General features: G+C 44.4%; 5 protein-coding genes across 6 annotated transcripts in view; 1 reads left to right on the top strand and 4 right to left on the bottom strand.

The window, feature by feature from the left end:
• Positions 1-436: 436 nt before the first annotated feature.
• Positions 437-37,856, bottom strand: pbx4 (pre-B-cell leukemia transcription factor 4). Of its 2 annotated transcripts, XM_083649827.1 has the most exons (9): positions 37,202-37,856; positions 32,402-32,475; positions 10,069-10,313; positions 8,879-9,069; positions 8,592-8,727; positions 7,187-7,343; positions 4,944-5,047; positions 4,153-4,239; positions 437-3,633 (listed from the first exon to the last, which is right to left on the bottom strand). In XM_083649827.1, exons 1-9 carry the CDS (start codon positions 37,384-37,386, stop codon positions 3,541-3,543), a joined length of 1,272 nt encoding a protein of 423 aa, XP_083505953.1. In that variant the 5' UTR covers positions 37,387-37,856; the 3' UTR covers positions 437-3,540. The 2 variants fall into 2 exon arrangements, with proteins under 2 accessions (XP_083505953.1, XP_083505952.1); XM_083649826.1 differs by lacking the exon at positions 4,944-5,047 and having other exon boundaries at positions 3,546-3,633.
• Positions 37,857-41,587: 3,731 nt separating this feature from the next.
• On the bottom strand, positions 41,588-46,493 carry dsn1 (DSN1 component of MIS12 kinetochore complex). Its single transcript, XM_083649829.1, has 11 exons — positions 46,477-46,493; positions 46,130-46,166; positions 45,751-46,030; positions 45,583-45,656; positions 44,896-44,923; positions 44,678-44,759; positions 44,513-44,563; positions 44,264-44,335; positions 44,025-44,175; positions 43,692-43,779; positions 41,588-42,247 (listed from the first exon to the last, which is right to left on the bottom strand). Exons 3-11 carry the CDS (start codon positions 45,923-45,925, stop codon positions 42,132-42,134), a joined length of 837 nt encoding a protein of 278 aa, XP_083505955.1. The 5' UTR covers positions 45,926-46,030; positions 46,130-46,166; positions 46,477-46,493; the 3' UTR covers positions 41,588-42,131.
• Positions 46,494-47,621: 1,128 nt separating this feature from the next.
• On the bottom strand, positions 47,622-60,670 carry atp13a1 (ATPase 13A1). Its single transcript, XM_083649812.1, has 25 exons — positions 60,191-60,670; positions 59,542-59,631; positions 58,177-58,440; positions 57,315-57,470; positions 57,038-57,107; positions 56,759-56,865; positions 56,103-56,232; positions 55,915-55,970; positions 55,665-55,791; positions 55,422-55,559; positions 55,174-55,294; positions 54,924-55,081; positions 53,833-54,008; positions 52,905-53,015; positions 52,655-52,780; positions 52,449-52,557; positions 51,396-51,589; positions 50,453-50,549; positions 50,151-50,338; positions 49,616-49,730; positions 49,302-49,498; positions 48,738-48,880; positions 48,518-48,629; positions 48,279-48,422; positions 47,622-48,134 (listed from the first exon to the last, which is right to left on the bottom strand). Exons 1-25 carry the CDS (start codon positions 60,563-60,565, stop codon positions 48,024-48,026), a joined length of 3,615 nt encoding a protein of 1,204 aa, XP_083505938.1. The 5' UTR covers positions 60,566-60,670; the 3' UTR covers positions 47,622-48,023.
• Positions 60,671-61,086: 416 nt separating this feature from the next.
• Positions 61,087-65,223, top strand: chchd5 (coiled-coil-helix-coiled-coil-helix domain containing 5). The gene is made up of 4 exons (XM_083649830.1): positions 61,087-61,175; positions 62,146-62,286; positions 62,398-62,549; positions 64,902-65,223. Coding segments are annotated over exons 1-4 (324 nt in total). The 5' UTR covers positions 61,087-61,173; the 3' UTR covers positions 64,931-65,223.
• A 2,244-nt stretch (positions 65,224-67,467) lies between these two features.
• lmx1al (LIM homeobox transcription factor 1, alpha-like) overlaps positions 67,468-70,760 on the bottom strand; it is a gene marked incomplete at both ends in the record, with an annotated part of 22,000 nt that continues 18,707 nt past the window's right edge. Inside the window, 6 exons of the mRNA XM_083649825.1 lie at positions 67,468-67,625; positions 68,184-68,339; positions 68,467-68,587; positions 68,708-68,785; positions 69,461-69,624; positions 70,409-70,641. Coding sequence (XP_083505951.1) covers positions 67,468-67,625; positions 68,184-68,339; positions 68,467-68,587; positions 68,708-68,785; positions 69,461-69,624; positions 70,409-70,641 — 910 coding nt within the window. The remainder of the gene's footprint in view (positions 67,626-68,183; positions 68,340-68,466; positions 68,588-68,707; positions 68,786-69,460; positions 69,625-70,408; positions 70,642-70,760) is intronic.

The raw sequence follows: 70,760 nt of genomic DNA on the forward strand, positions 1-70,760 counted from the left end.
TTAATTTGTGGCCAAAACTCTTAAAAAAAAACTGACCTCCCACGCTTATATGCAAATATACAGATTGCATTTCAGGGGGTTTCTCCAGGCAAATTTCCCCACAGGAAACCATAGCAAAGATGACTAGGATTAACCTTGCAGAGAACAAGCTCCATCTACATCTTTACACCTAGTTGTGGTAGGTGATTTATTTGAAGATTTTAAATAGTCGCGACTATTTACATCAGATTTTTTTTTTTTTTTTTTTACAGTTTCTCCTCAATAAACTGAATCTCAAATTTCCTTTGTGTTCCATGGGATACTTTTGAGTAGTAATAAAAATAGAGTCCGCACACTGGCAGCTGCTCCCAAATATTTATTTGACCACAAAAAAGTGACGTTTCGGGCAAAGCCCTTCCTCAGACAAGGACTTTGCCCGAAACGTCACTTTTTTTGTGGTCAAATAAATATTTGGGAGCAGCTGCCAGTGTGCGGACTTTATTTTTATTACTTATTTGCACTTCGGTCCTGCACCTGGTTTTAACCCCTCACTGGATGTGCGTGCCTTTTTTGTACTTTTTATACTTTTGAGTAGGTCTCACTCGAAACCTATGAATACTGTAGATCAGGGGTTTCCATAGTTTTTCATCTTGGGATCCAAAAGATACATTTTGTGTCTCCCTGGGACCCAAACTCACAAAAAAACATATGGAATGAGTTGCCATGACGACCAGTTGGCGACCCACCCCCCACGGGTCCGCGACCCAAATTGGGCCCCGGCCCATAGTTTGGGAAACACTGCTGTAGAGGCATTTTGAAGCACAACAAATTGGTGAAAATGGAGGATGAAAATTTAAGGGAGTGACTGCAAAACTGAGGAGTGTGGGAAAGGTGTGGGGGGGATCTGAGATATGACTCAGGTCGCGGATCAATGTAGCCAAATACAAATTCATTTGAAAGCCTCAACTGATAAAATAGTATTTCCACAGCACCAAATGAATTTATACCAGTAAACCCTACATTGCCACCCAGTTATGTAACAAAAGACCCAAATAATATTGAAAATTGATAGAAACAGAGTCATCGTGAACCCTGCGACACAATAAAGGCCAAATGAACCTGGCATCTAAAAAAACAAAAAACATAAAAGTTTATAAAAGAAAAGAAAATACTGAAACATTCCACAAACTGTACAGTGACATCCATTACAACTGGTAGAAAAAGGGGGCACGGTAATTTGGTGTGGTGGTAACATTATTTGTAAGATATAGCCATATGAAATGTGATGAGTAACAGTAAAACAAGTACTTAAATCTGGGATATTACACATGACGGGCTTAACAAGCTCAAGTATTGTTCTGTAACATATGGTTAGACAAAGTCTTGATTTACATTTAAATCTTCATAAGGCTTTATCTCACTATCAAAATGCTTTGTTATTCACATACTAGTTGATGTATAAAATAGTTCCAAAGGATGGAAGTCCCCAAAAACATCGTATGTGTGTCTTATACAAGTGTTTTACTACGCCCAGTGCTGCCTTTTTTGGTAACAGAGGAGAGCGAGAAGCCCTTGCCAATCGGCTAAATCAAAGAACTGAAAAACGAAATGGTTGTGGTTTACCAGAAGATAGAATTTCAGGGAGAGAGCATGCCTCCTCATGGAATGGGTGCTCAACTGCACACAATCAAATCAGCTGTGATGTCATGTGACGGTCCTCGCACCGCCCACCTTCCCGCGACGCCCCACAACGAAAGCCCCCGAAATAAAATCAAAGTTGAGGCATGACGACACCACACATAGAAAGACACGGTTACAAATAGAATTCCCTCCTCTCCTCAAACTGAAAAGGTGGCTGTGCACCAACTTTAGAGACACATAAAGAGTAGCATTATTACATTGTTGATGGTGGTATTTTTGGTTTTGGTACAATAGAAGGTTGTAGTGTGTTGCCTTGGGCCCGTGAGCTTACATGTTTCAAGTTAGGGAGGAGGTCTCAGCTGAAGTACCCAGCCTCCAGGATGCTTACAAATGTATGAGGGGGCACCGGCCAGTTTGACTGAGACACCCAAAAGAACACTGTACACGCGCCCACGCAGACACACACACACGTTATTCCTTTTTGGTCTGTCTGAAATCATTATACCCTTTCTTTTTTTGTTAATAAAAGTGAAGCTAAAAACTCGGAAGGTTAAATGAAAACAATATCACACCTACATCCTACATGCATGGAAGACTGTCACGTTTCTAAACTCATGTCACATTTGTCCCGATAACACATCACTGCCCCCAGAATCTCTCCACCCCGTTCTCCTAACTTCATTTAGACGCTTTATTGAGCTACTTTTTGGTGGCTGGTGCATTCTTGGTGAAACAGCATTAGAAAATAGGCTACAATCAAACAAACTAGTTGACAGAAAGCAAGAAAAAATAAAGTCTACAAGCCATCTACGACACCCTCTATTGGTTAGCAACAAAAAGGGCTGTTAATTACATCCACTCAACCAAACATATTTTTCTGTCTACCCTTTCCTCACATCAGCCCTATAGTGTCCCGTCCTACCTGGTCCAGAGTTAGCGTTAGCATTTAGCACTGGCTGAAACAGTGATCCCCACAGAGGCACCCCGGAAAAAAGGATGCCAAAGTTTGTGCTTGACACGTCTCATATGTCTGCTCACTATGAAAAGGACTGAAAAGCGGAGAGGTGTGTGTTTGGGGAGGGGTGCATGCACATCATGTGCATTTCTGAACTATTCACTTAGTATTCACTTTGAAATCTCCACCAACAAAACGAAACATCAAGCTACAAAGGATGGGACGATACGACGAGTGTCTTTGTGTTGAGTTGCCAGAGGGCGTTCATGGAGGAACAGGATGTGTTGGGCAGCACTTTGGTACAAGCAAGGTGAGCAGAGCTCCCTAGTGATCCGTATCCACACAGAGTTTGGCGACAGCCCGGTGACTGCTGTCAGATGCCGGCGCCAACGCTTGGTGAGATGCAGGCGATCACACACAGTTTTCCAGAGCAAAGGGTCGAGTGCAGAGGTCATTAGCACATGGACAGGCTGTATGGAGTTAAGACGTGCATATACACAGAGAATGTACAGACATCATGATCACCTACACAGCTGGGTGAGTGGTTTTTCAAAAGGTCCGTAGTAGTGACGATGTTTTTTCCGATCTGTCTCGACATCAGTCGGCTCCGGCCCTCTTCCGTTCCGAGTTATGGAGCTTCCAGCATTTAAACAGAGTTGTGGGGTGGAGGGTAAAATCCTCCTAGCTACTGTTCAGCTGTCCTTGTCCTGTGGTCCAGCACGGTGAGGGTTTGTGTCCTGTGGTCCGGCACGGTGAGGGTTTGTGTCCTGTGGTCCGGCACGGTGAGGGTTTGTGTCCTGTGGTCCGGCGCGGTGAGGGTTTGTGAAAAGTGTGTGCGGCCTCTCGCGGCCGTCTGGTCGAGGGACAGTGATAGATGGGGAGTGGAGGGGTGGTGGTCGGCGCCGACCGCAGCAGGAATGGAAGTGATGGGGGGGAGAAGGTGAGGCTGCGGGAGAGACGTTGTCTCAGTTGGATGTGTCAGAGTGGACGCTGCCAGGAGGACCAGGAGGAGAGGTGACCGAGGGGGGGTTGGGGGTGTCCTGCCAGCTGTTGTTAGCCTACAGACAGGGGAGAGAATATTCTATTAAAAGGGTATTCAAGTTGTATCATGACTTTAAGCACCGAGTAGTCTCTCAAGGCAGTCTATCTCTTACACAATCTCCGAATGTCTGTCTGTACTTAAAATTTGTCCGGAGGAAGTTGTCATCTTCCAAAGAAAAGGAAAAAAACGCTTCAGACCAGAGGAAGTTTGATGGTATTCAACCAATCAGGAGACATCATGTAAACAAAACCGAGGCAGGTGATTTGAGAAATTAGCGAATGTCCCGCCTTGTGATGATGCCCCGCCTTATATCCGTTTGGACCAAAGTACGGACGGGTAGGTGGGAGCATTTGCAAAGCACTGAGTATTCTGTGCTTACTGGCCAATTTTCCAGGGAGTTTCAGTTTTACTGAAGCGTTACTGAATGGCAAATGTGTATAGACGACATCATCATACATCACTACATACATCACTACATCATCATACATCATATCAATCAACTCCTCCTGAAGAGGAGCTTAGAAATGGTACTCACATCCAGGCGGTGAGGGGTGTAGAGGCCACTGCCCGACAGCTCCTCATAGCCGCCCATCAGGTGTGTAGCACGGTGCAGGGTATGAACCTGTCAGAGACAAAAAAGACCCACAAATGTCAGCACTAAATCAAAAACTAAACAAATACCACATAATAATACTACCACATATCTTCTATCAAACTACACACACAGGCTGAACAGAAGAGTGATGGCTTCCACAAACCTCTGCTGTATGCCTCAATGCCAACTGGGGTTTGAAGCCAAAAGGCCACGCTATTCAAAATAAGTTTTTCTTTATGTCTTCTTGCCATCAAGTCTCATTTTGTTTTGTTTGTTGTAAATTGCAAAGCCATATTAAAGCACTCAACAGCAGAAATCCGTGGATCCTTCCAGAACAATGGAACGGTGCACTTCCACAGGGCAAACAACAAGCACAAGGGCAACTGAGTTTGAGGAAACTTCTACCTGGTCAGGGCAGGTGAAGGGGTGGAAAATGCGGAACATGGGATGGAGAGATGTTGGAAGGGCATGAAAAACCAAGGAGTAAAAAGCACAGGAGGTAGTGAGCAAGGGTTGGAGTGAAGCCTTTAGGCTCGGCGAGACACACCGTACTGGGCAGACAAGGGTCAGGAACGGCAGGGTATCTGTGTGTGTGTGTTGGGGGAGGGAGGTGCGATCAAAGGTAATGCCAGGGTGAGGTTAAGGCCAGAAGGAGCTAGGCTAGGGGTGGGTGCCCAGGAATGCTGGGTGGACGGCATTGAGGTCAACTTGTCAATGTCCTCAGTGCCTACCTGCGGCTGTAGAGAGGGGGCGATGCTGAGACCCTCCCCGTTGAGCGAACGCAGGCCAAGGAAGGTGTCGCCTGTGTGAGACAAGCTGTATGACCCCGATGACCCTGCGGGCAATACACGCAGCCAATCAGCCACGCCAGGGTGCCCCGGGGGACAGAGGTCACCGTCGGATCATGGGCATTGATTAGCAAAAAGTACAGTCCCACCTGATGACCCGAGTCACTGCTGCAGTCTCAGCCAGCAGGGTCTGAGCGGGTGAGCCCAGAGCGAACCCGCTTTACAACAGCGTGTTAATGCACTGTAACATCACAGTAGTCCGCTGCCAAACTGACCACACTAATTTTAAAAAATGAATAAAAAAAATCTGACAACCCTGAACTGGTACTGCCAAAAGATGTCCCCATCACAAAAACTTGGCGAAGGTAGTAGCTCATTTTCCAAGCTGGGATTCTCTCATTTCAGCATACTGACATGTGCACATCAGTTCAGATTGTTGAAATGTATCCCAGATAGAAGATACCACCATTACCCAAGCTTCAAAATACATTCAATGCTCATTTAAGTGTCATTACCGTAGTTAATTTGTGTGGCAGGGCTTCCCCTCTGTTATAACTTGGATTATGGATTTGGCTTTTGAGAAAGATTAGGACTGAATATAAAAGGCAAATGTCAGTTGGCAGTGTTCCTCTGTCATCATGGGCTACAATCTTGCTTGGGGCTGATGGGTAAGGCGGGTGGCTGGCTGGTGGGGTTGACAGCAGTGGAGGACATGAGGAGTTTCAGCTTGTGGAAGCATTAGCAGAGGACTGACTGAATCAAAACAACTTAATGATCACCTACCTGCTCCTGTCTGCTTCCTCAGCAAATTGAGGTTACTATATAATTATTGTGGTGTCTGCGTGTGTTGAGCGAGAGATTGTGTAAAATTTAGACAATGTGCTACATACATACAGTTAACAGGGTGGCTCACGCGATAGCAAAACAAAACACAGAAAAAACAATGGGGATGATTGGAGAATGAAATCAAGCAAGAGATGTACAGAAAAGAGCTTCAGACCAAACACATCAGGCTAATCCTTTCAGCTGATATCCAAGAATATCAGAACAACTCAAGTGACATTTAAGTGTTTTGAAAATATGTTTGAAAAGAACCTGACAGACAAAACACACAAAAGACAGCACAAGTTGATTCTTGTAAAGCTTGGCTGACAGACAAGCAGACGTAGGATGCCCACAAGGCACAATATTCAGTCATCTTTGAGCCACAGCGGTAGTCTGGTCTTAACCAAACCATTTAGCACAACCCAAAACCTAGTAATGAACATGTTGAGCTTGTTCTGATTTAGGCAACTTTAGGCTGAACCCCTGTTTTCAATTCATCCAATCCAGTCAATGTTCATGGATCTTATGTGGACCGGGCAACATAGGCAACTGTTTAACATTCAAATGATCTAGGAACTATTTACTCATAAGCCCGAGGTTTTGGGAGAATATAATTGGGCAACATCATAATAATCCTGTCTTGTTAGTGTAAGGAGATCTAGCTAGGCTACTCCAATGGCAAGCAGGACAAAAATTTGTTTCATGTTTTTCTGAAGTCACATGTTTGATAACTTGTTAAATGTGGCACGTTGTGGTTGGAAATGTTGAGTAGCAGAACTACAGTGTGGAGGAACTACAGTGTGGAGGAACTGAGAGCTGTGCAGCCAGAAACCAAGGAAATGGATCAACAAAGTGCTGCCAGGAAGGGGGGGCGGTACTTATGGAATTAAGAAATCAGCACATCATTGCATTTTGTACTGCAAAAGTGAGAGCAAGGAAAGAAACAAATATTCTTAGAGGTGAACTGAAGTTAAGACAACACTGGATCTAGCTTACTACAGTAGCAGATGATCTTAAACTACAGCAATAAACAAAGGATTAGCTGGTACTTTCAGTTTCAGTTTATATACTGAATTGTTACTATAGCCTACTCTGTTTCATATGTCAGCCAATGCAATTCCTTTGCCAATCATTGAATGCAACATAAAACAGGATAATTTCACATGGCTTTGAACACAAAGTGTGCCAGCTGGCTGTGAGACTGCATTTCTTGTGCAGTGCGGGGTTGCCTTGGGACATCCCCCACCCCCCGTCATAAGTGTGTGTTTCAGTGTTTTGAACTAAAGTGTGTGTAGGAACTGAAGCCTGGTGATGGAAGGGGGTGGGGTGTCTAGATGAGAGACTGATGGAACATGTGGTACCTGAGTTGGGTGTCGCTGGAGAGTTAGCCTGGCTAGCCTGCGCAGACACATTGGCAGCATCCACCGCTGTTTTAACTGCGTAGAGGTTCGCTTCCTCCTGGAACTTACCAATGTTCTTCTTGTAGCGTATTCTCTTGTTGCCGAACCAATTAGAGACCTGAGGAGCAGATGGATGTTAGATATTCTAACGCAGTGTTGCTCTTAAATACATTTAGCTGCGCTAGCTCCTCACAGCTGGAAAATTGCCCCCACAGCTAGAAAATAAATCAATATAGGAGGAAATTTCATCATCCGTCCTTATTGCTCCGCTTACCCCACCAAATAAATAAATAAATAAACAGCACAAATGTCCACATATAATGATATAAATATCCAAATAATCAATGCCATTTTTAACTGGCATGGGCTCAGGAGGGATCCTGGGTCTCACATAAAAAATAAAATAAAATAAAAAAATCTACAGGAAATACTGTTATTCTAGCAGAGAACAATTTCACATGTGCTTCAATCACACAGTCAGCAAGATTGTGTGCTGTTATTCAGCTTTTGCGTAGCAGAGTATCTATGGGGAAACAGGGTAGTAGCAGCAGAGTATCTATGGGGAAACAGGGTAGTAGCAGCAGAGTATCTAGGGGGAAACAGCAGTAGAGTATCTAGGGGGAAACAAGGTAGTAGCAGCACAGTATCTATGGGGAAACAGGGTAGTAGCAACAGAGTATCTATGGGGAAACAGGGTAGTAGCAGCAGAGTATCTATGGGGAAACAGGGTAGTAGCAGCAGAGTATCTAGGGGGAAACAGCAGTAGAGTATCTAGGGGGAAACAGGATAGTAGCAGCACAGTATCTATGGGGAAACAGGGTAGTAGCAACAGAGTATCTATGGGGAAACAGGGTAGTAGCAGCAGAGTATCTATGGGGAAACAGGGTAGTAGCAGCAGAGTATCTAGGGGGAAACAGGGTAGTACCAGCAGAGTATCTATGGGGAAACAGGGTAGTAGCACCAGAGTATCTAGGGGGAAACAGGGTAGTAGCAGCAGAGTATCTATGGGGAAACTGGGTAGTAGCACCAGAGTATCTAGGGGGAAACAGGGTAGTAGCAGCAGAGTATCTAGGGGGAAACAGCAGTAGAGTATCTAGGGGGAAACAGGGTAGTAGCAGCAGAGTATCTAGGGGGAAACAGCAGTAGAGTATCTAGGGGGAAACAGGGTAGTAGCAGCAGAGTATCTAGGGGGAAACAGGGTAGTAGCAGCAGAGTATCTAGGGGGAAACAGCAGTAGAGTATCTAGGGGGAAACAGGGTAGTAGCAGCAGAGTATCTAGAGGGAAACAGCAGTAGAGTATCTAGGGGGAAACAGCAGTAGAGTATCTAGGGGGAAACTGGGTAGTAGCACTGGCAGCATAATTCACCTGAGACACGGTGATCGCACATTTTTTGGCCAGCTCCTCCTTGGCCTCCTCACTCGGGTAAGGATTAGACAGGTGGGAGTAGAAATACTCGTTCAGCACCTCCGTCGCTTGCTTGTTGAAATTACGCCTCTTGCGTCTGACACAGAGAGATAAGGGACAATGACCAACATGCTTGGCATTCTCGTGTTAAACAGGCATCTAACACACACAAACAGGCAGCCACACACACACAAACACACACACACACACACACACACAAACACAAACACACAAACACACAAACAGACCTGGCGTCAAGGAAGCGAGAGCGCAGGATCATGACAGCCTCACAGGTGCTCTGCTTGAGCTGCATCTGGATGGAGCTGAACTTGCGGTGGATGATGGCCACCATGCGCTCGATCTCCTTGGGAGAGATGGGCCGCGTGCGCGACTGCTCTCTCAGCAGGTTCATTACATGGTTGGTGAACTCGCTGCAGGCCTGGAGCGAGGAGAGATCAAGAGTTTGACTCCACTGGGGAAAGAATAAATAAGTACACATTCTTGTCCGCTCCCATGGCGCATCTAAGCCGATGACACGTGGGCCTAATTAACGATCAGCTCCTTTGATTGTGATTTCAGCTCCCCTGATGATCAGCTGCCTCTCCTCCACGGAGAATATAGTCATCTTAGGCTTTGTGGTTTGATTAGTGAACGTTGGCAACTGAAGCATAAAACAAAGCTGATAGTGGTTCTAAACCCTGTACCAACAAGTATCAAGAGCAGCGACAGGCAATCATGTCCCAGGGAGGGCCGAGAGTCTGCACAGCAGGCTGTCATTCCAGCCATAGCTGGTTTCACTGTTCAGTTCTTCCTCTCTGGTTAAAGATGTGCAAATGGGGTGAAATGAGTCGGTGTAGTGTTTAGTTCTCATGACAACCTGTAGACTCTCAGTTCTTCATGGCACATCTCTCCCTGATCCAAAATGTGCAGATGTTCATTGAAAACACTACGGCAGCTTATTTCACTAAGCGCCTCCAAGCAGAGAGGAGGAACTCATCAGTGCTGTGGTTGAATTCAAAAACCTAAATACGCTACCGTTGGGTTTAAATTTCACAATATACACATTTTCACTTCCTTTTAATATTGCTCAGGTCTAAAAAAAATAAACAAAAACAGATGGACGGACAGACGCACGCTTCTCCATAAACTAGGCCCCATAACCCCCATAAGAACACTTTTAGCTTGTTGAAGCAACAGATGTCCGTCCACCAATGATAGGGAGGGACAAATCAGTAGTAACGTACGTTTAATTTTTCATTAAGAAAAAGCACTGCTGGTTTTGATACTGTTGCAAATGAGTATTGTATCAATTTGAAAAAATTATCGATACTTTTGACAACCTTAGTACAGCAGAATAGAGTGACTAACCCTGACTGAACGGAATTTATCTTATTATATCACTTATATATATGTGTAGATGTCATTATTCAGCCCCCACCTGTTCGTATTTCTCCAGCTCAGAGTGGTATATCTGGCGGATCTGGGCGAGCTTGGCTCTGTAGTCTGAGTGTTCGATGCTGCCGTCATTGGGTGAGCCCCCTGCAGCTGCTGCAGCTGCGGCCGCTGCAGCTGATCCCCCGCCCTTCTCTGGTCCCGACACGCCCTCGGCTAGCAGCATGTTGTCCAATCGCATGATCTGGGGGTCTGGGGGGTCCTCCTCCTGCACACCTCGGATACTCAGCACTGGGGAGGAGAAGAGGGAAAGCAATGAAGTCAAGCAGGAAAGATCTCATGTTGGTGTGTACTAGACAAAGCTCTATTCCATGTTTAAACAAATATTATTTTTTATTATTATTATTATTATTATTATTATTATTAATATTATTAATATTTTTAGTTGTTGTTTTTGGCCAGAAAACGTATCTAGATCTAAGTTGAAAACTTGTTGGTTACAAAGTTGAAAGACCCCGAGCCTAGGTAGACCTTGAAAAATGACAGAGCACACATTAGCCCTCAGTCAAAGAGAAGGCTAATACTGTGGGTTCTAGCAGTATATGGGAGGACACTTTATCAATGCTAAAATTCAAAGAGAAGTGCAGCGCTGTCAAAACCCAGTCAAGATTCTCCCCTGAGTCATTGCTCCGAGAGCCTGGCTGAATTCTCAATGAGCCTGCGTCCCCTCCAGGCCGCCAGCAGAGGGCAGTGTGGCCCCTCGGTGGCAGGCTGCCAGAGAGTAGGGAGTAGGGGGCATGAGGCATGGGAGCAGTAATGGGAGTGCATGTGCTGTCACTATGAGCCCCACTGGCCATAAGTATAGCTATCAGTCGCTGCTCTCCACCACTGTATTAAACCAGGACCTCTGTCAGCCGCAAGCCATGCTCTCATCTCTCTCTCTTTCTCTCACATACACACACACTCACTCCCTTGCAAAGAAACCACTCACTGAAAAGTTTCAAGTGCACAAAACTGTCTTGTCTGCAGACCTGTAAGTGTTTAAACCCTCTTTGGCTTAATCTACCCTCTCCCCTTTTCCCCAACTTCAGAAGGTAAGAGAAGTAACTTGGCATCATAGGTCAGTGGGATGGGTGCATTCTTTTTACGCTTCATTTGTGCTACAAACATGTTATTACTGAGATGTATAAAAACCTGAGACAATATAGTTAACAGTTCCAACGCCATTACATCAACATTCAAGGTAAGAGTAGAGGGGGGAAATCGACCTCCAGTATTCGCTGGCCTGGGAATGGGCTTTTATACACCAAGCTTTATTGTTACTGATAAGTGGAAAGAGGCACTAAAACACATGAAGAAAAACAATATTATGAGGGTTCCATCTGCAGCCTTAAATAGCTAAATGAGCACATGGAGAGAATTTGCAATATAAAAGTGGGGGGAGTTGGTCGTAGGACTGTTTGTAAACTCATTTGGAAGTACATGCGCTAACAAAGTGAAAATGTTATTGATGTAAATTTAGTTTGAGATGATTTAACACAAACTGTGTTTTGGTCTGTATTCAAGTTCAAGTACAATGGACTAAAACGACAAAGCAGTGAAGTCAGAGAGGATTTTGAAGGAGACAGATGTTGACAATATGGAAGATTAATCCCAATGGAAAATGGGTGGCACTCACTCAAGTGCTTTGTCCTCTAAGGATTATGCTAGTTAGTAAAAGCTCGTCATCAAATGGGAAGAGGGTGCACTTAAATTGCTCATTGAAGAGCTTCTGGTTAGCACAGTCTCTTACGCTGGTCACACAGAGCGTCACCATAGAGAACAAGATCATCATTCATGTTGAAAACAAGTTGGCAGCCGCGGCGACGACAGAATTCAGGAAGGTGTTTGCTGTACTGTAAAGCTTACAGATGCTGACGAAATGAGAGCAAAAACAATGTGGCGTCAAGTTTACAACCGTGGACGAGTTTTCTTCCTTTTCCAAGACTTCGTCACCATTTCATAAGACGGCTCTGTTCCACCATTTAAGGCCTCGCTCATAACAATGCCTCCAACTTTCCCTCTTTTTCCAGCGAGTTCCCTATCCAATTCCACGTTTTTCTTTCCTCCCCTCGCCGTAGGTTTTTTTTCTCTTCTTGTTCCTTCTTGCCTGGTTCTTTCCTCTACTTAGGTCTTCTCTTTTTCCAGGGCACATTCCTCTTCTGCTGCTCCCCCATCTCAGGGCTCAGGAATGCAGCAGACCCAGCCGATTGAACTAATGACCTCGATTGGCCCATCCCTCTCTCCCTACTCTCCCTTCAGTCACTCACAAAACACCTCTTTACTACTTAGGTAGATAACCTATAGCTTATTGGCCCATCGAGTATCAGAAGAACATATTTGCTTTGTACCTGTTGAATGTGCCTGGTTAGCTGTGTGATTTCCCTGTGCTCTGCTGTTAGGGGGTTAGGGGGTAGGGGCCGTCCTGAGGCAGCAGAGCAGCTAGAGTACAGTAGTAGTTCACCACACGTTAATGCCTCGTTTATACGAGAGAGAACGGTCTCTGCATAAAACGCCAAACTTGTGTTGTCTTTTGGTCTTTCAATCTGCGTTCATACGACAATGTTGTGATAATGATGATCCTTGTTCAGACGGACCCGCAAAAACGATTGAAAACGCTGGCAGCTCCCATAGTCAACTGTGCTGTATGTAATGGGCTGAAGAGGAGCATTTTATTTGTTAAAAACATCTTCATTCCTCACATCCTGTTTTGGTGACTGGTGAAACTGTGTCGACCAACTTTTGGGGATTTTTGTATGATTGCAATCGTCAGCAGTTTGGACTGGAATACATAGCCATTGTGACATCAGTGGGACAAAAGTTGAAACAGACAAAGCCCACTTGCTCCCTTTTATATATTATTATTATTGTGATGAAGATGATCGATATCAGATTTTTTTTGGCTCCCTAATATCGGTATCGGCCCCAAAAATCCAGTATCATTCGGGCTCTACTTGACAGTATGACAAAATACTGAAAAATATTTTATTATTCAAGAACATATCATGTATTATGTCAGCACAGCATAAACGTAACAGTTTGCCTTCAAATGTACCTTCAAATATGACTGTGGTTTGTTGTACATGCTCTTTTGTAAGCAAACCACTTGCACACTACAGAAGTCACTCCCCTTTTTGGAACTCCTCCACCATGGAGCCGCTTTCAGCCATGCTTGCTACGTCACACCGTTAAGCCTTTGGCATAGTCTTCCTGCCCAGCCAAGCTCATAGGGCGCGCGGCCATTTTGACGTCATCGCACGGGGCGTGTCGGGGGGGCGAGGCCTGAGCGCGGCGCGGCGCGTCCATGGAGATTTTTCTATCAGCGCGTCGGGTTTTGGCACATTGTCAACATGGACGCTTTTGAGGGAAGACTGTCAGAGCAAGTCCGCCTCTACCCGCATCTCTATGACGACACAACACGGAGAGACCACAAGGACCAGCAGAAGTCCACCAATTCCTGGCGAGAAATCTACCGTACTTGGAAAATCTAGTAAGCTAAGCTACTATAGCTACTACATAGCTTCACTACACTGAAGCTATCGCGAGAGAAATGTAGCAACGAGCAACATGGGAAAAGTAGCTTGCTACACGCACTGACTATGTTCTGTTTTGGCCCGCGCAGAGTGCGCGCGCCCTCCGTGGAGCCCCGCCTCCAGCGCGCGCGCGAAGAGTATGCCAGACACTTTACACAGCGCATCTGGTCTGAACCAAGGAGACTCTAGACTATCAAGTCTGAAAACGACCTAAGAAGAATGGGATTCACCCCTAGTCTCTCCCACAGCAAAAAAAGATTAAACTCCGGAACAACACACAACAGTTTTCAAAAGTTTGCATTTTCAGGCCCCCAAAACGCCACTGTCAGGCCAAAACACAACAAAAGTTTGCCATTTTATCCAGAAATCATTATCATGTAAAGAGGAGCTAAGAGAGGAAAGGACCATCTTCAGTGTTTAATCCACAGAGGTGTACAGCTGAGCTACAGTGAAGAGGCCAACTGACCTGCAGTGAAGAGGGCAACTGACCTGCAGTGAAGAGGGCAACTGACCTGCAGTGAAGAGGGCAACTGTGGCTCTTCAGGCTTCTCACCTCTCCCCCCTCTGTTTTGGACCGACTCCTCATTATGGCCCCCAGCTGTAGCCTAACGCCCCTACATTCCCCTAATTACTCCAATTAAGCTGTGATTACCCACAATTGCACTCAGGCACAGTCTATTGGCCTAGTGGGGGCTATGGTGGCTGTTAAGATGAGTTAAGATGCTGCACAGAGAAGGGAACGTATGGCATGGGAAAGGGTAAAGGGAGTCTGAATTCTTCCACTCACAGAGAAACCACAAGCCACACAAAATAATGAACCTACAGGTCTGAGCGCTGGATGGATGGCTGGCTGGCTGGCTGGCTGGCTGTTTCGCTCCAAAATCTAACCAGTGTTTTCCTTTTGATCAACTGGTTCTTGACAACGCCGCTGGGCTGCTTCAATTACTGAAGGACTAAAAAACTTGGAATGCTCCGAATAATGATTTGGAAATGTTCCTTTTTTGCCAGTACTGAGAGACAGTTTAAAAAGGCCCTCTCGCAAACTGCATCCACAGAAACCACACCATTATGCACACGCTAGCAGCCTAGCCGGGGCTGTGTGGCATTGAGAGACGGCGCGAGCTAACCCATACTATGAAATATTCAGGGTATCCAGCTGGGCTTCCACTGCATACATAATCACTCTCATTTGTGCACAGCCGGGATGGAGACGCTGTGCTGTGCAAGACACAATACACAATATATGAAGTGTTGCAGGTAAGGGGTGAACAACCTAACCAACAGTGTAGCGCTGTACATTAACTGTAATGTCTTCCACACATAGGGAGAGATAAGACTTAAACGCAGTCAGTATATCATCGCTCAGCTCACGGCACATGCTTTATCCTTGTCTGTCTTTTCCCTCGCTAGCATCCCCTTTTTCACTCTGCCACCCCCCCCCCCCCCTCCCCCCCGCACACACACACCCACCCTCCAATCCCCTCCCCCTTCTCCCTTTCGGCGCACCCCCACCCACCTCCCCCCAGTGCCCCCCCTCTCCCTCTGTTCTCCATTTCAGTCGAGTTCTCCATGTGAGCCGCAATCCCTCATGCTGTCAGCCCCCCCCTCTCCCTCTCTCTGTAGACAGACAGGATTAGCATTTTAATTGCATCAGCTCCCTTGGGTATTCTCAGCCTTTCACTGGGAGAGAGAGCAAGCGAGCAAGAGAGAGAGAGAGAGAGAGGGGGATATAGAAGGAAAAAAGAAAAAAGGTAAGGAGAGAGAGGGTAGAAGGAGAACCAAGGAGAATTGAAAAAAAGGAGTCACAGGAGAAGATATGTATGTGCGAGAGAGAGAGAGAAAGAGAGAGAGAGAGGCTACAGAAATATACAGAATTCAGAGTACAGACGTGCCAGAGAGCGAACGAGCGAGAGAGAGAGAGAGAGAAAAAAGATAGGACTGCGAAAACATCAGTTTTTCCTTTCATTACAGGCAGAGAATTCAGATAAAAAGAATGGGTCAGAGAGTGATGGTTTTCACAATGAAAATATGCTATGTAAAAAATATGCAAATTTAGCTCACAAAAACTCTGCAAAAACAAATCTCAACTGCAGCACTTATTATGAAAGGTAAACCTGTTACCTGTGTATATGCTGGGCTTAAATTCATAGTTGGATATAAACTAGAACAGTGGTTCTCAAACTTTTTCACATCAAGGACCCCCTAAACTGACACAAATTAAGACCATGGACTCCCATTTGACATGATTTTGTCCCAGGGGCCCCCATCTGATAAGATTTGTGCTTTTAGACGTTTTATTACAGAAAGTGTATGAAACCCATGACCAAAATTGTCATACATTCTGTCATTGTGTTACTTATGGATGGATTTATAGTGAAAATGAATTATTCCCCTTTTTGCTGGGGGACCCCCTGGAACCCCGTCAGGGGGGTCCCCGGACGCAACTTTGAGAACCACAGAACTAGGGTCTGGGCAATGCAACTGCAGCTAGTGAGAACGAGAACTAGGAACAATCTACCTACATGAAATGACAGCTGCACTTTTTTAACATGGTGATTTTCACTCTAAACACGATGGGATTTCAAGCAAGACGGCCCAACTCCAACTCAGTTCCTGTCATTTTGGCACACACGCGTTTTGCTCATGCTTTTCCACATGCTTTTCCACAGACACACCCACTTAGGAGGTTTTTGGCAGGTCTGAGTCTATTGGAGTCAATGGGAAACGTCAACGTGATCTCAGATTATGACAGATTCTTTCGCCCCCTATTCATTAAAGTAAATATTCTGCCCATTCGCCAAAGACACATATCTTCAGAATATTCTGACACTAAAATGGCATTTTTCAGACAGACAGATCAGGAGAAAATTAAACTTGTTCAAGACCTGTCTCTATTTCAGCAACACACTCTCGCGAGAGTTGGCAACAGGAACTCATGTTAGCAGGGAGCGATTAGCTAAAGCTAAAGCTGAAGTTCGTTGATGTAGTAGCTAAATCTGTGGCTAGATTTTTTTTTTAATGGAATATCTTAGTTTCAACTGTATTGAGCTAACAAGGGGCAGCTTTGTGTTTATATGTGTGGTTTGTGTGGAGTTTGGGAACTCACGATCTCTATTTCGAGTTAGCTTGCTAGGTCAGCACTAACCCTGCGTCACCAGGCACAGTCCTCTCACAACAATTCAGGAGGGGAGAGGTGAGCACGTGACCATTTGGGAGACTTGCTGCTACAATTTGTTAGAATTGGCGGAGCCTGCGGTGAATCATCTATAGTAATAGAACATCTATGGATGTATGGAAGAGAATAGACTTGTTCCTGAACTGTGGTGGACTGAGGCTATTGAACCCACTGGTTGAATTTAGATTGCAGGCTCCAAGCAATACGGTTGTAGACTATGAAACCTTTTTTTTTTTACACACTGACAGACAAAGATGGCAGTTGAGTGGAAGTTTGACTTATACAGTATGTCCAAACCTGATTGGGCCTGGTCCAATCTTTCATAATTCCCCTGAGCTTTGGGCAGTCTGGCTTCCAAATGTGCAGGTAAACAGTGGTGAGTGGTGTTAAAGAAGAGGCAGCAGCTTGGTCAGTCAGAGTCCTCTTGACCTTTAAAAGCCATGCAGTGAAATACAAATTTCACCTTCATTACATCCAGTCGGTGCAAGTGCATAATCACATCTGCTCCGCCTCCTACTACGAGTAGTGGACTACAACCACGAATAGGAGACTAACGCTAAAAGCAGTCTCACAACAATATGATGTGTTAACGGTTAACAAATATGGTCAAAGTTGCTGCATGCCTGTTAAAAGTGTTTTTATTTACCATGCCATCTCTGGAGAATGTGTTAGTGGTGAAAGAAAAAGAAAAAGAAATTAAAAGGGGGGGGAAAGGGCTTGGGTGCAAGAAAGGTGGCCTTGGGCTAGTTTCCAGCTTGACCCATTAACGCTCAAGAACCAGCATAAAGAAATGAAACATGGTCCTGACGGGCTACTTGCCAAATGGACATTATGTGAGATGTTTATGTACTGCAAATTCAGCATAAGAATTGTGTGCATTCTACTAGCAGCCAGGGTGTTTTATTGTAGAGTACAGTCAACTTCATTAGCCCAATCCATATGCCAATTGCTGCTGCTTTTCTTTCTTCTGCCAATTGCTTGCAATTGTGTCTAAAATGAAGAGCCTGGTCTTCTACCTGCTCTAAGTAAAGCACATTGAGATAACGCTTGTTATGATTTTGCACTATATATAAAATTGATTGATTGATTGATGCTGGTTCTAACATCAGAGTTTGGTGAAACAATGTAAACAATGGTCCTGGTAGTTAAACGTTAGCTATTTTCATTGCATTGATGGTGAACCTTGAGCTACCAAGACTGAAATGGAGAAGTTATATCTTCGCCCCTTCGGAGGGTCGGGTTGCCAGATAGAGTGATTGTTTTCAGTCTAAAGACGGCTCAAAAATTGCCAAAATGCACACAAAACCGCCCAGCAAATGCAACAATCTGGCAACACAGAGTCTGAGGCACATGTGCTACCTAAAAGCCCAACGCAAGCACATGGTTTTGTTTACAATCATCATCTAAATATTGAGGTAGTAAAAAAAGAAAAGAAAATGTGGATACTTGATGAAATGGATGTAAAATGGAAACTGTTAGATCTATTAGTATCACTATAAAAGCTGATATAAGTGGGGGGACGCCATATAATACTGCTAGCCTAGCCTACCAGCTGCTAACAACAATGACAACAACAATAACAACAACAACAACAATAAAAACACGGGCAGATATGGCTCATTGGCTCATAGACGATCCAGGCACACAAAAAAGTGGTCAGCGCATCCCTAGTCTCTTCACTAGACTACAGACGGGGGGACGGGGGAATTGGGAAGGAACATGAATATCTGGACGTAACCCATTGGTTTTTGGACTCGTGGTGACCTGTCAATCACACCCCAAAACATAGTCTTTTTTATCATCTATTTGACTCAAAATGGGATCAAAATTGACAAAATAAACGTCATGCTGTATTGAAGAAGCCGCTCTACCAGGTGAGTCACAGGGATGGCCTCATAAAGTCATTTAGGTCAGTGTTTACTGGAGCCATAAATCAAGTGAGAAGTAGTGCCATTTTCACATTCACTTCCATGCAACTACATTATTTTTGCAGCCAGTGTTACTTCTGCATTGGCCTCACTAATGCTCCCAGGTTGCCCACTGGGAATAGCGTGATCCCCCTCGTTGCCAGGTGAAAAGAAGAGGCTGGTGCGACTGCACATGTATAGGAGGAAGCATGTGCTAGTCTACGGCGCTCCCCAGATTGGCAGAGTGGGTGGAGCAATGCCCGGTACAGGGAATTGGCAAAGTACAATTGGGGGGAGAAAAAAATTCCCCCCACCCCCCAAAAAAAACCTTGACACACACACACACACACACACACACACACACACACACACACACACACACACACACACACACACACACACACACACACACACACACACACACACACACACACACACACACACACACACACACGCACGCACGAGTGGTAAGCATTCAGAGTAAACAGTGTGTTGTGATTAAGGTGTGAATTGGAGAACTCACACCTTGGGCAAACACAACACTTCAGCCCAACACTTCATTAATCAGCCCCCTAATTAACTAAAGAGAGAGGGCCTGGGACACCAGAGCGATGACTATGGTGTCCCCCTTCCTGAATGATCACACCCTCACACACTCTCTCACTCTCTCTCTCACACACACACACACACACACACACACACACTACAGTACACTTCTGTTGTCAGTTGTTCTAGAGCCGTTTTCCCACATGCGCTTTTTACCGCTAAATGACCGGAACGTGGTCTAATGCCTTCATGTGTGAAAGTTGTTTCCGGTATAAGCGTGACCCCGTCATCGCGGACATTTCACCAGTTTCGAGCCAGTCAGAAGAGCGGTATGCGCGATCAGGGACACAAGTGTGAAACGTGCAAGTCAAGGTGTACACACGTTGCTTAATGTTCCAGCAGGCATAATCTAATCATTCGCGCACATTAAAGCAATGGTGAAATGATCTTGTGATAATAAGAGCGGTATGTCAGCTTCATGTGTGGGCGTGCTGATTTCCCCCTCTCCCCTCTCTGCTGCCTGCTCGCTCTCTGGCCAGTCCTTCAGTCCTGCTCCTTCAGTCAGCAGCCCGACAGGGACACAGACAGCTCTGAGTCTTGCAAGCCGCCCAACGCTTGTAGAGAAAGCAAATGCACGAAGCGAAATGTGGAAGTATTTTGCTTACGTTGCCGACAGCGAAGGCAAGCCCGGACACATCAAACGAAGCCAGTCTGTAAAAAGTGCTTCAACGCGACGCAGGTGAACGGATAAACATCGAACCAGCCAGGCTATTTCTCTCAGACAGGGATCCCAACTTCTTCAAATATTTCAGTTCAAAGACTGGTTAGCGAATGTGAATGATACAACATACATGCCCTCTTAAGTCAAACGAGTGTGATTTATTGTGTGACAAGCAAACTTATTTCACCATCGGAGTTTTGCCGACACGCCACCCGCTCTGCAGTGCCGCCTCGCCCCCCAACATACAGTTAATTTCGCTGCTATATTATTCCCACATGCGAGGGCCCAGGTGTGAAGGGAAATTCCGGGAAATGTCCGATATTGACTTACAGGTAATTTTCCGGTACTCATGTGGGAAAACGGCTTAGGAGTATCCTGTTAAAACATATATACGGTATATATATATATATATATGATATATATATTAAATATATGATATTTTTTATTAATGTGCATAGTTTCTGCCAGTTATCAGATATATTCTCCGTAACAGCTTTCCTAATAGTTACAAATATGATTTAAAAATAAAAGTCTGAAGTAAGAAAGTATGCAAATACAACTGCACTAAACTGAAACTATACTACTCCCAATTAAATTATCAAATCAAATTATTAAAGATGTGTTGGGATATGCCGCAGCGTGGAGCTCCGAGCTATTGAGCATCTTGCCAGTCCCCATCCCCAAAGCCCCATATCAGATATTAGATCTAAACCCCATCTGATGCGTCTGCCAAGTTTTTTGAGTTTTCAAGTATCCTATAGCACCTCAAAAACAGCTTCCTGTTTCATGGTGAATAATGTGTCACCATGCAACAGCGTTTGATGAAAACTCAGCAGCTTCATTATTGAGCACCATCAAGGTCTTAAGTCTTTAAACAATCTAACCAATGCAGGTTACCTAGGCGACCAGCAACAGCCTAAGAACGCCTACGAAAGAGCACAACAGCCAATGACACAGCGCACTCGCGGAGTGATCAGCAAATCACTGTATGCTTGTAGCCTACGCAGAGAGCAAGTGTAGATAGGAAGAAAGTCTATCAAGCTTGACCCAGCACTCCACATGTATTTTTTTGCATGTTTATGTGCGCAGATATTAACATTTCTAGTGAGCTGAAAATCGCTTGTGGCTCCTTTGATTTCAGAGCGGTTTGATGCCCAGGTCATACATACATACATAGTACATACATACATACATACATAGTACATACAAACCCTGTTCTAGACGGTATCGGCAGACATGGCTTATAGACGACCGGGATCCGCGACCGTTGGCAAAAAGCATGATCGGGGCATCCCTACTTTTCTTTTGAAACAACTGATAGAGTAAGGTGCGACACACGGCCAAGGCAGAAGGGAGAGAGGAAGAAGAGAGGAAGGAGAGAGAGGAAGAAGAGAGGAAGGAGAGAGAGGAAGGTAGATAGATATTAGATAACCAGCTAATGTTAAGTTAGATAGATTTTACATTCACAATGTATTCTCTTATTGATGCTCTCAGCCAGGCTGCAAACCTTGCCAGTTGCCACTGAGGCTAATGTAGTGGGACAAAGAGGCATTATAGCGTTTGACTTCAAAGCTGTCCGTATCAAACCAACATGCCAACTATTTAAATACCCATGTCATTGCCCCAGCCCCCAGCCGAGACTATTGCTAAAGTATGGATGAGATTGACTAACATTAGTTGACAGATTTGATTGGAAAATATGTCCTCTGATGACGTCATTTAGGTGCGCATATTTGTCCGTCTAGCTGTCACTTAGAGCCAGTTTGCCTGGGTGAATGAAGAATAGTTATGTAGGCGGGTGAAAAAGTTTTGAGCTGTCATGATTGGCTAACCATGCTAGAGGGCTGGGTGTGACGTCATGTTCCCCTAGATCTAAGGAGGAAGTGAACGGATGTTAAAGGCAGAGAAATGTTTTGGAGGACTCACATGCTTGATGGAGTAGCTGTGAGGAGCGCACGTGGAATGTTGCCTTGTGTGGTGGCCAGACTTAATTCTTTTGCCCTTTGATGGATCTATGACTGGAACTCTGCAGCAACATCATTGACTTGTTTACCTGAGATACAGACTTTTAGGGGGAACTTCCCCGGGCCTTGCGAGGTGACCCTCTTTCATGTAGAGGCAACCGTGCCATGCAATCTCAGCACGAGCTGTCGGCCGCCCGGGCAGCAGAGCACCGCAGAGGACGGCGCAGAGAGACAGCAAATAAGCCCAGAGGAACAGTGTGCGCCGCCGAAGCAGACTACCATAGTGATGCTCAAATCCAGAGTGTAGTGGCCCAGATCTCGTGTGAGGCAGGTACGCTGCATCACAGTGGACCAAGCTCTCGCGAGATCGTGCAATGCCTAGGCAATCCCAAATCTGCTTGGTCAGAAATTTTTAAACTTAAATGTATGTTTTTTTTATGCTGCCCTCTTAGCCTCTTTTTTTTTTTACTTTGTTTAATAACAACAACAACAACAACAACAACAACAACAACAACAACAACAATAAATAAAATATACATTTTTCATATTCTTTTCATTTTTATATTAGATTTTATATTCAAATATATATTTGAATACAGAATACTCTTTAATGCGTGCAGGTTGGCAAGGCTGCATTACTTTTATAGCAAGCAGCACATCATGTTATAGAAAAGAAAATCTGTTGCAATTCTCCGACCGCCGGCGTTCCACGCGCGCATGACCCAGGTACAATGAACCCCCCCCCCCCCCCCCCCCGCTAATTTTTTTTTAGAGGAAACACTGTTGTAAATATGTAAATATGTTCTCAAGTTTATTTTGTGTAGTCAAGTGTCACTTTATTTCATATCTTTTAATTAGCTGTTCACTCTGACTGCAGGCGTAATACATGGCCCCACCACCAGGCAGGTACAACAAAACGTTTGCCCCCCTGCTGGAAAACAAATCCTAGAGGAAGCACTGGAGCCCCTGTGGTTGAATTGATTTAAGACAATATCCCAACGTTCAGCAGCACAGTATTAGACACAATGTTCAGCAGCACAGTATTAGACACAATGTTCAGCAGCACAGTATTAGACACAATGTTCAGCAGCACAGTATTAGCCACAGAGCAAGATGGAGGCATGGAGGAAGGAAGCATGAAATGTCACAGGAGGAAGAGGAGGATGACGAAGAGGACCCAAGCAGGAGGCTTGTTATAGCACCACTAGAATCTTCCCCCAGTCAACTCTCATCAGGCCAGCTGCCTCCTGTGCTCATTAGCACCGACTCTTAAGGAGCTCCTAAAGACTTTGTGAAAAATGAACGCTCATTTGAGAGGTCGTTAATTTGCACTGTTATGCAAATTAGATGGCAATTAAGCGATAGATCAGAAGAGCAGTGCCCATTTATAACAAGTGAACAAGCATTATGACACAGTCAGATGGTGCCAGAGAGAGCTGAGGCTACATGGTTGGTCCGCACAAGTCCAATGTTCCAACTAAGTAAGGAATAAAAAAAAAACACTCTGTGCCTATGCAATGTGGCAAGTGAGGATAAGATTCTGCCAGCGGAAGTGTGGGACAGCATCCTTAATTGGCTTAGCTAACTCATACTGTACATAGCAGAGCCCATGTAAAACAGACACCATGACAGCAAAGTGTTTGTTGTATGTGTGTTCACACCTCTGCGTGAGGCAGACAACTTATTCTAGATTAGCATATGGCCCTAACACATCAATCCAAGTGTCATCCATCTACACTCCCTCCCTGACAAAGAGCTCCAGGATGTTAGAAGGAGAGTGGGGTCCCCAGCATCCGCAATAACCCAAAACATACTCCTAATCCTGGGATGGCTGGTGTATGCCCCCCCCCCACTCCCCACCCGCCCTGATGTCTCCATCTCTCCCCTGCATTTATGACATGGTGTGAAATATACAAACATACTGTGTGGGACTGCGATGTGCACTACTACAGAGGGGTGGAAGGCTCCCATCAATTGTAATTAATCCTTAATTAGTCAGGATTAGGAGCCGTGCTCCGACACTCTCCCACCCCACCACCACCACCACCAAACCAATGCAATCCAGCTGAGGCCACATTTACATATCTTTAATTAAAGAGAGGTGTGGTTTCCTTTAAAAGCAAGCCTCGACGCAGTGTGAGAGGCAGAGCCATGCTGAGAGAGAGGGAGGGCAGCCCAGATGAAGAGGTAGGACTGGGCACTGCCTGGACACCCACAGGCTGATCCTGGACCAGTGCTGATACCTCACTCAAGTGTGTCCTGATTACTTGTTCTTGCTTATAAATCCCAAGAACATGTGTGTGTATCTGGTGCAAGCCACAAGATCACAATCACACACACACACAGTGCCGTCGCCAACTATTAAAAAACACCAATATCCAGCCACAGTGTTCTCTCTCTCAAGTATTGACAGATCACGACCCAATCACAGCGCTTGGTGAATCACGGCCATCATACTGCAGGGCTGTTGAGATGAGCAATTCCACAGAGCTTTTCCAATCCTAAAAGCCACTCCAGAGACCCGCTTCCCTCTTCAATATATACAGAGGCCCAATCCCTGCAGGAATACTACCACATGGGGAAATCAGTGGGCCCACACACCATTAGGCCTGGGCTGAGGGGCTGAGGGGCTGGGGTGGTGTTTGAAGGCTTGCGTTGGGGGGTGGGGTGGGGTGGGGGGTGGTGTCTGTCAGGGCCAGGGGTCTGTGTGATATTAGCCGTCTGCCAATCTGGCTTGGGGAATGGACACCCAGTAATTACTGCTGCTCTTACTGCCTCATCAATCTCCCTCTATCACTCAGTGCACCCCACCACACACACACACATGCACGCACGCACACATGCATGCACACGCGCACACGCGCGCGCACACACACACACACACACACACACACACACACACACACACACACACACACACACACACACACACACACTATCTTTTTCATTCTCTTCTGTAAAGAGCAGGGGAGAAAAACCGATTGAGTGGCAGGACACCATAAACCACAAGAGATTCCTGCAAAAGCAATGAGATAATCCAGCTCCACTGCATACAGAGTGAGTGTGAATATGAAAGGGAGTCGAAAGAACTTTAATGATATGAAGCTTTGGGGGTGTGACTGGATCGTGGTGGACGGCTGACTATCGTTTTAGACCGTACTGGTCGTTATATGACCTAACCCGAAGCTACCAGACCTGTGTCTTCAATCTGTCCGATTGCCACAAATGGTAATCAAACTATTTTTTAAATATTTTCTGAAACTTCTTACTGCTCTCTTGGGTTAAAAGGCACTGCAGGCACCCTAGTAAAAAATATAATAAAAGACTTAGGTATCCAACAACTCGTAACATTTTATGGCGGCGTTCTAAATTAAGCTCTTTGAAAACGAATAATAATTAAAGTGCTTTAATGAGCCTTGTGATTCACTGGACTTCAGGTGCTGTACTCTATCACAGTCAGGAGCCAGGAAAACATCCTAAGTCATTAATGTGAGGACTGGCTCTCAACGTTTGAGCTTTATCAATTAAGTAAGCTCCATCAAGGGCTCACCTGGTGGAACGCTTTGTCCTTCACGCAGCTGACCCGGGTTCCAATCCGACCGGCGGTCGTTTGCTGCATGTCTTCCCTCTCTCTCCCTCCCTGCTTTCCTGTCGCTGTCTAGCACATACTATCCTTCCTATTAAATAAAGGCAAAATGGCAAAAAAAAAAAAAAAAAAAAAAGTAAGCTCCATCAAGTGTTTTCTTTTTCTTTGCTGTTCTCTGAAATGACGGGTTTAAAAATGCAAATGAGATTTCACAAGGGACTTGACAAGTTACAGGTTTCTGCTAACTTTGAATAAACAAATGACAGCTGTGTGTTACTCCCGCCAGTGTTTTTACAGCTACAACAATGCTGTAATTCAATTAACATCTAATTGGGGCCCATTTGGTTGCTGGATTGTAATTAGGACTACACTGTTAACGGATTAAAGGGGAATAGCATGATGTTATTGCTCTGTCCTAGGACCCTATATAACAGATTGTTTATGGACAGCAGTGAACAACACAAGAAAGCAGCGTCACCCCAGCTCCCTATTCTGTGATGTCACTGATACGCAGCCCCGTACAGAGGCATCTGGAAAGAATGGAAATGCAGATAAGGGAAGGTAATTGGCCCCTTTTGCACCAGTGCTAACAAAAGTACAGTGTCAAGTGCTTTATTGCTTTGATAACAACGGCAGTAAAACACCATGATTGTATTTTAAGAAAATAAGTACACAAATGTTCAGTAAAAATCTTGATAAATAGTTCAATAATAATAGTAATTCTAATGCTTCTGCCAAACAAAATAGTTAGCACTTGAACACTAAACAATGTTAGGGTTCAGCATGTTTCTCCATTTGCCCAGTTGAGCCAGTACATCAGTGAAAATATAGTAGGAGAAATTAGAATACTGGTCTGCAGATAAAAATTAAAATACACACATATTTCATAATAATTAATTCCTATATGATGTATGATATTCACTAATGATTGAAAAAGAAATTGCAAATATGCAAATATCTGTGAATGAATTAGAAATTCATGAATTGTAAAAGTGAATTGTTTAAACTGTATTAGCAAACACTACATCAGGAAGTAAGCTAGGGGCAAATGTAGAATGTTTACTGTATGTTGTCAAGTTAAAACCGGGGTCTGATGAGGCGTTGTCAGCTAGCTGCTTTGCCAACATACCAGCCAAGTGCTGCCGGCTCTTATTGTGGACATCAGCTGTGTGTTTTTGCAGCAATTGTTGGTGCCTTGAAAAATCAGCCGGTTTGACCCACTTTACTCAGACAGGGTATACTGTATGCAGGAATCCTGAAGTTAAATCCAATACCTTTTAAGACCTTTTTCAAGAGTATTTCAAGCCCTCAACACCACGATAGAGGTGTAAATCACAAATTTCATCACAATACAATATTATATAGGTTTTTTTGACAACGAGACGATATTTGCTGATATCACAAAGTCTGCCACGATACGATATTGAATCAATTCAGAGGTCTGAGATCTATATGGGACAATATCTATGCTCATTTAACACCATCAGCACAAAAGCTACAAAATGTAATACCTCTCAAATGGCAATTAAGACTTCGTAATACTTTTTAAGAGCCTTAATTTTCCCGAAATTGATTGATCAATTTTTAATACTTTTCAAGACCCCTGTCAGATAGACGACAAGTGGTGCAAACACCACCGGAGTCGGGACTCATTCACAATTTTAAACCAAAGGAAACGATCGCCTCTACAATGAGTGTGTTTACATGCACACTGCACAGTAATAAACCGTTTATTATCAGATCTCTAGAGTCACCTCATTATCAAGTGGTGATGTAAACGGCATCCTTTGCCGGATAAAGGCCGTTATCGGTTTATGAGAAAACCGATAAACACACCTAGGTTTCTGCTGAATCCCTATGCATTGCAGTCAATGCCACACACTTTGAGGTGAGTTCCCAACTACCCACTATTTACTAAGTGCATAAATGTGGAAATCAGATTATTGCCAGTTAGCTGTTTATTCTCACTTATCTGTTTATTGTGTACATGTAAACGCACTCATTGACAGAAACACTTTTTTCTTTTTGCATTGTAATTTGGAGTTCCCAGCACTGTGTCTGCTCCACAAAAAACTCTGAGTAAAAAACCCCACTAAACTGAGTAAAACCCCACTAATATGCGCGAAACCCAGCTTTTTCTTCAGTCTAAAAGTTACGAGGGGCAATTCACTAACGGGGCAAATGACTCTGCAGTAGGCATGGGTTTTTACCGGCTCCGCTCCGATCGGGAGGCGATATAAATATCGCACCCATTTTTCGCCCCTTTTTCCGGCACGTTGCTATGATGACGCACATTGAAGTTACCGGACGTTGGCGCATAAATAGCCCATTTTGTTTTTGGACCATGCAAGATGCAACACTGGCAAGACAGCGAGGTAAGAGAGCTTCCCCTAATTTGAGGGGAAGAGGAAATAAAAATACAGGATACTGGCACAGTGAGGAACACTGTGACATACAACATATCGAAAATGCAGAGTGAAAGAGGCATTGCTCGCACCCCACGGCAAGTTTTTATTTATATTTATCCTTTATTTATCCTGGAAGCTCCCATTGAGATACAAGATCTCTTCTTCCCAGGGAGTCCTGGTCAAGTAATCTCCCACTTTCCACTGTGTTTATAACCCTGTTTTCTGGCGCTTTTGACATCAAACGTGCCTCATGTGAAAACACATTCGACATCACGTAGAGAGAGAGAGACAGAAAGGTACTTGCACTGTGAAAGTGTCAATGGCCTTTTTTTAGCGTTTAACACAGGTCTTGCCTGCGTTTCAAACCATGCCTATTAAGCAGGCTTTTGATCTGGATGCAGTATATTATTATATTATTATAATGCTGAGGCGGCGTCCCAAATGAGTGGTCAGAAGAAGCAGGACAGAGAGGAGCGGGTGCCAGTGACAGAGCACAGACCAGACACATTTCTGGGCACCTAATGGCTCGTACACACTACCAGATTGCACTACTTGCAATATTGTATATATCTCCTTATCCCTCCTCCTCTGCACCTCCCATATTTCCTCCTCAGCTCCTTGAAGACACATCTCGCACCGCGGGCCACACACACGAGTCAGAGAATAGGGGTCGAGTTCAGCCCCAACAACACAAACTGTTTATTGAAACGGTTGTGCATTGAATCATGCGAGGAGACATGACGTTCAACCTGGAAACCATATCAAAACGGTGTACACCGTTATCATATTGAACACACCCCAGCTGATCCCTGCACGTTAGTAAACAGTGGAGCTGCTTGCAACAATAAAAGTACTCCGATTGCGAGAAAAACAACAACAAACGTGCAAAGCCACATATAGTTATAAGCCAAATAACATAGCTTACTACTTTGATTACCAAATAAATCAAGAGGAAGTAAACAGAAATGAGTGAAAAAGACAAGCTGAGAAGAGCAGCTCTGGCAGGGCAGTGCTTTGAGCGCCAGTCTCAACCCACGTGACAACTAGTCGCCGTCTCCTGGTAGGTGTCAACCTGTGCTAGTTAGGTTGACGCGTCAGACTGTCTGTGACCTTGTGTGTTACATGCCTAACCCCCCCCCCCCTTCTGCTGGCATTTGAGTGATAGCTGGGATGTTTTGGGAAATTGGGATGAATACAATTTGCTGTGGGCGTGTCATATGAGCACAGCCTATGGTGAGCATGGTTGTAGCCATCAAGGTGAGGCCAGAACACAGAACGTCAACAATGGCAACACAGCAGTAAGAGAAGAAAGTAAGGCGAAGCTAAACGGCAGACGGGCAGACAGGAGGTTCTAAAAACATGGGTCAACACGAGCATTGCTTTTCCACACTGGCGCCATCCGAAGGAGATGAAAGGGATGAGAAACAGCACACAGCTGGCTTGTATACTGCTAGACGTGTAGGATGCTAGCCAATTTGTTCCAGTTTCTACACAGCCCACAGAGTTCATCAGACGACAGCTTATCAACGTGAGCGAAACGTTTCGGGGCGTGGACTTGGAGCAGGACTTGCGATACATTTTCCTGCCTCAAAGCAAAAAAGTTGCATATTTATTGTAGCTATAATTTTCATCCTGAAAACGGTCCAAAAATAAACAACTGAGCATGTTCAGGCTTCAAAAAGAAGGACTTGAGCTGGGTGACAGAAAAGAGTGAGTGACACTTTCAGCATCGTCATTTGTCAAAGCACAGGATATGCATGAAAGTAAGGGAGGAATGCCTCAAACAAAACTAAAGTAAATGAAAAACTTCTGAGAGGAACTGCAGTGGCCTGTGAGAGAGATTTTGGCATAAGCTGTCCCATTGCAGCAAGAGCTATTTTTACAGCAAATACCCATGAGAGAGAGAGAGAGAGAGAGAGAGATAGAGAGAGAGAGAGAGAGAGAGAGAGAGAGAGAGAGAGAGAGAGAGAGAGAGAGAGAGGGGGAACAGAACTGAGTTGGAGCAAAGCCACTGTCTCTTCAACTTTCATCATTTCACATCTTTCTCCAACTGCTGTAATTTCTTTCTCCGGAGTGAATCGTTAACAAAGTATTAACGGGGGGGGGGGTCAAATTTCTCACAGATGAAGGTTATGTTTAATGTGAGAGCTCAGGACAACAGAGGCACTGTACTGTGTGTGTGTGTGTGTGTGTGGGGGGGGGGGGGGGCACTGGCATTTGCGCAGAACATTTCCTTTACAATGAAAACAATCTAACCAACTGCAGCACTCAGAGGAATTCACCTCCCCTCCCCCACTCCCCACCTCCCCTCCCCCTCCTCCTCCAGCACCATTACATTACCATATCAAAGCCGCGAGTTCAGAGCAAGTCTTCTCTTTCAAGAATGGGAGCGAAGCAAAGGGAGGGAGGGGGAGAGGACAAGACCCAAGCAGCAGGAGTAGACCCAAGACCGACTTTGCTTTTATCCCTGTGCACTGCGCGTGTGTGTGTGTGTGTGTGTGTGTGTGTGTGTGCGTGCGTGCGTGCGTGCGTGCGTGTGTGTGCGTGCGCGGCGCGCGTGTGTGTGTGAGAGAGAGAGAGAGTGTGTGTGGGTGTGCCTACAAGTGCGCGTTTGTTAGTGAAAAGACTGCAGAAAATCTGTGGAGATACTAGAGGACTACTGATTGGGTCTTCCACAAGCTACACTGGAGAAGTCAATTCACATTCCAGAGGCACATAATGGAGCCTGCAGGGGGTCCGCTGGGGTAGCAGAGAGATGCCAGAGCAGGTACACAGTGCTGTGAGGAGGGCATTATGTGGCAGATGGCCAGCAGAGTACGGGCAGAGCCACAGATCTCTACGCAAACACACACACTGCCTTTAGGTTTGGCAGATTCAACCGAAGCATACCCCAGTGTTGTTTACCTCTCCGTACGGTTCCCCACATGCACACCTGATCCGTTTCCCCCCACTCAGCTCACTGTAGCATCTACACGCACTCACAGAGCCGCTCTCTAGTTTGCCGGGAGACTAAATGTGAAAATCAAAGTGAATGGCATTAGGGTAAATAAGACCACTGGTTGCCTGGGAAACAGTGTACCCTGCCCCGCTCACTCAAGCCTAGCCTTTACTTTCCTCCAATCACTGGAGAGCAATAATACATTATTGACAGAGGGCCACAACAGGCAGCAGTGCAGCATTTTCAAATTGTATTTGAACAGGAGAGATTTGCTGTAACGACATACACAGAGAGAGAGAGAGAGAGAAAGACATAAAGACATAAAGCGAGAGATATACAGAGAGAGATATACAGAGAGAGATATACAGAGAGAGGATTCAAAAAGCCGCCCCATTCACACGACCATAACCATCAATCTGCTATATCTACTCAGGCCCTCCTCCTTTGAACCACACTAGAATGTGTCAGCTAGCTGAATGGAATAGCTAACAAGATGGGAATAAGCAGCTAGTTTACTTCCTGTAGGCCTCAGAGTATGTGCAAATTCAAACTAATTACATAAGCAATCATTTACATCAGGTCTTATGTATTTGGAATAGAGCATTATTTGTTAAGACAAGGTCAGAATTGACATTTTCAATTTGCTCCATAAGCATGTACTGTTTGTTTGGATGACAGTATTGCATTCACTGACATGCATAGTTTTGTTACCAATAGACAATTACCCCACACTGTGTTGTAGGGTTGTTTAACAATGTGTAAAAAAAACACACACGTCCCCTTTGTACTAAAGTAGCATAACAGTTTCACTACAGTATATATAGCAATAATAACTCCCGTGGAGTTTTCCATGTGCCAACTGTCAACTAGCTGTGCATAAACTTACTGTCAGGATCAAGTTTCAGTTCTTTAAGTAATAGTTTGGATAATGGAAGCTTCAGGTCTACATCCCCCCCATTTAATCTAGTGGGTTATGTGCCTGATGTTGTGACATTAATCTGTAATATGAGGGCTGGGTTTCCCCCATAGTTCAAGAATTCTGTCACACTCAAATTAAATAATTTGAGCTGGAAATTGACCAGAACGCGAAACTATACGACCCAGCCGACTAGTTTTTCCTTAATTCTGCTATTCCATGTCCAAATGGAAAACTACTTGAAAAATGAATATGAAGACAAGAGTTGGTCTTGGTCTTTCAAATAGTCGGACTAGTGTTTCCAAGGAGGCACCAGCCCAATAAGATTTGTTTCGGCAGTGAGCACGAAGTCTGGACAGAGGCCAAACATAGCTGAAGTTTGTCTATAATTACTTGGCCAAAACTACAAACACGAATGGATGGGATAAGCTTGAACTAATGCTATATTTTCAAATCCCTGCAGTTAAATTGGCTCTAAAAACCTAATAGGATCAATAGAACGTCAATAGAGTTCTCAGTGTGGCCAATAAAGGATCAACTTAGTGCCAGGGAGACAATTATCAGAGCCATGGATACACTCTATGTAAACAGTGGGATACAAGCTGAACAGAGTGAGAATATAAAGAGAGAGCAAGTAGAGACTCACCCGTCTTCTCTTTGATCTCACAGAGAACGCTGAAGAGGGCTGGCTTCATTCTGTGACAGTTCAGGGCATGCTTCCTGTAAGAGAGCGGGGAATAAAAGAGAGGCGAGGGGGATTACGATAAACAGACCTCTATCTCCAGTCGCTCCACGTCCTCCCCCATAAAACAGGTAGAGGTCCTGTATGTATTAGGATACAGCATTTTCAACAGTGTGGTGCAACACAGAATGACAGAGCCAGCCATGCTGTTTAAAGGCATTTTCACTAGTCAGATGCCTTTGTCGGTGCACTTAAGCATTGCTAATGTGTCTCACCTAGCAAGAGTAATGTTGTCATTTGGATGCTTTGCACTGTGGGATAGGCAATGATGTCAAAACTCAAGGTCACCATTATCGTGCACCTGATTTCACAGTTAATGCATGGCAATCTAATTTCTACCTCTCACACACAAAGACCTGTTCTATGAACGTAGGTGAATTGACAAAGACGATCAGTAGATGGTCGATTGATGAAGACGATTAGGAATAGGCTAAAGTGCAATTTTATTTTATGCACAGATGTTCTCTATTTCCATACGATATAATGGTAATTACAAAGGAGAAAGGGCAACATGTCTACCATTCAATGTAAACAAATCAAATGATATCAAGAAACATAAATAAATGCATGTGAATTCACACGCACACAGCTTACCCCTTTGTCTTATTAAACACGTGAGACTGGACTACTGAAGCAAAAACCTGCTCCTAGAATGACCCTGACTCTCACGCCACTACTGAGAGTAGTGTTCACTACTAAATTGACAGTACACAACAAAAACAATTAACATCACAAAAAGGTGCACTTCAGCAAAAGAACGTATGGAATCACATTTCTAAAGTTTAAATATGTTTTAAATTGCATACAAACACATAAAAGACATCACAAAAACAGCTATAACTAGTGCATTTCTGATCACTTGTTTTTCAGATCCTGTAGTTTACACAAGCAAGGCACTAGCAGGTATATTCTATTGAGATATTCAGTCTATTACAAATCACAACAGCCATAATCTAGAGCAAAAACAGAAATTTTAATGTTCTTACAATTGTAATCAGTGAATGGGGAGGGGGGGGGACATTACTGATGCTCAACATACAATTCAAGTTGACATGGAAAAACAAAACCAGCATGAGACCTCTGCCTCTAATGATAATGAGCATGAATTGGAAAAGACGACACACACAAAAAAACTTGAAGATCATCCCAAAATCAGGCATTCCTTTTCCAAGACATCACCAAGTGCACACCAAAAACAACCACAGATGAATATGATTTGGCTACACCTGACCTCAACACCAATTCCAGTTGTGAATGTCTACCACTAATGACTATGGGGACCAGCACTAGACGAATGTTACGCCTGTATGCCAACGCAGTGTACCTATGTTTCTACAGAGATAGCAAGGCATTTTGGTGTAAAGAGAGTAAGCGTCTAGAGTGAGTATGTAAGTATGTCCACCTATGTATCAGTTTAATGTTGTCACTGCTGGATTTGAGTTGGGGGGTTGCCTTCAACATGGAGGGTATGAGCAGGAGGGGGAGAAGGGGGTGCTCATGCGGTCCTGTACTGACCTGTGCTGGAAGTTGAGTGGCAGGCCACCCCCTGCCGTGCCCCCCCCTGCTCCCCCTCCCTCTGTGGGGTCGTCTGATCCACCCCAATGCGCCGGCGACTCCTCTGGCCAGCATCTGAACATATGGCGACAGGGTGAGAGGATGAGGGGCGGGGTGGTGTGCAGGTAGTCTGCAACACCAGCTTCCTGTACTGCCCGGCCTGACCACTCCCCATCCCAACACACTGCCACCCTACGCCACAAGGGCATCACGCTCCTGAGTGAGCCACCTCACACGTTCATTTGTTGAGCATTACTAGAAGGGGGGAGGTAGTTCTGTGGATGGCAAACTTGATTGGGGTAAAAAAAAAATGAGGGCTGTGTGTGCATTAGAAGTAATTCCAGCTGCTGCAGTGGCGCAAGTAAGTCCATATTAGCAGACCAATTTTGTACACACAGGCTGCGTAGTACCGAAGTCATGCTCGAGTTTTTGCCTTTTACCTGGAATAAACCCGAGAAGGAAATGAGCACCAGCCAGATACTGGTACAGTAAGTTCAAGGCAAGCTACTCTATCAACGGTAAACAGCAACTGTTCAGAGGCCGAATCTTTCATCATTGGAATCAACTTTATTGATGTACATAATATACATGAATGCATTGAGAATTTGTGCTGTATGCAATATCAGAGGTTTTCAAAGTGGGAGGCGAGCCTCCCCAGGGTAACTCCAAACAGTTTCAGGGGAGGCTCAGTGAATGGAAGTAAAAAAAATAGTACATTAGTTAATTGCATTAGTTATCAAAAGGAAATCACATAGAATAGCTGTGCGTGTGATTTGGTTAAAGAGATAGTTCAGAGATACAGTAGCTTTGGGGAATTTTACTGTTTTCCCCGCTTTCCCAGAGTCACAAACAAGTAAATGCCTTCAGACAGATGTTTTTTCATGTATCTAGTCTCGTCTGAACTGAAGTATGCCAAACCGCAAAATCAAGCTATCTTAGCTCAATTGCTGAGTGTCTATATGGGCTCAAATAACATAATCATGATCCCATAGGCATCCAGAAATTTTGCGAAACTACGGTAAGCAAGTAAACCCGGGGGCAGAGGGGTGCGCGCTTTACCTGAGGGGAGGCCCACAGTCTCAGACTTTGAAGACCCCTGTGCTATATAATCTCTAGTTCTCTGAACTACACTACTAGGCTGCATCCTCCTATGAATTACCGTAGTCCTCCACACATAATGGAGGAGACATGCTCTGAGTGGGAGTTTAGATCAATACACATCTCTCTACCAGCCTAGAGCAAAGCAATCTTTGGCACTTCCGAAGCAGCCACACCTTTATCTTTAATTAGTTTTTCAGCACAGCCTTTTAAAATCTACTAATAGACCACTTCTATTCTAGCCTACTAAACAATTCTTTAGACAAGCACTGTGGTTTTTTAAATACACAAAAAAGTGGAATTCACATTATCTGATTCAGTTTAGTATTAATAACAACTAGGCTTTGTTGTGTAAATGGTCATAACAAATCAGAATGATAAAAAGGGCTAGTGACAAAAGTCAAAACCCAGAATAGGCAAATAATAACAATAATATAATACTCCTACTAATAATAATAATAATCTGCGAAAAACTAAAGAAAAAAAATTAGATGTCTACACAAAATAATGCCAAACAAAATGTTTCACTCCAATGATTAGGATGAGCTATTAAGTCCTCAAACTTGTTCTGGAAAAAAAGGTAATATCCCAGTGTTCATAAGCTGCTGGTATAGCATCATCCCTCCCCCTCACCACCACCATCTCATTAATAGAAACTCGATTTGCGGACAGCTGCACTCGCGTACACATTATAGGAGAATTGATTGCACCCAGCACACAATGAAAAGGATGAACACCAGGGAGGGAGGGAGTGAAAGAGGAGTGAATTAATTAAGAGAACCAGGTGGTCAAATGTTGGGTGGAAAATCACTAGCTAATGACACATCACACTGTGCCCACAGTCTTGCAGTGGACGCTTGTCTATTGTTAAAATACTAACGCCTCAACTTAAGATGACCTTATGCACCTTCGAGCCACATGGCAAATGATGAATGTGTGTGATTGGCATATTGCTATGCATACTCTCGACAACCGTGATATGTAAACATACCTCTTGTGCAAACATAAGTGAGGAGTCATATAAATGAGAGATTGCTGTCATCACGGGCAGTAACGTTACTGGCCCGACATCATTTGAGGCCATTCAACAATCACCCCCTTAAATTATCTACTAACGCTAATTTGCATTTCAATGACAAACGTTATTGACAAAAGCACTCATTAGCTAGAGATGTAGAAAGGCGATCATGATAGCCAGCAACACATCATCCACGCAATTAGGTACTTTGCTGTAGCCTAGATTTTATTACACGCAGGTAGACCAAATTAGGCATATTCTGCAAAGCTTTGGTAGCATGGCCAGACCGTATTTCGCTTCGATGGGCTGCCTCCAACAACTAGCAAAACAAACAGAGATCTTTGCATGTCGCTGCTTACTCAAAGTTTTTGATGGATTGTCACAATTAAAACCAAAAGAGAATCTGGGTCGCTCACCTAGTGATCTATCTATGGACCAATATAGCCATAATTGAAAGTCTCCTGAAATATAAGATCCATCTTTGGGATAATAAAAGCCATAGAATATTACAACTAAACTAATGCACGCGCAGGGCAAATAGTATTATTGTAGAAAAAGTAGACAACATGTGCCACATAAAGGGGTTAGATTGTATAAGGCTATCATTATCATTGCGGGTAAGGGGTCAGCACTTTTTACTGTTAGTGTGGAATGGATGTAGAAATCGTAACTATTATCCCCATATTAGTGTTTATGAACTACGGGGTTTGATAACTTCCTAGTAACGTTGTACAAACAAAAGAAACAAGCAAAGGAGCATGTTTTCAAACTGCAGCAAACACCACTGCAATTTGCGAATACAGGTTAACGTTACCCTACAAGTTAATTTATTGTTTTAGCAGCTAATTAGCTAACGTTACACTAAAGTGTGAAGTTACCTCAATGTTACCACTGTGCATTAACGTAACCGCACATGAATGTGAAACTCAAGCAGATAATAGAAAAACACATCCAGCATAACGTTATTTTAGCCTAACGTTAAGCTAGCCTGTGTTGAAAACATCGGCATCTTCTCAGTCTTTCGCATGTCTTACCTGGCCTGTGCTTCGTCCAGGCTTTCGTCGGTGATGGCCATTATTTGCTGTAGGATATCCCCTATGTCTTGTTGAGGTTGCCCGAGTGATTGCTGTTTCCTGACCGAGTCCGGGTCACCCACATCGGCTTGTGATAGTCCAGCGAGTCCGGCGAGACTCGTCAGCATCCTGGAATGGTCATCCATACTTTCAAAGAAAACTCGCCGTTTTCCCTCGGTCGAAGAATACAAATAGCTAGCCAGTTAGCTAGCCAGCAAAGTATTTTCCACGACAAATCATACACCACTTCTTAATTTATCCGATCGCTAAGATTAGCTCGTAGTTCCCAGCTGTTGTCACTTGTCAGAAACGATAGTAAAAACGCGCTCTACATCCGCCTGTGTTTTTACTTATTCTCAAGTCAATAAACGCGGCCAAGCTAATGCTACTAGCTAACTACCGTGTGTGAAAAGCAGCTAGCAGCAAAAAAGCAGCAGCAGCGACGAGCTCAGCTAGCCACACATGCACAGACTGTGTGAGCTGGCGGACAGTGTGTCGCACATTTTCCAAGAAACGTAAAAAAAATATAACGTGCAGACACTTTGCGTTCAAATAAAACACGCCAGTTCGAAAAAGCGCAAGACGTGTCGTGTGGACACCGAGCAAGCTGGCGGACTGTCCAGCTCCAGACCGTCTATCAAAACAGAGCAGGGTTTGCCATTGTTGTTGTCGCGAGGGGAGCGTCAGCGTGTGGAGGAGAGGATGTTCGGGGCTGCGCGAGCGGTGTGTACCTACCTACCCATTGAACACCAGTGAGCGTGAGCTTGTGTGTAGGCTAATCAGTAGGCTAGTCTACTATAGCTAATTTATTCAGATACTCAGCTACCGCTATGTTAGCTGGTGTATGGCCACAAGCAACATAGAAAATGTGGATTTTATTTTTGCAACGATGTTGGACATAAAGAGCTTTCCATCTTTCCATCCTCTAAACGAGTGGTTCTCAAAGTGGGGTTCGGGGACCCCCAGGGGTACTTAAGGGGGTTCCAGGGGGTCCCCAGCAAAAAGTGGGATACCGTAATTTATTTTCACTATTCCATCCATAAGTAACAACGATAGCACATGACTAGTCTATTTTGGTCATAGGTTTTCTGTAATAAAACATCCAAAAGCAAAAATCCTATCAGATGGGACCCTGCTGGGACAAAATCGTATCAAATGGGGGGGGTCTGGGGTCTAATTTTGGTCAGTTTAGGGGTCCTTGGCACGAAAAAGTTTGAGAACCACTGCTCTAAACTGAATAGCTGTTACATCAACTCATAAGATTCTCCTGAAGGCCTTTATTGCCAACTAGAGGCTCGAGCCCTCTAGTCACCAACCAACCACCACCAATTAGTTTCTGAATGGAACTGCTGTGCAAGTGTAACCTTAGAAGCGCTGTAATTTACATGTTAGAGTTCAGCAGCATAATAGAACACGTTTCAAAACAAACGTTTGAAATTAAGTCTTAAAACAACATTGTTAAAATGGTGTTTTGAAGAGCTGGGATAATGTGCTAGTTGACTTTGTGCCATACATCTTCTTTAGTTAAAATTGGGTGGGGTGGCGGCGGTGTTACATGTCATCAGTGATGTCACTTGAGCAATTGTGATGTCATCAGTGATGTCACAGGAGCAACTATGATGTCATCAGTGATGTCACTCGAGCAACTGTGATGTCACTCAGGCAGTTGTGATGTCATCAGTGATGTCACTCGAGCGACTGTGATGTATGAGCCGATGGCGCCGAGGTGGGTGGGTGGTGTCTCTCTCTGTCTGCCAGTCACGATTTTGGGAGCCCGCGGAGGGGGCAATTTCCATAACTTCAGCCATGGCGTATATCATCTCCAAAGTCTCCAGCCTAGGAATCGTGCGCGCAAGATTCCTAGTAGTTGTAGAAATCTGAAAATTGCTATTGTTGTAATAACAAAGGTGTTAAAGCCACAGGACTTGCAGGTCAGAGACTGTGGCTCCATGTCATTGGCTGCAGCTGGACAGATGCCCCTTGGAAACCTGTCCTGGTGCCACTGGTGTGGGGCCAACTAGGCTATATAAACCACATTGGTCAAACAGGGCACACCCAAAGTATAAAACACTGTGATACTAATCTGTGTGTTAATGGGAGAAGGAAGACTTACTAAGACAGTCTGAAATGACTTGCAGCTTTACAATGATAGACTTCAACTGAATATTGAATCTAATTTGGTCACTATAAGTCCAAAAGTGTATTCACTGATATACAACATGTGTACACAGATCATGGCAATTTCTGGGCAATATTGGAACTCAAAGCAAAACAACAGTCCAACCCAAGACCATCACTCTGTCCTAAACCCCCAATGAATGAAACATCCCATCAGTTTTCAGTATGAAAATGTTGACAGCACAGATTGAAAACAAGTGTCCTCGCTTTTTGCAAACTGGGCAATTCTGCTGTAGTTTATCACTCAGATCAGAGAGACAGCTTTCCAAGACGAATGGCCAGCTGAATGGATGTGGAGGAGAGCCGCAGCCAGCGCTGCTGTACTGAGAAGAGATGATGGGTGTGCATGAGGGAGTGGGACCAAACTGGCAGTGGTTTATGCTGACTCTCCACACATCCATCTACTACAATCTGTGGCTAATCAATCTAAAGTTAAGAGACAAAAAGAATAGGGAGAATACAGTAAGCCGTAACAGTAATTGCTCTTTGCATGTGCATATAGTACAACAGCGCAGTGGAATTTAGGCCCAAAAAAAGCATAGTTCTATCACAACTAAAACCTTGTAAAATCCACCATTTAGCATGCAGGTTCCAAAATAAATAAATAAAATCTATCTTCACTTCATTTCTTTGTCGGTAAACTATAAACAAGGAACACGAAGGAAGGCTGGGATCCCCGCAGCAACACATCAAGGTCCAAATATGCATTATTTCCTAATCAAACAGTCCAATCAAAATGACTTCTAACATGGTGTTTCCTGGGGTCACCTAGATCAGTGGTTCTCAACATGGGGTCCAGGGACCACCAGGGGTCCTTGAGGGGGTTCCAGTGGGTCCCCAGCAAATTGATGAATTGTTAAACGTCTCCATTGTTTAATTTCTAAGAAGTTAACACAATTAAGATAATGTAGTAGAAGAGTGGCTGTTTTTATCATATCGTTTTATCTCTCTACCTACAATACAGATAATCATGGAATTCTGGACAAAATCATAATGTAACAATTAAAATATTCTCAGGTTCGGGGGGGCAAGAGACAGAATCTCATCAAATGGGGGTCTGTGGTCCCAATGTGGACTAAATTAGGTATCCTTGATATGAAAAGGGTTGAGATTGAGAAGCACTGGCCTAGATGACATGACATTTAAAACAGCAATTCAACAATTCAGCTTGTGGTTGAACAATTGTCCAGTGAGAAGGTGCCAGTACCAGTCAGCAACTGATCCCACTGTCATTGCCCATCATTGTCAATATACCTTTTTTTAATGAGACAATTTCAGTGATTTCTTAAAACTTTGTTGTACTTTTCCATTGCCAATTCGTTGAAAGAGCATTCCTATGCAACTTATTTTAGTACTTTGGATGCTAAAGACGGCCTCCTCTCACCACACAAGCATCAAGCCTCATTTTCATCTAAATAAGAATCGATCTCTCCTGCTGCGCACCATCCTTCCTGACGCACAACTCTCACGGTCATAACCCCACTCCCCTTCTCCTCGCTCGTCTCCTGAATACAATCAGGGGAGAAAATCTCACTACGCACCATGTTGTGGATCACAACCGCACAGCACAAAAAAGGCATTCACATATTTCATGTTTACAATAAGAAGGATTTCCCCCTGCCGCAATTATCAAAGGAACAGAATGAGTAGAATCATTAAGAAGTGAATAGCTCCAAGAGGATTGACTGACTGGCACAATGTCAAAGCTTCGTTCTGCATCAGTGGCCCAGCCAAATGCAAGAGATGGGAGTGAGTCACTGTGGGGGGGAGGGGCCTCCTCCTGAATGGTCAGGGGACACTCGCAGAAGGTGGAATAGATGCAGCAGCAGGAGAGCAAATCTGACTGGAGATGAGCGTTATAAAGGACAGGACATACCGTGAAAATAATGGGCAAACTACAGAGCAAGTATCATCTGTATTCAAACTGTTTCATGTTTTACCCACAGCAAAATGGTTTTCACAGTTAATGCTTTCCTGTCATGCATGTACAAGTCAGCTCCAAATGAAAAGGCAGGTAACCTCTGGTCAAGTTTCAGGCTAACCCTTGTGTTTTTGGGAAAAGAGAGCATGTACACTAGGGCTCCCTTACTCCTTAGCAGATTCGTATCAAGGACATTTACAAAGCACGGATGAAACTGCACAAGCATAACGTATTTTAAGTGTCCTCCATCACTGCAATTCGCATGCAGTGAAACAATTTCAGAAAGCATGAAAAACATTTTTTTGCTTTAATTATATTCATATCTAGTTAGTTTATTATTATTACTTACACAATATTAATTAAATGTTAATGGGAACTTTTGAGAGGCAACAGCAACCTAGTTTTGTAGGAACAATGTTTTCTGCAACATTTGTCAACTTCTTTATTTTCCATTACTTGAAATTTCATCTTAAAATGTCCAGGTTTTACAGGACAAAATATGTTCTGAATTAAAGCAGAATTAAAAAAAAATCCTGAGCATGTAAGCTTTGTAAAAAGAGCTGCATTGCCACCTGCTGGTCAAATATTAGAATCAGAATAATACATGCATTAGCTTTAGCTGGTCAACAATCCAGCTGCTCAAGCTGCCTGAAAGGGGGATTTACTATATACAGTGACATAAAACACCAAAGAGAACAGTCAAATCAAGAAATGATATGTACATATAGAACATTAAAACAAGCAGAAATTAAGGTATAATTGTAGACATGGCTAGTTGGCTACAAATAAGCGTCATGAAGAGCCCAGTCCATTCGAGTTGACGGGTCCTGCTCGCCTCTGGCCACCCGCCAATAGATTCCGGATGATGTCAGTTGCAGGTGAAAGATCCTGGAATCCTTCCTTTGCCGCTGCAAGAGGTAGTGATCGTGTATTAATTTTGCCAGATCATTGATTTGGGGGGGTGGGGAGGCACACATAATCCAATAGTGAGCGTTGCAGAGTTCCTGCACATTTAATTTTCCATTTCAAAATTCCATACTTTTCCAGGTTCAAATCTCTAGACTTCTTACTCAGATTTTTCAGACCATATTTAACATCTGATCCAAGTAGAAATATCTAGATGTTTATTATGCAAATAAATGGTTTTAAAATCCAACTGTTGACATGTATGTTACATTTTGACTATGTATGCTATTATCTTGTCAAATAATTGCCAGAAGATTGTAGCTCCTACAAATCAAATAACGCCAAACCCAGACAAGTTCAACGCACAGCATTGTATTCAAGCTGCAATGCTAAAACAGTGCAATGAACACAGAAAGTTGGACAACATTCCACTGTCAAACATCTCTGCCCTAACCGGTGCTACCTATACTCATTATTTTCCCTTATAATGAATAAAGTACCGTATTATATCCCCCCCCCACCCACACATTTTTCTGTCTCTTTAAATAAGAACCGAAAATGCAATAGCAATATATATCGGTGATAGACACTTCATCAATACAATATGAAAATAGTTCAATATATATCGATATGTCCCTTGATAATAGCGCATGCTATGAGTGAAACGAAAACAGCCAATTATTTGACGGACAAATCCTAAAGTTCACACCCGAATATATTAAGTGACGGACCAGGCTTTTTGCTTAGTCTCCGCCTCGCACTTTGAACGCACGGGAGAGAGCAGCTTAACCCAATAGTAAGTGTTTTTTCTTGTCTTTATTAAAATAGTTAATTAAAAATTATCAATAATTATCGATATCGACTGATATGAAATATTTTATACACACACCCGAAACCCTTTCCTGTGATGGGAACCTGGTACGTAGAACCTCTTCTATTTATAGTTGTTCATCCTAGCATCTATGATATCACCGATGATGTCATAATTGATTATGACATTACTCATTGTCGTGAGGCATTTGTGGCTCTGATGTCACCGCTGGGAATGTCACATCACCGATGAGGTCGCTATGTGACATCATCACTCCTCATTGTAATGTCATACCTCCCTGATGATGTCACTATTTGGGGTAGCTCCAGGCGGCCCGGCTGGCCTGATTGGCCATGGATCGGGCCCCTTGGCAGCCCATCCCGCCGCAAATAGGCACCTGACAGGGAACCTTTCTAACAAAGATTTACCTGTTTAAATAAAGCTTAAATAAATAAATAACATAACTATACTTTAGGAAACATAATAGGGGCAATATAGGGGCAATAGTGTGGAACCAAATATTTTTCCATGCTCTCTTTTCTTTTTTCCATACTTAAAGACCTGGAATTTACCAAAATCAAATTCCACACTTTTCCATTCTGCGTAGGAACCCTGGTAAATAAAAATGTCCATACCTAATCTGCCACTGGTCTCTTTCACCAATAACTGTGAACGCTCGTGGATGGTCAGAACCTCTCTAACCATCTGGCACTGTGTGTTCATCTAGAAAAAAGGAAGAATTCACGATTAAATACAATCATGCAACAGATCGTGATTGAGAAGTAACATGCAGGAGATGTGAAATTTTCTTGCAGCCTGTTTTGATATTTTCGTATTTCAGTCATTGCACTCTAAAACCAAAATATTCAAACATCTCCAGGATTTCAATGCATCTGAATAAAGGCTACTATATTTCCACTGATTTCCTCCATGAAGATCATTAAAGTTTCATCTAATTTCCAACGTACCACCATCTCCACAATGCGCAGTCTGGGCAGCTGTTTACAGAGGAGACCGTGGTAGTCTGGTTTACTCTGTATGAGCTGGTACTGTGAAGACCGGGGCAGAGCGGAGGAGGGGTCTAACTTGACACCGCTCTCCTGACCCTGCTCCACTTTCCTGTGGAAGACAAACAGAGACTATGTTATTGACACACATTGTAACACGCAGCAGTATCATTACTCTCGATGACAATGCACACGCTCACTTTGCCAGTTCCTGCGCTTTACTCCGGTGTTTGTTCAACAAAGCGTCCCAAGAGTCGCACTCTGCCTGGAGCCTGAAACACAAAAATGGTGAATCAAGACTGAAAAGTGCCACATAATAATAGGTTGCTCCAAGTCTGATTGAATGAATTCAAAAGTCTGGTTTGTATAAAGACTGTGCTCGCACTGTGCGGAAACTCACTTTAAACAAGACTAGAGACATTGAATAAGGTGAAAAAGAGGAAACATACGTGTGGATATCTTTCACCATCTGTTCCATGGATTTCTGCACTGCAGGGTCACTAGAACCGACAGAAAACAGTCAGGAGGACAAATGTAACAGAAAAGCGCGAATTGGAGGCAACGCTGCAATACACCCATTGCAGTGTATAAAGAAAATACAGCAACTGCATTACCTAGCTGTTGTTGGTTGTTGATACTGTGGTTCACTGCGTATGCTTTTGGCCAGACAGCACCAATCTTTCAGCATGTGCTCATCTAGGACAAGGAAAATGACAGAAATCAATTAAGCCGAATATTTATATTCCGTTTTCCAGTTTTAGTCTGAAAGACAAGCTTTATGAACCATGCAATAGATGCAAGCCTATCAAATGTAGTTTGGACAAGCACTAACCTTGTTTTTGAGTTCTCTCTATTGCCAACTAGAAACAAAGGAGGGGAGATTAGACAGATACATCAATCAGAAATTTGACCTATGACCAATTTGAAGGAAACTATACTTCAGCCAAGAGCTACTTGAGAACTCTGGGATGGGTCGGGCCCTTTGACAACTTAATCCTGCCAACAGTTTCCAATACTGTGTATACAGTAAAGTAATGGGTTGATGTTAAATTCTAATGAGAAACCATTGCTCTTTTTTTATGAAGACAGTCCAGCATTAGATATAACCATTTTTAAAATGCATGATCTACTTGGAGGTGCTAAAGCTCACCCCCTCATTGGGAATTATGACCTGATTAGTATGTATTCCTGAACAAAAACATCCATCTTTATGGTTTTGAGTTTAGCAGACTGAATCATAGACTTTGTTTTAGTAACAATGCATCTAATGCAAAAATCACTAATTGTTTGAGTTGCCTGGATCCAAGAAGGCAGGGAACAGTAAAGAGAGCTTGCCTGTTCACTGTTTAAGCAGTGAATGTGTGGACCTATTCCCTTTCCAAATGTTTACTGCTGAGTGAAAAAAGAAGACATAAAATAGGCTGTCTTTACCTAAAAAGCCAACGTCAGTGAGGTGGTGAAGTATTTACTTGTTCATATCGGTTCAGTTGAAATTAACCATGAGCCCAGACAAACTCACCTGCATTGAAGCCTCCATCAGTTTCTCCAGCCTTTCTTGCTGTGACAAGGATGTGCTTATGCTCCTGGACAGATCTAAGAGAAACACAGAAAGTCTGTTACTGACTACAGACACTAACATGTAATGTACTGACAAAAAGGAGGCAGAAGGACAGGCGAGGCGACTGACTCAGATAAGGGTTGGGGAGAGCAGGGAGAGAGCGTCGGCCTATGGTGGATCTCCTCCAGGATTTCCTCTTGTTGCTGTCAGTAGAGGGTCCTACAGCGGGGGTGAGTTCCTCCGTGGTTTCTGTCTCCATCTCTTCTCGTCTTGTCTCCATACGCCCCTCTCTGGCATCGTGCATCTGTGTGGTGGAGGGTGGGGAGTCGCCGGTGCGAGGTGACTTGCTCGTGGGTGCTCGGCTGGGGCTTGTGGAGGCTCTTTTGTGGCTCTGATTCACCGAGCTGACCTTGATATACGGCGAGATTGAACAAAGAATAATGACGTATTCAACTTGTGGCATGGTCATACGTGTCAGTCAGATCAGTTGTGTTAAGTTGATGGTTACCTCACTCTGGGTATCTGCAACGGCGTCACGCGCACGACTGTTAACGAAAGTGAATGGATCAGAACACTTGTAAACTTAAGACACACAGACTGACTGCTATAACACATTCGTTGCTCTGCAAAATACATTAGTAACCTAGCTAATAGTGTTACCCGTACGGCTAGTTAACATTTCGCTAGTCCGCAGACACACAAACATGATTTGCTTTGAGAGCGAAGCTCAAACGAGCTACGAAATACATACCAATCGATTTTAAACTGTTATTCTGTTTTCCAAACACAACACGAGCATAACGTTCGACTGTTTATTCTGTTGTCGTACTTCAAAAAAATCAAAAACATACAAACCTGTCTTGCCCATCCGCCATTTTTCTTTTCAGTTTTCCTTTACAGAGCGCGCCCAACAAAACAAGGCTGAGCTATGCATCCTGGGAAATGTAGTGTGATATTTCTTCTCATCATTTCCGGCAGACTAGACGCACTCACACTGGTAGTATGTGTATGTATCACTGAGCTAAATAGGTATGTATGTACAATATCATATCCAGTGTTGGGGGTAACTCATTACAAAAGTAACATATTACATGTAATATATTACTTTTAGCAGTAACTCAGTAATATACCGGTAACTTATTACATATAGGATTTCAGTAATATTATACCGGTTACTTTGTCAAGTAACTCAAGTTACAAATTGAGTTATTTTTTTTACATCAAAGCACATATTAAAAAAAGATACAATCATTTCCTAATCAAACTGTGTGTTTTTATGTAAATAACCACTACAGATGACAATAACAAAGGAAAAGAATAACATTTAGAAGGCGGTCAAGGCGGGTGAAATTATTTTTCGGGATGGTTCCGGGGTGGCGAGGTCATTCTGCTGCTGCTGTTGTTTTGGTAAAAGTAATGCAAAAGTAGTGTAAGTAACGAGTTACTCTACACAGACAGTAATATTGTAAAATAACTTATTACTTTCAAATGAAAGTAACTAGTAATATGTAGCATATTACATTTTGAAAGTAACTTGCCCAACACTGATCATATCATGTATGTATGCCTTCGGTGGTTCTCAAACTGGGGTACATGGAGGTAGGTCTACTACAGGGTACTTAAAGGAGAAACTGTAATGGATCATGAAAATAAATGAAACGTTGATAAATCTGCCCAGGAGGCTCTAAGTACAACTCTTTCACTCACATTTCATCTCTGCCAAGTATATTTGTGTATACTTTGATGCAGGACTTTGATTGCTTCTTTTGTACCGTCACAGAATACTCACTTCATCATTTACCCATTTCCTGGAGCGCGTCCGTTCACAGCCAGCTGTTTGCTGGACACGCTCATACTATCCACACACGTGACAAAACACTTGACAACCTCCAACCACATGTATTTGTAAGTCTTTTTATAAGTCTGTAAGAGATTTTTTTTTTTTTTACTTTTTACAAAATCAAGGAAATAAAACAAAAAAAAATCATCAAACACTTTGCAATTCTCTTAGAGAACGCCCCTATTGTGTGCCTGTACGTTTCACATTGGCTGGCACAGTCTCGCACTCCACACAATACTGCTGTCTTCTTGGCCTTCTGTAGGAGGGGGGGAGGGAGAGATGAAGCACGAGAGAGAAATACAGAACAAACGGGGGGTTATGAGGCATAAAGAAACGCAGAGCTGATGAAGAGCTGGTAACGGAGCTGGTGAGGGCGGGGCGGGGAGGGGAGGGGCAGAGCAGGGCGAAGGGAGGAATCCACATTAGGAGTGTGCAGTACTGCGCGCCGTGGCCGCCTCAGCCGTCTTGTGCGTGTCCCAACAACAGCCTTACATCTCCCCCAAAGTTTTTCTCTCCCTTTACAGTTTGGTTGCTAAGGGCAGCGGTTGCTGTTGGCAAGAGTTCAAGAAGGCAGCCTGAGAGTTCCTTTGCCCAGCAGGAACTGCAGGATGCGGTCCACCAGTAGGGCGGCGACAAAGTCCACCACGAGAACCTGGGCAATGACTAGTTTGAACTGCGAGGACAAAAAGAGGGCAGCGGGTTAGTCTCACGTGGTCAGACGTCTTTCGTCAGCATGCTTCCAGCGACTCGCAGGGTGAGTAGAACAATACAGTGCATTTCATAAGTAAAATAATAATGACCAAATATGCCAGCTCACCTCAGTTGGAATATCTACAAGAGCAAACTGCTCGTTGAATTCTGGCGAGGAACCACTAAGCAGCCCCACGATGGCTAAACCTGACAGGGCGATACTCCACAGTAATGGTCGATTCTCACTGAGAGACTCCATGAATGGGTGACCCTATCAGACGAGACAGGGAATGTGATGAGTCTGTTACACTGTAACAAATATAAATATGTCTAATAAAATGTATCTGTGGCAATGAGATTGACTACCTTGTAGTTAATGGCAAAGGTGGCCATCTGCATGGCCATGGACATTATGTACACGGTGCTGTTGATTAGACTGGGCTCAAACTCTTTGTATAGGTCCACAAATGACCCCTCTCTGCAAGAGAAAAGACAAAACGAATGTGACGTCTGACTTTGTAAAGAGGTGCTGTCTCCTTTTCTCTCTCTGCATGTGTACAGTGGGTGGGTGTGTCTGTTCATTCACCTGGGAGGAGTTCTGCTCTGTGCCCCTCTGTAGAGGTACACCAGACTGCAGAAGTGCACAGCAAACTGCAGCAATACGGTCAGCACCGTATAAAGATTGAAGATGTTTGGTAAGGGCCGCTCTCGAGACAAGGTTTTTAGTGGCTGTGTAGACAGGAGAGGAAAAGATCATTAATCTGGTTGGACAATGGCCAAGGATTTAGACTGCTGCTCTTAACAGGATCACAACTTCTGCCCTCGGCATCGTTATCCCCAGGATGAAGGCTCGTACTCATATTAGGTGGCTCCTTTAGGAAGGAACCTTTTTTTAATCTTCATTGTTTATTAATTTGATCATTTGCTTTAGGTCTCCTGCACTTACCGACCATAAACAAATATTTTAGGATGAACAGTGGAGACAGAATTTACTTTTTTGAATGTGAGTACCATCTGATCTTATGGGATCTTATCTGCTGTTTGTATTTTTCCATTTCTTGGTAGAAGATCACCTTGACCAGGAGGACAAATCAGACACAACATAAGCCTGACTCTGTGCACTCTCAGGTAGCGAGACTCGTGTTCTCACCTTTGACCTAGAGATGAAGAGGAAGCAGCCGGCCAGCAGCAGGCCCTGCAGGGTGGCCTGGAAATCGCTGAACTTCACCCCCTCGAGGTAGAGCACGGACTGGCTGTAGGCCAGCACCAGGGCGTTCAGAGCCAGGATCTTAAACATCTGGAGTGTTGTCACTAGAGTGCAGCGGCCCTGCTTTATTACGTGGCAGACTGGGGAGGGAGAGGAAGGAACCGGTTTCAGAAGCAGGGAGTGGTTGGTTGTACGTTTGGGTATTTGCCAGCTGTGATTGTCAGTCACACTTGAAATTGCGAATGCCTGTTACTCACTGCACTGTATGGAGGAGAGCTTGGAGGTGAAGGGAGCAGCGATGGAGGCATCTCCCAGTTTCACTACTTGTATCTGATCCTCTTCGAGCTCCCGTAAGACTTGGCTGATCCTCTCCTGCGACAGAAAAACCGGGACGTTTAGATCAGCACACAATTACTCATTACTCCACCCAAGCTATAATGCATGCTGTCCCCTTCATTTAAAGGGATTGCCTGCTCCAAAAAAGAACACTATAGGATACATGTGCAAGCACAGCATGGTGGGTGGGTGGTGGGGGGGGTTGGATATCCGAGATAATGAGGTAAATATTAGATCTTTCGAGCAACAGTGCAATCGTCTGGCTATAAAACACTTTGATTATGAGCTGTTGGGAGAGATTTGATGGACATTATTGTACTTTTTGGAGCTGTAAAAACATCAATAGAGAAGGCTGCATGGATAATGAGTGACTTTTGATTTGGGGTGAACCATTCCCTGATCAACAGGGAAGCCAACAACACTTTCAGTCACTGACTAAGGCACAAAGACACGTACCTTCTGTGCGGCCAGCTGCTCTTCCCTCTGGGCCATCACCCTCTGCCTCGCTGCCCTGGAGCTCAGTTTGCCTCCTGAAGCCGGGACAGGCGGTAACGGTCTGGGTTCGGCTGTGGATGACTCCTTCTCTCTTCCTCGTCTCTTCTTCTCAGGCATGCGCTCAGGAGCGTTGGCTAACAGAGCGACACCTGAAGGAGGAAAAAGCAAAAGTATCATCACTAAACCCTGTTGCTACCTGGTATAGAGACACACAGGCTTGTGGTATCGATGACCTTGCCCAGTGGATGGATGTTAGATCTCACCTATGTGGGCGTGCTTGAGAGCGCCGACATCATTTGTACCGTCACCACACATCAACGTCACATAACCCAGCCCCTTAAGACTAGTGATCACCAACTCCTGAAACACAATAGTCAATCATCATTATTTCCAAAAAGGAAAATTCCATCCTTGGATATTCCTACGCTGCTCAATGGGTGATGCGTTCCAGATGAAGCATCTGCTTCTACTTCAGTTAGAGATTTCCTACATTTCCCAGAATGCACTTTGACAACCTTCAGACAATGTGCCTGAGCTAGTTCCAATCAGCTGTTTTTACTTGTCGGTTGAGTAGTGATGATAGAGTTTTTGCAGTCATGCAAAAGCAATACATCAGGTCTAAGTTGTGGCAGTATTGCATTATGGACTATTGCGGTTACTCTACACCTCTTTTACAATGAAAAAACAACAAACGACAAAAAAGGCCAAGAAATGCAAGGTACATAGCCAATAGCTGTTCTTTAACAGCAGTGAAGAAATTTAGGGTAAATATTTCTGAGGGCCACTTTGCCGATTTTCAACCAGCGTTGGCTCATTACAAAATCGGTAGTACAGTATATGCAATGTTTAACGTTGTTTAATGTTTAATGTTAACTTCCCTCCATTTTGCCTGGACCGAGAGAGTTCCCCATTCATTTGCAGACAAAACTGCTCCAAATGATGTCATAGGGAGCAGTTTTGCCATGATGTCACTATTACTGTCAGTATCAGTATCAGTATCAGTATTACTATCAAACTGCTCCAAATTAGATTTTGTTTTGCCTGGGACTGAACGGGGAGCACTCGGTGCAGGCAGGATGGAGGGATGTTAAACACTGTTCATTTGGATATACTACTGATATGGTAATGATTGGTGAAAATCGGCCAAGTGGCCCTTTAAGAGCATGAAGTCCAGATAACATTAAGATGTAAGAGAGGAGGACCCACCTTCTGTTTGGGGCTGACCCGGGCAAACACCTGTACGTGAGGCAGGAGTTTGTGGAGTAGTCTGGTGTCACAGCTCAGTCTGGCCAGCCCCTCCCCCGTGACACACAGGTCAAACTGATGCACGAAGGAGGAAACTGAGGGTGGGGGCAGCGGTACGTGCACAGTGCCATCTATAGACTCCCACTGCCACTCACCTGCAAAACATAACAGCAGATCAGTGACAGATCATTCTGCACTATGTGCTTCATGGCCAAAACAGCTAACTGCATCACTACACAGGAACCCTGGTGCCCTTTAGCTATAGGCTCTTTCACACACAGATCGCGGCAAAAAAGCAGTTTAGGAGTCCCGCAAAGCCCGCAGCCTCGCCACAGAAATTGCTTTCACACAGAGCCAAGCAGCACGGCCACATTCCCGTGCTGCAGTGTACTTTCAGGTGAAATCCCCTGCTCCCGGATTGAAAGGCGAGCACCACTCGCATGGTGGGCGGACTCGCCTTAATATCAAAACGCATGCATCTGCTCCTCAGACCAACTCACCACAGACAGCTATAGCCCTCTGAAGCTTATTATTATATCCGTTAATTTTACCTACTAATGTCAACATCGTTTGAGCATAAAGCCTAACCACACGGAGCATTCCTCCTGGCGTCCCTGCAGTCATGATTGTATAGGCTACTTTTTTTACTTTCACTCGTGCACTTTCTTGCTTACATGAGGTGATTTCCCCTGTAATTTTTTTATGAATGAGCTGACCATTCGCACCTTTTCCGGCGTGCTGCGACGACGCTTTCAAATGGAGGCGGGTTGCCAGGTAACCCGGTGCTGTTACTACCTACCGTGGCGGGACAAAAGGCCTAAAACAATTATCCACCAACGTTCATGACTTTCACATCGGAGGCGCGAATCCTATTTTCCGTGCATTTTTCGGCTTTCAAGGCCGGTGTGAAAGAGCCTTATGACTCTCAGTACAGTCAGACATTGTGCTCTACTGTCAGATAATACATAACTGGCTTACGTGTGTAATACATGCAATTCTGAGAGCTTCTTTTACCCTGAGCGGGACCCGGCTGCAATATAAGTGTGTGCTCCTTCTGGATGAAGTGAAGCTCTTTTGCTACATGGCATGCCGTTAGGGGGTTATCGCCTGTGATCATCACCACCTGATAGCAGAGAGAGTGGGGTTACACATGTCACAAGTCACATTGTGTGTGTGTGTGTGTGTGTGTGTGTCTGTCTGTACTTAAGTAGCTTATTTACGTGATGCGATGCTTCCAGGATCTCTTTGATGACGGCCTTGCTGTCGCTCTTGAGGGGGCAGGAAACAACCATGAACCCGGCAAAATGCAAGTCGCACTCCAGTGCGTCCCGACTCACCTCCCGGACCTGTGCAAGCCACAAAGATCCAGCTCAGTCCCATTATCGAATCTCTTCTCCGCAGATTAAACGACTCACACAGATTGCGTTTTTAATATTTCTCATAGAAGAGTCAAATAAAAAAAATATGAACCTGCTGATGGCTGAGGTGTCCGATCTCTTTGTATCCCAAGGCCAGCACTCTGGCCCCCTCGCGGGACATTTCCCTGTGGACCTCGTCATAGCTTGCCGGACACTCTGAAAACTAGAATCACAGTCGGGTTAGAACAGCAGTAGATTCACTCGATTTAGTTAAAAACAGACATGGGACCAAGTCATTTGGTCCAAATCTCAATTAAGCCCCAAGTTATCTTGTTTTGGCCAAGACAAGTCAGAGGTTAGGTCAAGTCAAGTTGAGTCTCTGGTTAAGGCAAGTCAAGTCACTTTCCCCGGGTAATGATGTTAATGGCCAATTTATCTAGCCTGTTCAAAAAATACAATGTATTGAATTTGTATTACAATTATTATAGAGGAATAAGATTATATGAGAAATAAAAAAGAGTCTAACGTTAGAGCAGGAGGGTGTAACAGTAACGACTCAAGTAACAATGACTAAACTACTAACGTAACGAGTGCATTCTCCTTGGGGGGAAAAAACCTGTTCAGTGAGGAGCCTAACTATTCCGTGTTGCCATAGCGAGGAGCCTCATCCAATCATCATGACTATGCCATAAGGAGGAGCATGACTGAGTCATCCAATCACGACAATACCATTCCCAGTGTGCACTCGCATACCGGATAACTTTACACAGACACTTGACAACGTTGAACATTTTAATATTTAATATTTAAAATGACGACCACAAGTCATCCGAGTCATCATGTCTCAAGTCAAGTCAAGTCATGAGTCTTTAAACTTCCAAGTCTAAGTCGAGTCTCAAGTAATTTATTTTTTGTAAGTCAAGTCGCAAGTCATCAAAACAGTGACTTAAATCGTTTCGAGACCAAGTCACCAAGTCTCAAGTCCCCATCTCTGGTTAAACGTACTGGGGATGTATTAAGCATGGTGTGTTAATACCTACCATTTCCCTAAGTGTCTCCGGAGCTCCTTTGACAGTGGAGACGTAGCAGAGCTCGGTGGAGCCCAGTTTCTCATAGGAGGCCAGGACCGACATCCGCTTCAGAGCGCTGGCGAAGTGGAAGCGCTGGTGGATCTTAAGCCCCTGGGTTTTGATGCCACGTGGAAAGACCTTCTCATCTGGTCACAGAGACAACAGCCAGTGAGACACGAACACACACAAACACACTCTCACACACACACACACACACACACACAGGGGTACAAGAACTAGCTGACTCGTCAACCAATACTTGACTAAGAAACACTTTAGAACGGTAGTGACACGGTATCCAAATGTATACAGATCTCTATTTGAAAAAGTGAGACAACTAAAGCATCATTGACTGGGTTATATCTACAGTACATTCATATGTACAAAGTTGGGAAATAAAATATTTTTCTCATACATGTGAACAACAGTATTATTTTAAGAGCAACTGCTTAGTATGTTCAGTCTTGATTCAGTATAGAGAGCCGCAGGGATGACGTATTTTTGTAGTCGGAACGCGGAAGTCCCGGACTTCATAGTTCTTCACTGTTTCTGCCTATGGGATTTTTGAATTAGTTTTTGGCGCAATGCTTCAAATAAGGTCAAAAATCCCATAGGCGAAAACAGTGAAGAACCGGGAGTGTTAGCATCAATGTTTTCCGGACTCATTCCTGTGGCTCTCTATTGATATGAATACATGTATTAATGGTTATGACAGCAATAGGTTTGATTTATAATGTATTTATTTGAGTTGCTGCTGCACATGCATAGATGTAGACAAGGAGAACATAACCCCAATATAGAACATAAAAGCAGATCTAAAGCAGGTGGAGGTGGGGAGGACTGAGTGAGTGTGAGTCATTTAAAAGGCTTGACATTAGGGAATGCGTAGGATGATTGCTGCACTTGTAAAGTCACTGAGTTCGACCAATTAGCTGAAGCCAGATAGTTTCCTGACTGAACTTGCCTTGCTCAGAGTCATTAGTATGTAGAAGTAGTATGTAAACACACACTTGCCACTGCCCCGCACTGAACTGTATGATGAGCGGTGGTAACCCCTTTACCTTTAGTGAGGGTCCAGTCCGCAGCAGTCAGCATGGCCTTCTCCAGCGGATCTCCGACTAGTTGTCCGTCATCCAGGGTGACCAGTGAGTGGCAGGTTGCCACCACCCGATGGGTCTCCACTGGGATCTCAGACACCGGCATCACCTCCTTCCCTTCTCTGTCAAACGCACACATCGGTCGACATGATGGTTGGCTATGTCAGCAGCACGCTATGTTTTGGACTATCTACTGATAGATAGAGACGTGTACCTGAGGCCCGCGACTCCTCGCACCACCAGACTGTCACTGGTCAGGGTTCCTGTTTTGTCAAAACAGCACATCTCCACCTTGCCTGCAAATGGTATCCTGAAAGGCTCGGTGCAGAAGACATCTAGGGAGGAGAAAAAGAAAAGAAAATGAGAGAGACTGTTATGAACCTATTATTACCAACGCTTAATACAAGTATGTAAACATATATACTGCATATGTGCCAAACACACTTGTACACGTAGACTTACAAAGTTTGGCCAGGGCGATAAGCGAGGTGTTGACCGCCAGAGAGAGCTCTATAGGGAGTTCTGGAGGAACCACCGAGGTGAGGATTAAGGTGCACTCCAGAAACAGCTTATAGCGGTTCCTACTCAAATCCTTGGTCCCTATAGGGAAGTAACGCAAAGAAAAAAATGATGTTTATCACTATGATGACTGATTTTGTTAAATAAGAATCACACACCATAGTGAGTCTATTCCGCGCCCCTCACCTTCGACCCACACATAGCCGGCTGCAGCGATGGCAAACACTAGGAGGAAGAGGATGAAGATGAAGGTCTCCAGGTTGTTTGCCGTCACTCTCTTCACACCAAAGAGGATGGTCCGCAACAGTTTACCCTGCAGGCAAGCACAGATCGCACACTACCGTTTATTAACACGTCCTATACAGGAAAACAAATCTTTTTGGATGCAGAAGGATCAGAAAGAGTGACAACTCAAATCTACTCAGCATCTCCTCACCTGAGATGTGTAGAATCCTGTTCTCAGTACGTACGCCACACAGCCATTATCTACAGCTGCAGATGGAGGAGAAGACTAATGAGTTTGCATGTTCTTTTGAAGAGATGGAGACAGATGCCACCACTGACTTCACCAGTCAAATGATGTTCATTGTTAACAGATAGATGAGAAGAGGGATTATCACTCACGTTTCAGTCCAGCACTGGCCTTCAGAGGAGGACTATGCTGGACCACCTTGGTCCCACCAGAGATGATGTGAAGACGGGAGTCCGTCTGGAGGTCCAGGATTCGCTCTGGGTCCAGGTCCTCCACTGGCTCCTAGACACCCCATAATGTCAAGAATGATGACAAAACCTCACGATAACACTGTGCCATTCAATACATATAAGACTCACTCTGAAGTCTAAGCCCTCAGTACTATGGTATCATATACAGCAGTGATACGCGACCCGGGGGCCAGATGCGGCCCGTGATAGGGTGCAGAGTGGCCCCCTGACCATTTTCTAATTCACAATGAAAACAAATAATTAAATAAAGTTTGACTGAGCTCCATCTACATTGTCAAATATTGCTGCCTGCTCGCCACCCAGGCACTTATATGTACTTATCTTATAGGCACTTAACTTATAGGCACTTAACTTAACCTAACTATCTATGCTGTGTGCCCAAAATTGTCAGACCAAACTCTGGCTGGCACCCCAGAAACCTACAATCCGCTACAGAAAAATTTATATTAATGTTTGTTTATTAACTGGCCCCTGGTCTCCTGTCATTTTGCAAAAGTGGCCCCCGGGCAAAGCAAGCTGAGTATCGCTGATATACGGTATATGAGTTTGCCTCTGACCTTCATCTGGGGCACAGACTCTCCAGTCAGCATGGCCTCATCCACGATGCAGCGGCCTCTGAGCAGCAGCACATCGCATGGTACCAAGTTGTCCTGGGGCGAACGTCCTGAGGGGGAGGAATTTAGGAAATACACATGTGATTGAACACACATCCACACACACTCAATCTGAGGCAAGTAAATAACATGTTTATAATGGAACACACATCCACACACTCAATCTGAGGCAAGTAATAACATGTTTTTTTCTTCTTCTAAAAGATGTGACAGGAACCTTACCTACAGAGACGATGTCACCTGGGACAAGCTCATCACTACATACAGGTCTCCACTTCCGGTTACGATACACCTGCCAGAAAACACACGGACGCACGCACGCGCGCACACACACACACACACACACACACACACACACACACACACACACGCACGCACATAAATGTGGGATGCTGCAATAACACGAATAATATACTGTAGATAAAGAGGTCTTTGTGCACGAGGTACACCAAAATGTCTGTTTCTAACCTCCAAATTCAAGATGTATGACGAATCCTACCTGGATCATGTAGGGCTTGTTCCCCATGCGGCGGATCTCAGACATGTTCCTCATTTGCTGCTGGACCAGGGAGGCCTCGAATGCCACCAGCATGAAGAGGGTGAAAACGCTGTAGTACCAGTACTCATCCAGACACCACAGCCCCACGCAGAACACCTGACGGGAGGCAGAGAGTCCATCACTTGACATGGACACAGACCCGCACTGTCACCGGGTCAACAGCTCCACATCTACTGCAAATAGCCCTTCGGCAAAATAAGGCCGGTCTACAACCAACGCAGTCAACTTAATTGCAGTTTTACATGACCACACACCAGTGTTGGGCAAGTTACTTTCAAAATGTAATATACTACATATTACTAGTTACTTTCATTTGAAAGTAATAAGTTACTTTACAATATTACTTTCTGTGTAGAGTAACTCGTTACTTATTACACTACTTTTGCATTACTTTGACCAAAACAACAGCAGCAGCAGAATGACATCGCTGCGCTGGAACCATCCCGAAAATAATTTCAACCACCTTGAAGTCAGTGTAAACCATCCAATACTCTAAATTTTCTTCTTTTCCTTTGTTATTATCATCTATAGTGGTTTTTTGCATAAAAACACACAGTTTGATTAGGAAATGATTGTATCTTTTTTTTTAATTATGTGCTTTGATTTAATAAAATGTAACTCAATTTGTAACTTGAGTTACTTGACAAAGTAACTGGTATATTATTACTGAAATCCTATAAGTAATAAGTTATATTACTGAGTTACTGCTAAAAGTAATATATTACATGTAATACGATACTTTTGTAATGAGTTACCCCCAACACTGCCACACACACACACACACACACACACACACACACACCTGGAAAACAAAGAAGGGAGCGGTGGCTCGCTCTCTGAAGAGCTCCAGGAAATCCGGCACCACCATCTCAGCACGGTTGGTGCTGTAGCGCTTCTCTGCCGCTCTGAGGTCGGCCTCCTCCTGGTAGCCGCGCCACGACTGAAAGAAGCCCATGGGGTTAGTGATGGGAAACGCCACCGGGAGGAAACACTTCTTCTCTTTGTTGTCAAAGATGTAGCGGATCTTCTGGAACTCAAAGGACAGAATCTCCTCGCCATTATCGTCCTGTCACGGAACAGAAGAGAGCGAGAGAGAATGGATATGAGAATTAACATGCCTTGTAGTATTTCAGTATCCCCTTAAGAATGGGGGGAACCATTGATAATATTGCACATATTATGATGCAGCTTGGGTTGTTCTACTCTTGAGCTGTACTGGCAGCAGTCCTACCCTTCTGAATTTGTCGTTACCAACATGAGTTCGAGGGGAGGCATTAAATAAAAAACAAATTATAATATTATATTTTGCATCACCTGCACTGCAGTTTGTTCCTGAGTTAATAGCTGTCAGACCACTATACCAAGCAGAACATGCATAAAGGCCTATGTCCACCAGCTGCATTGTGGTTCTGTGCAGCTGCCTGAACAGACCCACACCCATGTAATCTGTCGGAGTCAGACCACAGACACATGCGGGTTCCGACAAAAATAGAACAGGTGCGTATTTTTCCCGCACCGCATGTATTGCCCATCTATTAACATGGGCGAGAGTCTATTCCGGCAGTTTTACCGGATCCGCACGGAGCCGTACCGCATCTGGTGTACATTGGGTTTAATCGAGTCAAGTTATGACACTAGAAGTTTCTTAACAGAAAAGCCTTATTCTGCGAAACAGGAAGGAATTTGAGTTGGCTGGCACTCTTAGATAATATTTTAGCAGCAATAGGTTCACAGGAGAGTGAGTGCTCCAATATTATCCCTAAATATGAGACACTTGTCTGAGATACAATTTCCCCTCCATTACAAGAGACTTTCAACGTATTTGTTCTTGACAGCTTCTTCTTAGTTCCAAACGGGATTGACTTGGTTTTACCCAAATGTATTGAAAGCTCGTTATCTATGAGCCACTCTTATGTTCTCAATCTCGCTGACATCATCCCCAGATAACAGTAACGCAGAATCATCAGCATATAACAGAAGACAAATCCAAGCACAGATGAGAGCAGAAAAATTAGGGCTACATTACAGGTTGCCAGATCAGGCAGTAAATAGTTGTAGTCAGTGTGAGACATCTGGGACGTGGGGCACCTTCCCAGCAACCAGTGAGAAGCTGATGTGTGTGTGTGTGTGTGTGTGTGGGGGGGGGGGGGGGGGGGTCTGCACTGACCTGGTCCCTCTGGAGTGCCACGAGCTCTGCAGAGCCGTTGTTCGGGGTGGGAATGACTTTCGCCAACATAGCCTTGTGTGTGTCTGGTTCCTGTGTATACAAAGTGAACAGATGAGAAATGCACACACTCACTCTGGCCTGGTCACTCTGTTGTTTCTGCTAAATAAGACATGCTCTAACATGCAGTTGGTCATATCAATATGAAGCTGCAGCACATTCTGGAAGATCAAAAACGATTAACGTGTAAAATCCAAATTCATCAGCCGGTTTAGGTGCATAAAATAGCCTGGCATTATTATATCAACAACTCCCGGTGTAATTTTCTTGAATGCAAAACAGCTTTCTGTTTCACACTGGCAGTAAAAGCTTGTTCATGCACGTGTTCAGGGGCAGCATGGTGGCCTTCTATCGGGATTCAAGCACTGTGCCATCGCCACACACACACACACACACACACACACACACACACACACACACACACACACACACACACACACACACACACACACACAACTGAAGTGACAATGACTCCCGACCCTGAACTTTAACCTCCTGTGGAGGGGGGGGCACGAGAAAACAACCATTTCCAAACTTTTCAATAATAACAATGCTATTACAGTACTATTGTTGTTATTGTCTTGATTATTACCTTGGAGCAAGTGAGCCAACAGTGCGCGTGCACGGACCAATAACCAGAAAGCGCTGTAAGGACGTGCGCGATCCCGATGGCAGCTAGCGCCAGCAGGCCTGCCTCCGGATACTCTGAAGCGCCGTACACCCCCAGCCACACGTACAGCCAGCCCGGGTAGAGGACAGCCAAGAACGGGAGGACGGTGCCGTGCAGCAGCCGGGGCCTCCGCCTGTAGAGCGCCACCGACCTCACCAGGTCGTCGCTGGTCCCGTTCGTCTCATGCTGGCTGTGGTTCATAGAGGGGGCCATTAGCAGCTCACCACCCGGCCCACGAACCATCCCGATGCCGTCTGCTGCAGCCATGTTCCCCGGCTCTTTCCGATCGTCATTCATTGTACGTCCCTCACTTCCCGGGCCCCCTCTCTCCTCCTCCGCCACCCCCCGTCGTGCTGTAGCCGGTAAAAATGTACACTTGTACCCACACAGCGGCGTCCTGTCTCCAGCTTTCAGGTTCCCTTACTGAATCGCTCGTTCTCTCGCCGCTGCTTCCGCGTACGTAAACACGCAACGTCACGCACGCAATGTTCTTTTAGGTGTCGTAGCACAACAGCCAAAGTACCGGGTCTGTGTCGTCTTCCAGATACTGGAATTGGCTTTGGGGGGACAAACTGTGTACCAAATGTGTATGGAGAGAGAGGCAAAAATACTAAATAATGAATTTGTCGTTTATTTTTTTAAGATGCGACGAGCCATCCCTTTAAGAAATTGGAACATCACAAGCAGGGCGGAGCCACAGTGTGAGATTGACGCCATCCTGAACCAATAGAATTAATAAACGATATCGTAATTTTACGGTTTCCTCCAATCGGATGATAACAGGGTGTTCACGGTAGTAAACTGCACACATACATGGCTCCACATGCAGACGCATTGGCGTTATAACCTTGATTCGTCAGACCAGTCTCAGTTGCAACAAACCTCCAGTTATCTTCCAGAGCAACATGTAAGAATATAACGTTATACGATTCGTTTCAAGAGTAGGTTACATTTACTTTTTATCTCATAGTCTAGATTAGAAATATAAGGGGTCTGTAATCATGAGGGGGGACCTTCTTCTTCCTTCTGGATCAGTCCATTCTCCTCTTCTGAGGGGGGACCTTTTCTTTACTTTGCGTTGTTCAGTTGTGATGTCATCAGTGATGTTACTCGAGCAACTGTGATGTCATTAGTGATGTCACTCGAGCAACTGTGATGTCACTCGAGCAGCTGTGAAGTCATTACTGATGTCATACATTCTCCCAGGCTGAGGTTATAAGTATGACTAGCTACTAAACTTTAGTTGCACTGTCACTGTGTTATCTGACTTTTTAAGTACAATGATTGCCCAACTGTGCATGCTCACAACAGGAGGGAGGGGGACTGGGGAGAGAGTTGTGATCATGGGTTGTGATGATGTCATGTCACTCGGGCAGTTGTGATGTCAGTGATGTCACTCGAGCAACTAAATGTGCAGTTGAGCAAAGGGGTCTCGCTGATGCAGTAATGCAACATTGAGGATGCCAACTGCCATGCATAAAACACAAAAAAAATAAAAGGGTCTCGCTGATGGGGTTTCTTCTTGGCTCCATCGTCGCTGATGGGGACTCTTCTTGACTCCATCATAACCCTGGTGGGATGAGAGAACTGAGACATGCGAGAGAGGGAGATGTCATGGTAGTATGCGACCGGGCGATGTGTCTGCGAACTGCACTCGTGGCACATCATCAGGAGTCTCCACCTCAAGTCTCGAGCGCGCGCAGAGCGCAGGATTTCTAGTATCATCATTATCATACTCTACTATGATGGAATTAGGCCACAATGTGCTTATCAAGCTATGTTTACATAATGGCTTCCTTGGCTGATTGGACTTGTGTGGCATGAGTCATGATCTTACTGATTCACCCACATTTAACGGTACCTGTCTCACCTTTCAGGCAGGCGGCTATGGACATCACGGCAAAGTATTGCCAGAAAGAAATGGAGGAGTACGGGTCATGTGTGGCCTCCAACCCATCGACATGGCAGCACAAGTGTCATGAGCTAAAGATGAAGGTTGCACAGTGCACATCTTCACAGTAAGGCGTTCAAATATGTTCCCTCCTACAATGTGATACTGACATCACCACGTCTCAACAGAGCAGTGTAAAGCATTCTCCTGTTCTGTCTGTCCCTAAATGTGACCGCAGCCCGGTGATCCAGACGATCAGAACGGCCTGCTCCAAGGAGTTTGTGGAGTTTGAGAGCTGCCTCAGAGAGAACCCCAACGCTCCTACCTCCTGCGCCCCACATGTCACACGCTTCCTTGCCTGTGCCGAGACAGTGGACATCAGTGGAGTGGGTGAGTCTTTACTGCAGCAGGTCTCGAAAAAACAGCAGTGAATGGAAGTGGTTAGAAGATTCAAGATATTCATTGTCACTCTGTTGTAACGCACGTGTGAAATGCTTATGCTAGGGGGCTCTGTTACAGGACATAGTGCAAATAAAAAAACCTCTAGATACATAGTCAGGTAAGCAGTAGGTACATAATCAAGTGGCTGGGTAAACAAGTAAATACGTGTAAGGTACACAAATGAGGCAAACTGTCTAAAATACACTAGAATAGAAATAGGATAGAATAATGAAAATAGCACAGTTTGTCGGTAGAAGGTGCGGTCTCCAGTCAGGCCAAGTTGTTCAGCAGTAATGTGCAAATGACAATACAAAAGGATTATTGCACAGTCAAGGTATTGTCTCTGTGTGTGTGTGTGTGTGTGTGTGTGTGTGTGTGTGTGTGTGTGTGTGTGTGTGGGTGTGTGTGTGTGTGTGTGTGTGTGTGTGTGTGTGTGTGTGGGTGTGTTTGTGTATGGGAGTGTGGGTGTGTGGGTGTGTTTGTGTATGGGAGAGTGTGCGTGTTATTTATTTGTTGAGGAGTCTTGTGGCCTGAGGAAAGAAGGTGTTCCTCAGTCTGTTGGTTCGTACTTTGGGTGTCCTGTATCTCCTCCCTGACGGTAAACAGGGAGAAGAGACTGTTGTGTGGGTGGGTTGGGTCCTTGATGACCTTCTTGGCTTTCCTGAGGTCCTGCAGCTTGGGCAGTCTGCATGTTGTGATGTGCTCGGCAGAGCGCACCACTCTCTCATGCGCCTTGCGGTCCGTGACTGTGCAGCTGCCGAACCAGGCAGTGAAGCTGCCTGTCAGGAAATAACACATCGGAAGATTATAGACTACACCTCCACTTGTCCCTACTACTGTCCCTACTACTACTACATGGCTAGTTGTGCATGCTGAACATTTTCAGACATGCTGCGGTTAAGTCTTGTTTACCTGGGCTGGCCATCTTGAGTATTGCTGATATGAAGACACTTGTATTTGGTTTAGTTGTATTGGTTTTTGTAATGTTCATTCTGTTTTCATTTGAAGTGGGGTATTTCTGCAATTGGACTTGGCTAAGTGCCACCCTTTTTTCTCTATGCTCCAATAATAGTTGGGCAAGCTTGTAGCAGCATATGGAGCCAGCCTAGAGTGCGTGATGTCACAATTCACTCTATAGCAGACTTTCCAGGTTGTACTTTTTACTCAATTACATTTTTTGTAACCCGCAGGAGGCACTGTTCCATTTCATGGAACTCCCTCTTGTGATGTCACATGCAGATCCGTGTATATAGAAGAGTCGCGACATCTCCCATTCACTCCAATGGAGTGGACCAGTTTTTTACCTCACAATAGTTCCCAGAAGTAAGGTTCTGGATTCAGCAGCGCTGTCGAAAATGGACCGCAAAATGGACCGTTTGTGATGTACTTTTAAAGGGTCAGACCGGACGTTTAAAGAATCAAATTGTATATCAGCTTTATTTTAGCATTCAAACGTCACGCGAGCCCCCTTCCTGGCTATTCATTGGCTTGAGTCACGCATTTTGGACCTCCGCTGGCGCCACTCTCTTACTAGATTGCTCTGGTCACAGGGAAGCAAACTAGTCACCTTCAGGTGACAGTCACCTTTCTCATCCCATAGGCTGCTACAAGCTTGCTCGACTGTTATTGGAGCACAGAGCAAAAAGGGACTTAAGACAGTACAACTGTAGTATGTACTCATTAATTTATTTAGTTATTTATTTATGTATGTATGTACAGTATGTATGTATGTATGCATACTAGGGATGTCACAATATATCGTCCCACAATATATCGCGATCTCAAAACGTGACAATATGTATCGTTGAGATGAAATCTCATATCGTGAGAAAAATAAGCTGAACATGGTGGCACTGATCTGCATCTGATTGCATGCTCACTCTCCTTTTCATTGCTTTGTTTGAACAGACGAGGGACGTTACAGACACGGAGGATGAAAATGGTGAAATTACTCAAATTAGCGTGGAGGATGCCTCCTCAACTTACAAATCGATCGCAAAAAAATATTGTTAAAATATCGTATCGTATCGTTATCGTGAACCCAATATCATGTATCGTATCGTATCGTGAACTGAGTGTATCATGACACCCCTATACATGTGTATACATATATGTTTTTTTAACATGGACCCCAGGAAGCGTAGTTGTTGCCTTGGTGACAACTAACAGCAATCCAAATAAACAGTAAACACTGATGAAAAATGTATTAAGTCTGTCAAGTGCAGCTAATACTCCACCATCATTGTCTTTTTATTACTGCGTTAATATTCTACATATCAATAGATTTTGCTCTCTTCCCAGATGTGAATCCGGTCCCTCAGCCTTCGTAGGGTCCAGTCATCTTCCAGCGCCTTGGGAGCAGAACTGCCTCCCCAGCAGCACCGATGGGCTGGTCTGCTGTGGCTGGAGCCAATTTAAGTACAAACAACAGTTCGGACATCTGTGCGTCTTAAGGAAAGGAAACAGAACCCATTCATTGTGACCCATCTGCTCGTCGATGGGACTCATTTCTCAAGATATACAGGAGATAAACGCTACTGCACTGTGAGCCAGAAAGGGCTTCATGCCGTGAACAACTTTGACTTGACTCTTGACATGTGACTATTCAAGTACTGTATCGTCCTTTTACTCTCTACATATGTGTGTTCTATATATAACTATAATTAAATCATACTTTGTTGCAAGCAAGACGGTAGTTTCTGCTGACTTTTGTTTTGATGTCAGACTTGTATGAGTCATCCGGCCCGGTTCTCCTCTGGTGTTTCTCCCACACTCCCCCTCTCCCCCGGACTGAGTCACAGTCAAATATTAAACTGGAATGTGTCTCTCCCACACACACACCTCTCCCGACGAGCCAGTGACCGGAGAACAGGGAGTCTCGGAAGAAAGGAGACGGAGGGGGCAGTAGACTTCTAATCAGTGGGACCATTGAGAGAGACAGAGGGAGGATGTTGAGTTATGAGCCCTTTGACTACTAAGCAGAACCGTCCCTTTCTGCTTCACTTATTAAATCTTTAAAGCGAGTCATCAAACGGGGGGAAAAAGATTCTTCCCTGCAAATGTAATATCGTCAGTTTTAGACTTGATGTGAAGTGTGTCATCGTGCTTCAGACTGCAGGAGAAATGAGAGGCAGACGTACTTCAAAGATGAAACCGCAGATTGTATTGAAGATATGGCAACATTACATTCAAAGCACATCACCTGGCAGTCACTGAACGAAAAACAAAAAACAAAAGTCAGATAGTAGGAGCTCACCTAATACCGCACACAAATAAGTTACATTCACAAAAATATCACTGTAAAAATGGCATTAGTCGGTGATCCGAGTCAAACATAAATGTCATGACAGAGAATGTCACAAGCTGTAAGCCAGTCACTGGTACCTAAATGAAACAAATATCACCCTAAGTCCTATTTTCTTACTCTGCACCAGAGTCTGAGTCCGCTCCCGATGCCGCGTAAAACCCGTCCTGCTATCCAAACTCCAGTCTTGAAGCTATATTTTCAGACCTATTTTGTGACACATAAATATCATGCTACAGTTTAAATATCCGTTGGTTATCACAGAAGAAGGTACAAAATATCTACCTAACAACATCGATTTTTCGGGAGATGTTTCCGAAGAGAGAAATTATTACAGAAAGTGACCACAGCAACTGTATTAATTGTAAGCACACAGTCATACTCACATTTATTTTACATTTGGAGCACATTGTCATGTGCCCGGCGTCCTCGGTTTTGGGAGCGAATAGATCCATTGGTCTTCAATTACAGCAGTGCTTCTCAGTGAGCACGGTATAAAAGAAAAGGGAAAGCTGAAGCATTGATCCCTTAACACAACCCTGTTTCCGCATAAGGCTCTTCAAATGACCCTGTAGTGTTGCCGTAACGCTTAAAAAAATGTGATTGCTTTTTTTTTTTTTGGTCCACATTTTTTCCTCGTGCGTTATCAAAATAAAGGTAAGAATGTGGTTTGGAATGATTTCACGTGGAGACTTCCTGTATACCGATGAAATCATTGGGTAAAATAAACTGTAATCCTATCCAGCACACTATCCTGAGTTGGGGCTCAGGTCACATTAACATACACACTAACCTGAGAGCAAAATTCTACGCCAATCCATATACTATAATATTTCAGTCCTTCACACACGATAGCTAATCACTAGTTCTATCCAAAAAAAACACTTGCGCAATATACTTTAATTTAGACCTTCAGGTGCTCCTAAGCCCTGCCAACCCTGTCCCAAATCAGTGTAACTTGGTTACTTCACTGTCAGCAAGACATCATCCTCAGTCATTTATGATACCAAAAGTATACACAAATTTATCGCGTGCATTTTGTGTCTTTTGTTTGTTTTTGTTTGAAAAGTGCCGTAAAACCGTATGTTTGATTAAACATGACATAAATACACAAGAGAAACTGAGGTCCTTTTACGTTTACAGTGATAGACTGTTTCACTGGAATTCTGTTGCTAGGGAACAGTTTGAACCCTAGTTTATTTCCTGTCGGTTATTGTATTGGCAAACACTGCGACAGGAAACAAGATAGGGGCCATTTAGAATGTTTATGTTGTCAAGTTGAAACTTGGTCTATATTTCCAGCATGTGATTGTATCTAGGAGAGATTATGGGGGACACTATGCTAATGCTAATCTAATTTCCACAGCAAAAACTATATTATGAAGACCACCTGTCTTGCGATGATTTTGGCCTTGTGCTAAAAGCTCACAACTGTGTTTGGGTGAAGGCTGTCTCGTGGAGAGTGGTCCGACAGGCGCGTTGATGGACAGACTCCATATTAGCTGCATCTCTGAGAGGTGAGAGGTGGAGGTGGAGGAGGGAGAGGGTGAGAGTTTATAGGGGTCAAGAGGTGAAGTAGGAGTTCTGCATGGAGTAGAGACGGTCGATGGGGTTCCCCACTCGCCCCGGCAGGAGACCGCCCTCCCCTGTTGCTAAGAGACAGTCGCCAAGGTGACCGAGGCTTCCATCGCTGTCCAGGTCGTGGAACACTGTCTCTGAATCTGGGGAGGGGGTAAACAGAGTCAGAGTGAGTAGGATGGAACCCTTCAATATACGTATTAAGGCAATCACCCCAAAATGAAAATTCAGTCTTTCTCTATGGTACTCCTACGATTCTCAAACTTTTTCACGTCAAGGACCCCTAAACGGACACAAATTAGACCACGGACCCCCATTTGATAAGATTTTGTCCCAGGGTCCCCCATCTGTTAAGATTTTTGCTTTTAGATGTTTTATTACAGAAAGTATATGAAACCCATGACCAAAATAGCTGTACATTCTGTCATTGTGTTACTTATGGATTGAATTAGTGAAAATAAATGATTCCCTTTACACTGGGGTGGGGACTCCCTGGAACCCCCTCAAGGACCCCTGGAGGGGTCCCCGCCCCGGACCCCACTTTGAGAACCACTGTGTTTGTGTGTGTCTCTCAAAACTATCAAAGTTAAGGGGGCCATCTTTTTACAGTTCCAAATAAAAACATAAAAATGCCCATCAACTTCCTCCAAACAGCTCATGCAGCATAAACAAAGTGCTCCTCCTTTAGTCGTGCGTCTTACCATAGGAGTGGAGCTGCTCGCTGCTCAGCTGAGGTGGTGTAAGCCCGTGTCGGAACGGCTCTCCTCCGTAGATGTTGGGGTCCAGAGCCAATAGCTGCTGACGTGGCAGTGAGGGATACCCCAGCATCCCGTCCATTCCGTGAGTGCTAGAGCCATCTGTGTGGACGAGAAGATCCCCTCAATGAAACCCTCTTCACCTCCTCACCTGCCCCCCGCCCTCTCTCTGTCACTGTCATGAGTGATATGAATGACTCGGTCCCCGCGGTGTCGCTTCGTCTCTTACCCTCGCTGTCGTCGTTGCTCTGTCGTCCCCCTCTGCTCGGCCCTCTCCGGGTCCCTCCCAGCTGCTCTTGCTCCTGCTGCTGCTGCTGCTGTTGCTGCTGTCGGCGAGCGATCTTCTTCATCTGAAGCACGGGGACACACGCTGTCAGCATGAAAGGTGTGTGTGTGTGTGTGTGTGTGTGTGTGTGTGTGTGTGTGTGAGTGAGAGAGAATATATCCTGAATGAGTATGTAAAGTCTAACCTTGGCTCTCTGGTTTTGAAACCACACCTGCACGACTCGCACTGTCAGTCCAGTCTCAGCAGCCAGCGTCTCTCTTACCTACAGGTGACAGAGAGTTGATGTTAATATGATAAGAGAGAATACCACTGTCATTTAGAGTTAAAACCCATTTACTTCCATCTACGTCTAGTTTACATTCCCACAAATCATTTTGCAATGTATGCTGTATACAATTAGATTTCTTTCTCTCTTTTTTGACATTTACTTGTTTTTCATTGTTTTTTTTAAATAGAAACCTATCTTAAAATGAACTGCTGTTCCGTCTCACTAAGAAGCCCCAAATAAAAAGACACGGATGTGACAATAAAGTTTGTAAGGTGTTAAGTTTTGAGAGATGATTTCCTGGCAGAGTCTTTCTGTGTGGGTGTCAGGTGATTGGCAGTAAGCAGAGCGTAACGTAATGCAACGTGGGCACAATGAAATAGGGATAAAAACCGAAAGCTGGCAAAACCAAATGAAGGCTTTCATGTTTACTGTGATGGATTATCTAGATTTTCAAGTTTTCTGGAAATTGTTTTTCATACAAAAATGAAATGGCAGCAAATAGCTTCTTCTGAAGGTAGGAAAAGGAGCCCTGGTATCTCCTGTATGCTGACTGTGTGTGCAGACATCACTAAGAATATTGTGGGAAAGAGGCAACATGTATGTTATTATTATTGGTATTATCCTTTAGCGCTGTATCCTGCTCTATAAGAGAGAGGCTGGTCCGCTCACCTTGCGGCAGGGCTTAGAGGACACCTCAAAGGAGGCCTTGAACGCGCGGCGCTGCTGTGTGGTCAGGATGGTGCGCGGTCGTTTTGAGCGCTTGTGCTCCTTGCCTTCATCGCCGCCCTTCCCCCCGCCGGAGCCTCCTCCACCTTCTTCATCCTCACTCTTCACTGAGAGAGGTGGGCAGATAGCACAGCAGTCAGAGAAGGTGCATTTCTATTCTTTTTCACACACAAAGAAACTGATTAGCCCTTGAGCAAAAAGCCTTTATAGCCCTAGTTGCCCTGGGGGGACTGTTGTCAATGATTGTTGTACAACTCCTTCCTACACAGTATGTGAATGTGTGGAACTGTGTATGAGGCAGGCTGTGCTGAAAATGAATGCTGGATGAGTGAACGCTCAACATAACCCTTCCCTGGATGAATAAAGGTTCTGATTGCGATTGGAACACATGCAACTGCTGACAAATAATGTAATATATGTATAATAACAAAATACCCCACCAGCATAACAATAACCTAACAATAATAATGATCAGAATGAATTGCTGAATTAATGTTATCAACAGAATCAAGAATGCATGAATTTTATATGTATGGGCCACACATTTTAAATAAATACACATTCACTTTAATACCAACACCTCATTTTGGGATTACATATGTATAGACTATACAATATATAATAGACTATATTAGGTTGGGTTTAAATACATAATCATAAGTGTATGTGTCTATTCCACCTATTCCATACAGACAGGGCTATAAGCCTATGAGGTTTCCCTTCACATGGTGGTCAGAGAGATCAACACCAAATCCCTACCAGCAGTGCTGTTCTGAAATAAACTAAAGGAGAAAGTATTATTATCCTTATTCTAGAAAAAAAAAAAAAAAAACTTTGAGCAGACTTTCAGGAGGTTCAGGTGAAGCGATGCGGTCGCAGAACTGCCTCTACCTGACTCGGTGGGGGTGGGGCTGATGGCGGCCAGCATCTCCCTCTCCTTCTCGTAGTCCACGCGGCACAACAGCTGGCCCTCCTTCAGCACAAACTCATCACCTCTCTGCAGCCGGCGCTCACACTCGCAGCAGCTGAAGCAGCCCAGGTGGTACACCTGGCCCAGCACGCGCATTATCAGCTCCGAGCGGCCAATCACCTGCAGGCAGGCGCTGCACTTCCTCACAAACAGCCTGGAGGCAGACACACAGACACACAGACAGAGAGAGAGAGAGACAGACACATGGGCATGTGAGTGAAGGATACGTAGGTTAAGACACAAACATCAATTGCACAATGCGCAGAAAGAAAG

This window comes from Poromitra crassiceps (assembly GCF_964638095.1).
Source record: "Poromitra crassiceps genome assembly, chromosome: 13".
Classification (NCBI taxonomy): Eukaryota; Metazoa; Chordata; class Actinopteri; order Beryciformes; family Melamphaidae; genus Poromitra; species Poromitra crassiceps.

Bases quoted from the DNA above. Each gene is read 5' to 3' on its own strand.
- pbx4 (XM_083649827.1), bottom strand. From the start codon at position 37,386: ATGGATGACCATTCCAGGATGCTGACGAGTCTCGCCGGACTCGCTGGA. The intron at 9,070-10,068 runs GTGGGGGCTGAA...TCCTCGCTCCAG, and splicing joins AGCTGGAGAAATACGAACAG to GCCTGCAGCGAGTTCACCAA. The intron at 5,048-7,186 runs GTACCACATGTT...TATTGCCCGCAG, and splicing joins TCCAGCGACACCCAACTCAG to GGTCATCGGGGTCATACAGC.
- chchd5 (XM_083649830.1), top strand. The intron at 62,287-62,397 runs GTAAGGCGTTCA...ATGTGACCGCAG, and splicing joins GCACAGTGCACATCTTCACA to CCCGGTGATCCAGACGATCA. The intron at 62,550-64,901 runs GTGAGTCTTTAC...CTCTCTTCCCAG, and splicing joins AGTGGACATCAGTGGAGTGG to ATGTGAATCCGGTCCCTCAG.
- atp13a1 (XM_083649812.1), bottom strand. From the start codon at position 60,565: ATGAATGACGATCGGAAAGAGCCGGGGAACATGGCTGCAGCAGACGGC. The intron at 55,082-55,173 runs GTACACGTCTCT...TGCGTTTGACAG, and splicing joins CGAGGAGTCGCGGGCCTCAG to AGAAGGGAAGGAGGTGATGC. The intron at 52,558-52,654 runs GTAAATAAGCTA...CTCTGCTATCAG, and splicing joins TCCTGGAAGCATCGCATCAC to GTGGTGATGATCACAGGCGA.
- dsn1 (XM_083649829.1), bottom strand. From the start codon at position 45,925: ATGCACGATGCCAGAGAGGGGCGTATGGAGACAAGACGAGAAGAGATG. The intron at 44,176-44,263 runs GTGAGCGTGTGC...TGTCTTCCACAG, and splicing joins AAAGCGCAGGAACTGGCAAA to GAAAGTGGAGCAGGGTCAGG. The intron at 43,780-44,024 runs GTACGTTGGAAA...CCTTTTTTCTAG, and splicing joins TGCGCATTGTGGAGATGGTG to ATGAACACACAGTGCCAGAT.